Consider the following 71,889-nt stretch of genomic DNA (forward strand, 5'->3'; position numbering starts at 1 on the left):
TGTTCAGGCAGGTGTGGGAGAAGTAGGCACTGGCTTCATAGGTCTGAAGAACTGACCATCTTCTTTCCTGCAAGCTCATCTCCAACATTGAGTCAGGGCTTGTCCCATTACATCCAACCCATGAGCCAGCAGTAATGATAATATGCTGGAAATGGGCTTTTATTCTGGGTGAGAAAGTTTGATTTGGGGATTTCTTGCTGGTGAAGTGCTTCTTCTGTGGCAATGGGCTGGTCTGTAGCCAACTAACCAAATGTTTTCATGTCCATTTTCTCAACAAGAATCAAAAAAGGTGATAGATGAAGCAAAAGAGAGGCCAGGAAAATAATAAAATATGCTCAGTTTCCTTAACCCATCACCACTCCCTAGCATGGGCAAAAAGATGGTGATGCCATAATTAATTCCCTTGGAGCCTCCCCATAGCAAGGAACCCACCCAGTGAGCGCACACCTCTCCAAAGTAACCCCCAAAACCATGAAGTCACTGATGCAAAGCCAGGCTGAAGGCTGGATGGGCTTTTTAACCCTAAAATTCATTTACTGAGGAGCATGCGTGGAAAAAAAAAAAAAAAAAAAAGAGTTTTTTGAGTAATTCAGTTAGAAACAGATTTTACCTCTTGGTTCGACCATATCATCCTGTTAAACCCAAGTAAATGACTCCTGACGATGGTGATGTAGGAGAGTGGAGTCAGAACCTCTAAAACCTATTTTTAGCACAAGACATCAAATTGTTGATCCAACATACTGTAATTCCTCCCCTCCACACCTTTTCTGTGATTGCTCCCTAATGGAGATGTTACATTCCCTCTCTTTATCAAGAACTGAGTGGAGATACATTTTGTCCTTGTGACAGACACAGCCCATCTAATGGCTGCTGGCCATTTTATTTTTTCTTCTCTTTTTTTGGCAATTTCTCCTTTGGCTGATGATGCCCTCCCTGAGGCAAGAGAGTTTTGCTTTCCCAGGCAGCAGGCTGTCCAAGCATGCTCACCCAGCCTCTCGCTGCTCTAATTATTATCACAAGGACAAACAGATGAGGAGACACGAGTGGGGTCAGGTCCACCTGAAAAAAAGAAAAATTAATATATCATCTCTGAAAATGCCAGGCCAAGGCATGAAAGCACGGTGTGATGGACAGCGATGGAAATGCCAGACCAGCCAAACATCAGCAGTTGCACAGCACTGCTTATCTTGCGCAATGTCCGAGCTCTTTCCATATAAGCAGTAATTTACTGGAGGGAGAGAAAATCAGGGATAAAAGGCATGTCCAGCATCACCACATCCTTCAGTAATGAGGAATTAGCCAGGTGAAATTCCAAGGTGATGGTAAGAAATAGGCAGCACCTTGTGCTATTTTGGAAGAATGAACCAACATGGGATGAAGAAGCAGCACATCCCTTCTCCTGTTTCTGTCTTCTCTCCAAATGTGTGCTAGGCTGTCGTGCCTGCAGATCCATCTTCTTCATAGAGGGTCCCAATATCTACTGGAAATGAAGACCCAGTCTTGTGATTCCTACCCAATCTGAAGAGACAAAAATAAAGCAGATGAAGATGTAGCTGGTACTGTAGCATGAAATATCCTACTGGGTTGTCACTGTTCACTTCAGTCTGTGAAGACTGATGCCCTTGTGCTCTCCTTCCAGGTTTTCTGTTAAGATTTTTTGTTGTTGTTGTTGGAAGAGCTGATGACTTTCAATTGGAAAGGGCAGAGCAGGACACAGAAATCGGAGATCATATGAGGTCATTTTTGTCTTGACGGACTGCAGCCAATTCCTGAGCTCGGTCTTTATCCAAAGGCCTAGAAACTGTGTCAAGCTCACCATAATGTTTAACCCCCTATGGAAAACACTTGTTTCCACTACTGTTGGCTTAACTGGGACCAAACTAGGTTTCAGTCCTGCTTAGCCCTAGCTCTAGCATGGCAAAGGCACAAACTTATACTGCTGCAGACGTTTTGCCTGGAGGAATGCAGGCACCCCCTGGCCATGGCAAATGATGCTGAAAAGGGTGGCTGAAAGTAGCTGTGGACTGGAGCACATTGCTCTGAAAAGCAATGCCATAAAATCACAGGCACATTCATGATGGGTTTGATTATTTTAAGGATCCTGTGTTGTCAGAGTGAAGCTGTTGTGAATGAATTGCTTTTGGTGATGGGATCAAAATCTCAGCAAGTCTGGGGCTTTTCCAGCCTTCACTGTTTCAGCAACCCACATTGGATCCACGGAGCTGGCAAGTGAGTCGTGAACAGATGCTCGGGAATTGGATCATTTACAAAGTGTTTACAAACACTTCCTGCTGGCCCCTTGCCAATTTTGACATCCTCCTCACTTTGAGAAAACATGCGGGTATGTCCCCAGCCCTTGCCCTCTGGGTTCTTTCTGATGGGATTGATGCTGAAGACAATGGCGGTTTTGCAGGAACTTGTGTCCTCCCCATCACCCCATCCATGAGGAGAAATGTCACCTGTACAGCCTGGCCAGGGGAGCAGAGGCATCCACTGGCACTTCTGAGTGCAAGATACAGACCAAATTTGAAGGCATTTTGAATTAAAGAAATGATAAATGGCTTGTTTAAAATACACAGCCCAGCAGTAACTGGATGTATTTATCCTTTGCTGACATGCTTTGCTGCTACATGCAAAAAATTTCAGGTGTCCCAATCCAGAGGACCCCTCAGATGTCAGACAAGAAGGATTTGGATCATATTTCTAGGGTGAGATAAACAGTGGTACATATCATCTTGTGGCCCCAAACATGAGGAAGACATGGACCTCTTTGAGTGGTTCAGATGAGGGTCATGGAGATGATCGAAAGACTGGAGCAAGTCCCCTGTGAGGATAGGTGAAGAGAGTTGTGGTTGTTCAGCCTGGAGAAGAGAAGGATCCAGGGACATCTTAGAGCAGCCTTCCAGTATGGGCTGGAGAGGGGCTTTTTACAAGGGTATGGAGTGGTAGGACAAGGGGTGATGGCTTTAAAATGAAAGAGGGTTGATTTAGATTAGATATGAGGAAGAAATTCTTCCCCATGAGGGTGGGGAGTCACTGGGATTGTCTGCCCAGAGAAGCTGTGGATGTCCCATCCCTGGAAGTGTTCTAGGCCAGGCTGGACAGGGCTTTGAGCAACCTGGTCTAGTGGAAGGTGTCCCTGTCCATGGCAGGGGGATTGGACTGCATGATCTTTAAGGTTCCTTCCAGCCCAAACTATTCTGTATCTGTGGAATCACATACTGGCCTGGGTTGGAGCACCAGACTGGTCTGAAATGTCTCAGGTGGCACAGAAGAATCTCACATGGCCTCTCAGATATGGGCATCACACTCTCCTTCATGTGCTCATTTTGCAGTGCAGCAGCTGGCACTGAATCTGGCACCTTCATGAAACATCGGAGCCTGGGTGCTGCACTTCAGGGACAGATGTGCTGGCTGGGGCATAAGAAAGCGTTAGTAGGCATGGATCGGGGTGTGGCAAAACAATTTGGGTGACTTTCCTCCTCTGCTGGGTTTCTATCCTTATGTCAACATCTTTGACATCAGTCAACTCACAAATTCAACAGCAGTGACTTTGAGGAGATCACAGATTTTGGTTTACAGCTGAATGAGGTGTGGTTTACAGTCCACAGGGGATCTGGTGTTGGGAAAGACAAAGACTGATGCTTTCTTTAGTGTACAAAACTAATAAACCCCTTCAAATGCCATGAAGGTTGTGGTGTCTCAGTCAGTGGTCTTGGCCACTTATTGGCACCACAGAAGAACATGAGTAGTGCTCAGTCTGCCTGATTTCAGGACAGGCATCTCTCTGAGAGGAGCCCTGGGAGGTGGTGAGAGGGGCAGGACTCTGCCTGGACTTCTTCCTTCATCCCAAACATGTCCTGGACCTTGTGACAGATTTGCCACTTTCGCACAATGTTTGGTTATGGGTTAAATCTCCTGCATGGGTGAGCAGAGTCTCGCTGGGCTGATGCTGCAAGAGAACTAAGGGGGCTAAAAATCACCACCAGCTGACTTCTTACTGATGCTACATCTTCCCTGCTAGAAGCAGCGATGCTGATATTAGTTGGTGTGTGCTTTGTAAAGACTCCAGAATAAAACTTCCCCCTATGCAGGCATCTCTCAGTCCTGCTCTCTTCCAAATATCTGTTCTGTGAACCCCCAATTATTGCTCAGAAACACAGATTTAGCATCACTAAGGAGCTCTAGGGCAATCACCATACCATGCCTTTCTCCTTATAGCTCACTTACAGTCAGTTTCTCCAGCTTGCCTTTCTACATGCCAGAACCATTGCAGCCAGATACTCCCACTTGGTCAGAGAGCATCCTCATCAACCCTTAAAACTCCAGCTTTAATGGAGAAAACAAGGTCCTTGGCTGGACTCGCCTTCCCTGGGCTGTGCATCCCGGCTGCTCAGAGCCCAGCCCCAAGCCCTTCACTGCTGCACAGCAACGGCAGAGGGAGCACACACCGTTGCCTGCCTACCACCACGGGTTTTTTACCCAGATGTGACTCTTAATTTTAATTTTCTAGCAACAGATAGGTGGACTGGCCCCATCCACCCCCCCGGTGATTTTCCCTGATTGGCATGGCAGGCCCCGAGCGAGCACAGCTCATGGGTAGCGTCAGGGAAGGGCTTTGCTCCGGCGGCCTGAGAGCAAATCCTGCAGCACAGTTGCGGTTTGCTCCCTAGTAAGAGGCTTGGAAATATCGATTGGGACTGGAGAAGAGATGTGTACAGGAGAAAGAGCACAAGATTTAGGGATTTAAAAATGATATAATTGGATTCCTGAAATATACTCAGCAAGCAGGAAGGTCGACAACAGCTTCCCTCCAGGGGCTCGAGTTTTCTCAGCCTTGCTTTCCCGAGTGTCCAACGTGGGACCATCCCAGATTTTTCCTGGGGAGGTGATGTACCTGAGCAAATGCTTTTGGGATTGTCTTTGCTGATGTACTGGAACAGTGGTGTTGCTTCCACATGCATCACGTTAGGTTGTTTTCACTGCAATGCAATGGCACAGAATGGTGGTTCATCTAGTTGGGGCTGGACACTTTTTCTGAAGGATGGAAGGTGGCTTCTGACTTCCTGGGTTGGCCCATAGCTTCATTTACCAGTGCCTTCTGTCACTGGAAGTGTTTAAAATTTGTAGTTTTTTAAGCTATAATATCTTCTGCTGTTTGTGTTAATACTTGGATGCATCTATTTATGCCACATGTCTCTCTCTATACAGATATCTAAATGCACATGCCTACATGGCCAGGAACCCAGCAGTTCTATAGGATAAGCTTGGTCGTCACACGTCAAGCTGTGTGATGCTGGTATGGGAGACATGGGGTCTGTTTGCACTGTTCTGGGGACAGAGCTGAGTCCCAGCATGGGGCAGCCACCCATGCTGTGGTTGTGGGAGGCAGAGGCAGCGTCCCCTCACCTGGGGGATGGTGCTGAGCTGCCCTGGAGGCCTCACCCCCAAAGCAGGGACAGACCTGGTGTTACCTTTACCCCAAACCCCAACTTCAGCCCAGGGGATGAGGCCATGCACCTGCATTCCCACCTGTGGCAGAGACCCTCCAAAACATCACCCATGTCCAGGTGGGAACTTCGAGCTGTTAGACTGCATGCTTTTTATTATGTACAGGAAATGTATGTGTCTTATATATGCATTTAAACATTTTGAGAGACCTGTGAGGCCCAAAGCAACAAAAATCCCATGTCTTTCAAATTACTCCTTGTAGTTTTCAGGTGTGGAAACCTCCCCAGAGGTTCCCCTGCTCCCTGGCTGCCTCTGGTCAGCTGATTTTCTGACCACATTTCCATGGAAACAAAAAGCGGATGGGTGAAAAGAGGGGGGAAAAAAAGTTATTGAGATAGGTGTCATTTCCCAGCTCAGAAAGTAAGATTTTGCCAGGCCAGGGCATTTTTCCAGGATTTTTTTTCCCAGGGGGTGGGCTATGTTCCAATATGGATGTAGATGGGCAGCAATGGGTCGCCATTGCTGCCTGCTGTACTCAGAGCAACTGTACTAGTCTAGAGGCTTTAATGCTATTATTCATGGCCACTTTGCTGCAACAGAGGTGGCAATTTGGTTAGAAGAATGTGTTTTCTAATGGCTGGGGCAGGACATAGAATCATGGATTCATTTTGGTTGGAAGAGACCCTCAAGATCATTGAGTCCAGCCATAACCTAACTAGCACTAAACCACGTCCCTAAGAAAGTCATCTATATGTCTTTTGGACACCTCCAGGGATGGTGACTCAACCACCTTTCTGGGCAGCCTGTTCCAATGCCTGACAACCCTTTCCATGAAGAAATTTTTTCTAATATCCAATCTACACCTGCCCCATTCTGGTTTAGTCTGCTCAATCTGATGATCTCAGCTGATGGTTGCCTCCTGCCTGTGTCTGCATAGGTATACAATGATGCTTGTTTACTTTATAACTCTGCTACAAAACTTCATTAAAAAGCCTCTGGAAAGGCTTTGAAGTCCTTGGCTGGACATCTTGTATTGTCAACATGAGCAGTCATAGCAGGTAAGGCTGGCTCAAAGATTCCTACTTCCAATGAAGATATCAAAGCCAAGGTGAACTGCACCCAGCTCAAAGCAAACCTGAAATTATGGTCTCTGCAGGGAGAAGTGACAGCCCAGCTACAGAGATCAAGGATTTATGGAGATGGGTTGGCAAGATCTCCCGTTTGCATCCTGATAGCTGATGTGACACATCGGGTGTCAGGGTAGCTCCTGTTCCTAAGAGGTTAAACAAGTCATGCGATCAGAAGGGCTGACACATTGGTCTGAGTGAATCATTAGATTATATTGCCACTGCCGAGACAGTCAGCGGCAGCCCAGTGAGGTTTACGTAGCCTCAGGTGAGCTGTACGACAGGAAAATATACGTCTCATGTGAGGTGAGGTGCTCTGAAATGTGAAATGAAAGTCAGGATAGTTGCTTATTGCTGAGCCAGGCAAAAGGCTCTGTCATATACTGCAGGGTCATGGTTTGTGTTGATAGTTTACATATACATGTGTATATATGTATATGTACATATAACAATAGATGTGTTTGTTTTAAAAAAAATATTATAGTCTGCTTCCCTTGAAAACTAACTTTTTAATTGTCACAGGATGAGGAAAAGAGGATTCTTTGATGGGAGTGAGGAGAGTTCTTGGCTCCCAGTGGAGAAATAGTCTCGTTACCAGTTCATGGGGCCCAGCATGAGGAACACAGGGGATGAACTGTGTCCAGCAAAAAGAAGTCACGTTCTTTGAACATCAACAAGGAGATAGAAGATATACAGATGTACATATATGTCTTTATATATATATACAAGCATTCACATAGACACACACATATATATGCATGTACACACATCTATAAACTGCCAGCATGAACCACAATATACATGTGTATATAAAACACATACATGCACATATATATATATATATATATATATATGAAGTGTTAGTGTTTGTACTGGAGTATACATACCTGGGGCATACATCTGACCTGGGGCTGCTGAGATCCCCATCCCTCATTACGGTTATTTGATTCACCTGTGCTGGAAAGTGCTGCCACTCTTTTCCTGTCTTCCTCCTTGCACATTTGGACTTTCTACCCCTATTTCTCTTCTCTCAACAGCAGTTTTTTAGAAATAGGACAGGGAAATTTCAGGAACAAATTGTGGAAGGAGGAACAACATCAACCTGAGCATCTCATGGTGCAAACTTAACCCTGAGGACAGCAGACGTTTGTAGGGTCAAGGGGGAAGGATTGTGGTCACATTTTAACTTGCTGATGATTAACAAGCCTCAGGATACACGCTGAAGTGATGCTCCGGCTCCCCTCCAGCCTGCATTAGCAAGGAGGGGCAGGGGCTCCATGTGTGGGTACTGCAGCACATATGGCGAGTCTGGCCACACGCTGCTCCAGAGCCGTGAAATCCGGAAGCGCAAGGGCACAGAGAAAATATCAGCTCAGATCACTAGCTAGCTCTGGGGCATTCTGTTCAGAGCCATTGCATTACCTGAACTAACAGCTTTTCACAGTGGAAAGGGTTTCTTTAAAACCCCTCCTCAAAGGAGAAGAAAATAAAATCAGTTATACAAGAGGATGCTGATTGCTGCAGCTATTTGCAGCAAAAGGCTTGCGCTTTGTAGGTGATTTTTGGAGCTGAGATGATGGGACATGCACCAGTTGGGCCACAATGCAGCAGCACTGACACCCCCTGAGGAGCTGGAGGATGCTGCACCCAGTTCCAGTGGGCACAAAAATGCTTTTGGGCCATGCTGTGGGAACAAGTGGTGGCACAAGGACCCTTTGGTTTTTGGGATGCAACAGGAGAAATCACACACCTCTGAGTTTGACATTTGAATAAGTGCAATGCCTTGGACTGCACTTCTGCTGGCTCATTGCCTGTCACGAAACCTGGGCACAGCCAGGAGTTGGGTGCCTTCAGCTCCCACAGCCTTGACATGGCTTTTCTTGTGGGGACTTTTATCCAGAGCCGAGCAGCAGTGCAGCATGCTGTGGAGATGCAGTGGCTGCATCTGTGCAGCCCTCAGTCATTGATACATGGATGGTTTCCACCTTCAGTGTTGTAAATCTAGGTGCTGTGAATGACAGATAGATTAGGGCAATGTTGTAGGTTACACTTTCCCCTTCCTTTCTTTCTGTGGGCACCGGATCTATGAGATTTTTTGTCTCCTGGATGATGTCAAAGAACATCACTTCACTGGACACAGTTCATCCCCTGTGCTCCTCATGCTGGGGCTGTAACCAGCCCTTTTTTCTACTAGGAGCCAAGAGCTGTTTGGTTTCCCATCAAAGAATTCTTTCACCTGTCTGGTGACACTTTGCATTAGTTTTCAAGTGAAGCAGACTATAATATAATTATTATTTTTTTTTTTTTAAGCAAACAACCATATAAAATATGGAAATAAATGCATCTGGTGCTAACCTCTATGCTTCATGTTTGAGGAGCTGTTCGCAGTCTGCACAGGTTACCTGCGTAAAGTGAGTTGTCCCTGATTTCATTGTCAGAGCATTAACAGGAAGTTTCATTATTCTAATTTAGCATGAAAATACATTTAAATAGCATTTCATTTTGCCCTTTTGCAGTATTAAGTAACTGCAAGAATCTTTTCAAGAGCAATTGCCCACAGCTTTTTGTGCAAATATGCTCTTTACAAAAGTCTCATGATGATTTGGGAGAAGCAATAGGGGAAAAATGTTTCACTGACAGAATAAAGGAGAAGTCTAGTGTAATACTCAATACAGTCTTATTTATCCTGTAGCTAATTACAATGATAATCTGTTGTATAAGGGAGGCATTTCAATGTCAAATTTCATTAAAGAGATTAATTCTCAAGGAAAGATGAAGTGATGGGGGTCAGGGAGGTTTGCAATTGCCCACTGGCACCAAGCATCCCTCCTCTCCTCCGGGTGGGAGCTCATAGCTCAGTCCCAGCCACACTGCTGGGTGCCAGGCAAGTAGATCTGGGCCTGACTGATAAATATATTTGGTTAGTTTATTAAGACCATAGAATTATAGAATGGTTTGGGTTGGAAGGGACTTTTAAAGATCAGCTAGTCCAAGCTCCCTGCCATGGACAGGGACACCTTTCACTAGACCAGGTTGCTCAAAGCCCCATCCAACCTGGCCTTGAACACTTCCATGGATGGGGTGTCCACAGCTTCTCTGGGCAGCCTGTCCCAGTGCCTCGCTGCTCTCAGCATGAAAAATTTCTTCCTTATGTCCAATCTAAACCTACCCTATTTCAATTTGAAACTGTTGCACCTTGTTCTGTCACTATAGACCTTGATAAAAAGTCTGTCCCTACCTTTCTTCTAAGCCTCTGTGGAGTATTGAAAGGCCACAATAAGGTCTCCCTGGAGCTTCTCTTCTCCAGGCTGAACACCCCAACTCTCTCAGGCTGTCCTCCCAGCAAAGCTGTTCCAGATCATTTCTGTGGCTCCTTTGGCCCCTCTCCAACAGGTCCATGTGTGTCCTGCGCTGAGGAACCAGAGCTGGACCAGCACTGCAGGGGGGGTCTCACCAGAGCAGAGCAGAGCAGAGGGGCCGAATCACCTCCCTCCACCTACTGGTGACACTCCTTTTGATGCAGCCCAAGATACGACCTGCCTTATGGGCTGCAAGTGCACATTGCTGGCTCACGTCCAGCTTTTCATCCACCAGAACACCCAAGTCCTTCTTGGCAGGGCTGCTCTCAATCCCTTCATCTCCAGCCTGTATTGATATTAAGGGTTACCCCAAACCAAGTGTAGGACCTTGCACTTGGTCATGTTGAACGTCATGAGGTTCATATGTGCCCACTCCTCATGTAATTACACCAAGCCTGTACATGAATTTTGAAATGCTTCAAGTACCAAAATGTGAAATGATGTTAAAACATCAGTTTGACAGGACTTCACTGTGTTCAGTGCAGTTGTTGCTCGGGAACAGGTTCAAGAGAGCAGCTGCCACTTTATAGCAAATGTGTTTAAAAAACAGTGCCACAGAGCCTTCCCTAAGTGACAACCTTCTTCTGTCATGCATTTGTGGCTCTAATATTCATCTGCTTCCCTGTGAGGTTAGTAAATAGTGATCTGCAAGAACAGAATGAATTACCAGGTAATAAATAAAATTGCTTGTCCTGAAAAAGAGGGATGTGGTATCAGTGTAGTTGTTGCGTATACAAGCAGAGACCAGAAAAATTCAGGTAACACCTATGGTCTTTTCCTGACCACTAATGAGAAGGAACTGCATGGTATCGGTCACCCGTCAAGTTTACCAAGTGGAAATTTGCTCACAACCTTTTTGATATATGCTCCCAGACTCTGAGTGGGAAGGATTCAAGTCCCAAGAAGACCATCTCTGAGAGGGCTTGTTCAATTAGGTCTTCCTCAAGATGTCAACCACTTGTTAAATATAATTGCTCTGGGAATGGGAAGTGCAAACCAGGAGGTTTAAACGATCCAGGAAAAGCTGGATCACAACAGTAAGAGTCGCTTGAGTCTCTGCCTCTCGGGTGAGCAGCCACGCCAATGAGGAGACACGTTGCCCAGAGTGAGACCACACTAATGCAATTCCAGTTTCTGAACGATGGGTGTTCTATGAACTGTAGCACAAAACAAAGCACTTATACTCCTTCAGATAATGTACTCAGGGATCCGTAGGCACTGGATTTAAGTTTTCAGGTATCAAACTAATTAGTTGAACAGTGATGCCGCAGTGACCTTTCCAAGTGACCTTGGAAAAGAGCAGTGGCTCCTTTTGTCACTCGTAACTTGATCATAAAAAGTAGGTAACAGGCACTTTCTCCTGTCAATCTTGTAACTTGATCATAAAAAGTAGGTAACAGGCACTTTCTCCCATCAGCCTCTCTCTGTGGATTAAGAACTTGTTGGGATGAGAAGTGCTATGGTGGGATGGTACCTGCATGTGCCAGGGCTGCATGAGGCAGTGAAATAATGAGGATGATGATGATAATGATGATGACCGCAACAACAATCAGCTAGTCAGGGAAAACTTTATTCATAACATAACCAACCAATTAAGAAGCATTTGCTCCAAAGGCCTTAATCCATGCAATTTTAGGCAAGACAAGTTCTTGTGAAATCACATAATCAAATGCTGTCTGTGCTCTGGAGGGTGAAAGCCCTGCCTGTGTCTCCTTGCACTGCCACAGGTCTCCAGTGTCTCTGGCCTCTACCTAAAAATAAAACCCTAAGCAAAGAAGAACAAGCCCCCCGCCGGCAGCCTGGCACGGAGGCAGAGCACAGTCGCTGCCAGGCATGTGGTCTCTTTGTCCTTACAGGTCAAACCTGGAATTGAGTTAAGGATGCCAAGTCTCCAGATCAACACTTAGAGCCAGAGCTCCCTCTTGCCTGTCTCCTGCCTGGCAGCCCGCAACCAGGAGCCCCCCCAGACCCCTGCCCAGGGTTTAGATCCACAGGGATATCAAAGCCCAGCACTGAGGTTGAGGCAAGGTCTGAGGGCATCACCTGAGCTGAGAAGTGCCTTCTCCCCTTCACCACCATGCATTGAAGGAAGTGGCAAAATCCAGAGTGTTTTATCCACACCCATGAAATACTGGAAATTGTGAGACCTCCACTCCAGGCCCAGCTCAGGACAAGTGGAAATAGAAGCTTCACACCACCAATGCTTTCTGTTGTGTCCCCTTGCTGGCTGCTTGGGGATCTGAGCCTGTTTTCTCAGAAGAATGTGGGAGAGAGACTGGGCTGGGCTCTCAACCCATTTGCATCCCTCTTCTTCCCCAAATCCAGGATAAACCACTGTAGTTCCAGCCTGTCTGAAACACAACAGAGCTGTAAAATCCATGTCTATGCTTCCAGGGTGAAAGGACTGAAGTCCTCTTGCTCTCAAGTGCTCCCCATTTCCTGTGAGGAACATGCCCTTCAGTCCCAACTGCTATTTGCCTTTTGTTAAGCCCAAAGAGAAAAAAGGAAATTAAACCAAACCCACACAATATGAGACTGAAAGAAAAAAAATATAAATGTTGAGGTTACATATTACTCCAAATCATCACATAAACAGAGCTTCATTAAAATAATACTCCTGGGAAAGTAACCTGTCAGCCACCCTTTCCCGCTCTGTTCCACCCTGCCCCTGACTCCCAAGGCAAGGAGTGGAGAGGTTACAAAAAAAAAAAAACCCTAAAAAAGAGAAGCTTTGACATCAGTTCCAGCAACGAGGATTTCTGCTCTGACTCGAAGAAAAGTGGTAAATCTGTCACACGGTGCTTAGAGGTTATCCTTGGCCAGCTCAGGAGTAAGCCCAGTGTATTTATCCAACCCATGGCCTGGCAGAAAGAAGTAATCTGTCTGAACTGCAATAAAGTTCATTTTTAAAACAGTTGGTTTGAAACTCTTCATCTTGGCTTAGTGAATTATTGAATGCTGGGATGAAGTATTCAAACAGTTTCTTGTGTCTAGGTAATGGTGCCTTGCAGGCAGCTCTGGTCACTTCAGCAGACATTTAGGGCTCTGGTCTGGCTTATTCTGGGTCATGTAGTATAGCAAAATAAGGTGCTTTTGTGTCTGTCTATGAATACATATATCTAGATGGATAGGCTTGTATACTGTATAAGTATGTATAAACGTGTTAGATTTAATTGTATGGAACTGGCTTTACTTTCAGTCCCATTCACTAACCCAGTGATGGTCCACATGAATCTCAGGCCTCTCTGTGGACCATGAAGATCTGTAGGAGGACAACCGTTGTCTTGGTCCAACCAGACACTCACCATTAACCAAACCTCTCCAGGGGCCCAAGGCACAAGGAGGCTTCTGCAGGACCAGAAAGCCCACCATGTTCCTCAGGAAACACTGGCCAGCCTTACTTTTAACCAGCACTGGGCTGAACTTTGCTTCTGGCTAACAACAGCATCACTGGAAGACACTGCAGGAGGATACCTGCTGCTTGCACAGCAAGGAGAGGTAGAAAAGCCTCCACAGCCCACAGAGTTCAGACTACTCTAAAAGCTGTCTGTTTTCTTCATCTGGAGAATCAAATTCACGAAAGTCATATCATGATGCACACATTTATCTGGAGCTTAGTTTTGAGGAGCCAACGTTGTTTTAAACATTGCCGTCATACTTTCAAAGCTCAGGTGACTGAGCTACATATGAAGATGTGGCCTTCTGCTGTCAGTCCATGGTCTTCTATGGAGCAAGCAGACAATAATCCAAAGCAGCAGTGTCTCTCACAATGTTCTTTACAGAAACAACGGTTTTGCAGTATGCAGGGATCAGGGAGTGACCCTGCCCATGGCCATTCACCATGTCCTTATCTTATTCAGTGTTTGATGTGAATGTCTTCTGCATCTTCAGCCCATAGTGCTACTGGGGGCCTACACTAAGCACCAACACTTTAAGTGACCTAAACCTCCACCAAGCCTGGGAGCTGGGCAAACTAGGGCAGCACAGAAGATGAATCAAATGTTTTGCTGTTTTCACATACAACTGAACATATCTGAGCTGCCAACCAGCGGCAGCAAGACTGAGGCAACTGTAGGCTACAGGTCATTTCATGGGGTTTCTGCAGAGACCCTTCCAGCATATTGAGGATGCTTTTCCTGGTCTCTGCAGTTGCGTTGGTGGGATGAAACCTGCAGGCAACCCTCACTAAGGTCAGGTCTGTGCATTTGAAAGCTCAGAGGCACTGAGGTTTGACAGTGACTCTGCTGACATCACTTATGACCTTCTCCTCCCTGGGGAGAAGGATCCCCAGCAGAGGGGAACCGGTGCAGTTCAGCAGCCTGAGCAAACAGGGGTCTGTCTCTGCAGTGCTCAGTGGCAGGTCCTGCCCCTGTCTGTGCCCTTAGGGGTCTCCTTCTGCTTACCTGCCCCAGCCCAGCACTGGACCCCACTGCTTCCCCCTCCCTTCCAGCCCCACACCTCTTCCTTTTCCCCATCTACACCCAGCTGGGAGGCCAGGGGACAGGAGCCAGCCTTCCCCTGTAGAAAAACTTCCCTGTTTATTTATGTTTTCCTCCTGCCCATGGAGATCCTACCGATCTCTGAAAACTGTATGAAGTTATTTGCTTGAGCAAACTGACAGCAGCCTCAGGGCTAAACTTTTGATCTGCCAGTTTTCTGCCATCTTCAAAAAGTGCCGCAGCGTAGACACGTGCAGCGTCGAGCGCAGGCAGCAGCCATCCTACAGCCACCAGGGCTGGCACAGCTCATCCTGGGAAAGAGAGTCAGCGCAGGTGGACCTCCATCCTCCTGCATGTCACATATAGCCTGGCAGCAAGGGGATGGCTGGTGTTATCCAGTCCCTGGTGTCCAGATGCGGGTGCCTCCATCCCAGCATGGCGGGAGGCACCAAAGGAAGCACAGACTGGTTCTGGTGTTCAAGTAAACAGGAGCTGAAAGGGCTTCAGCTGCCTTTAATGTCTCTCTTGGCCTGGGGTCCTAGGTTACTTCCTCCTTCTCCTGTCCCTTAGGCAGGGGAGCAGTAGGAACCCATCACCCAGTCCTCCCCAGTATTAAGGTTTTCCAGCATTTACTCACAACGCTCTGTCTGGCTTTCTTCTCTCCAGTGAAAGGCATTTTTCAGCACATCTCACCGTCTCGTATCCTGAGGCTTTTCTGTGCACTCACAAAAATTCAAAACGATCACACTGATGCCAATGCTGTTGTTCCAATATTTACAACTCTGGGATGAATTCCATAAAAATAATGCATCATAACAGACAAAACTGCAGGGAGGGATTCAAGCACAGAAGGAAGGAGATGGAGCCATAAAACCATAAGCTAAGGGGGCTCAAAGTCTGCACTGGATAGCCAAAACTTCCCACCCCAGCTTCTTTAAGATGCATGTAGATTATCATGCCATGAGTCTTTGTTCCCTAGTTGAGTAGGATGAAGCAACATAGATGAAACCACAGGTACTGTGCATAGACAGGAGTGATGAAGAACACATCCATTGTCCAGCTGATACTGAGGGATTACACACTGTACCAAGGGGATAAAGAATAGGGGTGCATTCTATGCTGGACCAAACTTTAATGTCTGCTGACTTCAGTGTGTGGCTCCTTGCTGACTGCTGGACCTCACCTTTCAATGGCAAGGACAAGCTGCCTGAGGGAAATGCTGCTTGTGGTTAGTAGACATGCAAACCTGGAAATGCACAGGGAAAAGTCATACTTTTAGGAATTGAGCACAAGGTCAGGTAAAAAGCTGTGGCAGTGAAGAAAATTCTCCGTCACAGATAAATGCTCTGTTATGGGATGGGTGTGGATGAAAGTCTGTGCAGGGGATCCCCCAGCTGGTACCATTCCTGAGCACCCCAGAAGCACCAGAAAGTCCTGCTGGAACCCACCTTGGGGAATGGTGCATGAAGACAAAGGAGTAAATGCTGTCTGTCCTGGGGAAAACGTCATACCTGGTCCCTAAAATGGGCAGAACGTCCTTTGGCATCTTGTAGTGATCCTTGCTCGCCATTCTCAATCAGCGCTTTTGAGATGGCTGAATTCTGAAGCCATTTCTCAGTCTCTGCTTCTACAAACTTTGGAGGCAGGTGGGTCTGTCTGAGAAGCAAATGAGAACAGCAGCTCTTCAGATACACTGGCGTCCACAGTTGGACATCCAAGTCCTCACTTCAAGGTACTGCAAGTGGCGTGATTATCAAAGATGTTGAGCATCCAAACTCCACATAGGGTCATAAAAGAAAATTGACATACTTGACAAAAATGAGCATTCTCACAGTCTCACTGGAGAATTTTAAAACCAATTCAGTTCTCCACAGCTGTGCAGGAAAATCTGGAAATCAACGAGTCACTTCAGGCAAGATTTAAAATGCTCTAATTGTCTGTTGGATTTATGACAAAAGTACCATGAGAGGTAAACTGGTTTCAGTACTTCATTGGCATAATTTGGGGAAAAATACATCTTTCCTTCTTTAATAAGTCATTATTACATTAGATTTGATGTTCGGGCTTTCCCCATTAATATGGCAGCATTTTATACCAAAAATGTGTGTCTAATTGAAAATCAAAAGTCCTTGAAGATCAGAAAAGTACAATATTTTAGTGTTCTGATCTTAAAAAACAACTGCAAAAGATTACCATTTGGGATTTTGCTGCAAAACACACAGGAGGTAGATAAACAGCCCAGGCCTCATTCTGCTCTCACTACGCTGATGTAATTTGGACTGATCCTGTTGAAACACAGTGAATTTCAAAAGCTGGCCTGATAAATATTTTAAATGTAAGTTTAATACTTTATACAACTCCTACTAGTGCCCATCAGCCCCTATTATTAGTTGTGTTCACATCCACAGGTTATGTCGGTTAATCCCATAATGGTCTTGTCCACTTTTATAGCTGATTTTCAAGTTACCAGTACTTTAAGCAAACATAAATGTGTGGTTATGCTGTCATTGGCAGGCATCATCTTCACAACCTCAAACGTTGATGATGTAAGGGTGCAGGATTTGGCTGTGTCCAAGGGAGGCACACAGCACCTGGGGTGGTATGGGGACACCCAGAGGAGTGGCCTGTGCGGGAACCCAGTGGTTGTGTACCAGCTCTTGTGCTGCCTCCTCCAAATTTGAGTAAGTCATGGTGTCCTCTGAGCCTGCACGTAGATGAACATCATGATCGAAGAGAAGATTGGGAGTACACACTGCATTATCTCCTCGGGTTTCCCAGGAGACATCATAGGGCTGCAAAGGACACCACATGGGGATGGAGCCTGAGAGAAGGAGTGCTGTGTGCTGTGGGGCTGGGGCTGTGTGGCTGTGACATGATGTGAAGGACGTGGGGATGGGTTCGTGCCCTACCAGGTGTCCCCTCTTCCCTGCCTCAGGCAAGCAGGGTGAGGCATGGAAGAGCAAGGAGAGGGTGGAAGAGGAGAGGGAAAGGTGGAAGAAGGTAAGGGTGCAAGAGGAGGGCAAAGAGTGGAAGAAGAGGGTGAAGGTTGAAAGAGAAGTGTGAAGGGTGGAAGAAGAAGCTGAAAGGTAGAAAACAAAGGTGAAACATAGAAGAGGACAGTGAAGGGTGGAAGAGGAAGATGAAGGGTAGAAGAGGAGGGTGAAGGATGGAAAAGGAGGCTGAAGGATGGCAGAGGATGCTGAAGAAGCTATGCTGTGCCAGCTACTTGTGTGTTACTCTAGCAGCAGGAATCCCGTCTCCCCGCCATGTTCTTGTATAACAAGATTTTTTAATGGACATAAGCCCAAACCTCCAGAAAGTTTCTCTCAAAAGGCCAGATTCTCACAGGGCTCAGTAATGAAACTTCACTGATGAAAGTATCTAGTGCTGGTTTATAGCTGCTTTAAGAAATTAGTGTAATGTAAGAGTAACCAGGGGAATGTTGACTTTAAATATGCTGACTTGTTTGGGCTTTAACTGCTATTTTGTATCAAAAATCTTAAAAGAAGCTCTGACACCAGCTTTTATGATAATACTTTTCCCTGATGATACCATACCTTTCCCCCAGTCACCACTAGAAGTAAAACTAAGAATAAAAGCATTTTTCTAATCTTTACACTTTATATTAAAAATTAACTCTCAATAAACACCTTCCAGGATCACTTTTGACATTAAACATTGATTTCCATGTCTGTTATAAACCTTGAAGAATTGCCTCAGGCACTTGTAATAATCTAAGCATTAGAAAGGAGCATTTTCACTATCTAATTATTACCCAGTTTAATACAAGCCGCACTTCAAAAATATTTGAAAAAAGGAATGATCTTAAAATAGGACCCATCCCCCAACATTTCCACTGTTGCTGTTGGAGCCAAATGCAGCACATGCCAATACGGGAAGTACAAGTCAGACCACCCAGTAACATGACTTCTTTGAAAACAGGTAAAATTCTTTCCCCATCACCCTTATTTCCAAGAGGAATAACATCCGGTTTAATTCTTTCCTATTTCCAAAACATACCTCATTGTTCAGCCCATTTTGAACACAAGGTTAACGCAGCAGAGGGGTTTGTGCAAAACTCTTGTGTCTGAGATGAATTCCTGCTTGTTTACATTTGAAAGCCATATTTTATTTTTGTATTTTTCTCTTCAGTACATAGGAAACGAAATTTGAGAACATAATTCAACTCAGAGGAGTCCAGTAGGGTATATTCAGGCACAACACTGAAAATTTCCAGCATGATCTGAGTTTAGGGCCTCTTCTACTTTGTCCGACTGTTTCTATGATTTAAAAGTTCACTTGCTTAACTTGGCTTTGCAATTTTCACTCCAAAAATTATAGAGAAATAAAATACCCAACACAGGAAGTTAAATACTTGAGCTGAGATTAATCTCATCACATGTAACCATAGACACTGGAACCGGTCACCCTGTCTTCTTGGTGGCATAAAGTTTGCAATGCTGCTCATTTCCCAGTAGGTATCTAAGCTGATACCAAAAGGACTTGTTTCTCTGTGTGGATCCAGTGGAGGACTAAGGTGACAAGCCCATGTGGAGACACATTTATTGGAGACAGCTACAGCTAAGTGGGGTGAATCCCACTTTTCAATGTCCAAACACTTTAATAGAGATGAAACCCAAGAGACATTACTGAGATGAAATAAATCTGGGCAGAAATGATTGCAACGGTGTTTGGGGAATGGAAAAACGGTGAGAGATACAGGGTTGACAGAAAGCTTGATGTTCTCTGGGGACTTTTTCTGGGTAGGAAAAAGTGAATGTTGTCTCTATGAGCTGTCAATGCTTGCTGGGTCCCATCCTGAAATCTCTTGAGCTGTACCTGGCCTGTAAGGGCAGCTTATGGGCATGTGGCTTTCTTGGAGGCTGTTGGGGCAACCACAGGATGGATATACCGGCTTCTGGCTGTTTTCCCAACCCCTTCATCAGAATGAGGGGTGACCAGAGATGGATCTCACCCCTTCACCTGGGCCATTTGCACTGGAGTCCCTCACTCAAAGCGTTCCCTGTTGCTGGACCGAAAACAGCATTTCTGATGAGTCAACTGCTAGAGGTGCTTTGGAGTAGGTGCTTCACCCCCCAGAAGTACCTACTTCTCCAGACCCCAAAGACTATCTGCTCTGTGCAATTACCACAATTAATATAATGAAAGGCACTATTTCTCCCCACAAATGCTACCTCATTTAAATGCTAAGGAATAGCAATAACCACTACCATTACAGTCATGTTTTCAACACAGGGGGAAGATTTCAAGCTCCTTTTATGGCAGTGTAGCCCAACAAGTATGAGATCATGACAATATTACCTACCTTTTCCCAAAACATTGCCATGCAAACAGAGCTAAGTACAGTTTGGGCTTCTGATATCAGCAAGAGGATACAATGGAATGATCAGAAGGTGTCTCCCAGTGGAAGACATCAGTTTAAAAAAGGATAAAAAGCTTGAGGAATAATGGGCTTTTAGATTAATATTATAGAAAAATGAGAAATTCGTGGCGGAGGTGTAAATCTCCAGGTGCAAATCAGCACAACTTTATGGATGCTTGTGTTTGCATTAACCAAAGACCTAATCTCACATGTTTGCTTAAACATGGTTTTGTACAGGGGAATAAAGGAGTGTTGCAGAAGTGCGAGAAAGCGGCTTCCTTCTCCAAGGGGGCACAGGAATGAAAAATATGTCTAAAATAATACACTACCTAAATAGGTTTTCAGCCTTTCCCGAAGGAAAAATACACTTCTCTGCAAGGAAAATGCCACATATCTCTATGACCCCAGGAAAAGAATGAGGTCACATCTTTCACTAAAGCTGAAAGAGGTGGATTTTTCATCTATCTATCTATCTATCTATCTATCTATCTATCTATCTATCTATCATCTATCTATCTATTTTGATGCAGTGTTTTATCCCCTTCTTCCAGTAACTAGACATATCTTGCTGCGCTGGGGTCCTGGGTGTTCAGCTGGGCTCCCTCCCCAAAAAAAGTTAATTCCTCCCTCAATCTAAAGGGCTAAATCCTGCACCACCCAATACAAAAGCAATCAAAAAGATGGACCAAATTTGAAATCACTGTATCTTTAAAATTGGGTCCATCTTTTTGAAACACCCTGGATTATGCTCTTTTGGAGGAAATGGATTTGCCCCTTGCTTTCATCCGTGTGAATTGGGAGCAATTCTCCTTAAGTCAAGAGGTGAAAGCTGTCCCACTGACTCCAGCTGCAGAAAGGTTTCTTGCATGGGAATGAGGGAAAAGAAGCCAACTTTATAAACCAGATTTTGGTCTCTTTACACAAGGACAATTTGTAATAAACCCTGTGGCTAATGTGAAGTTATTGCAGATTCGCACTGGTATGAATAAGGTCAGAAACCAGCCTGGGGTGTCTGGTATAAGGCAGCACAGAGGTGCTGGAGCAGAGAAATTTGGAGTTTGACTTCTTTTAGCCCCTAAATGATTTGAACGTAGTGACACCCCGCCTTCGATGTATTTTGGGTCAAATTGATGAGTGTAGCAGCTCAGGACTGAGCACAACACTGAGAAAACCACGCGGAGGTTGTCAGAGCAAGCCGGCAGCGTGTGCTAATTAGGGCTGTCTGCTCAATGAATTTACCTTTAGCTACTCACAGAGTGTCTGCAGCTAGACTGGGATTTCCTCAAATTGATTTGTAATTTGAGGTTACTCAATTAATTTTTTTTTCTTTTTTTTTAATTTTTTCTCCTTGGCTTAATCGCACAAGTGTTTGACTCCCAGTATCTGCACCCTCCTCATTCTGATGGGTATCAGCTCTCCCTGGCCAGGTACCCTCCCCAGCATCTCAGTCTTGATTTGGCCACCAGCAGGCCAAACCTCCCAAGATTCACCAACCATTTAGAAAGAGGTTTCAAATAAGCAGGATAGTGGAAATTCAAACTTTATTTTTCCTTTTCTGGGCCACACAAGCCTTGCCCAAGGCATTATTCATAGAAAAATTAGGCTGCTGCAAGATTCACTGGTGGGGGCCAGAATTTAAATAGAATTTTCTCTTGTCCCAGTTACACAAAGTCAGCCTGATTCCCCCATCCCTTATTCTGGTACGAAGTGACAGTAATTCCAGCCACGTGGCTGGGATTTGCTACCCACCAAAGGGTCTATTCCCAGCTCCATAGGTGAGTGGAGACCCAGTGCAGATGCTCTGGGAGATATTTTGTGGTAGCTGCTCCGGGCAGCTGGTCTCAGTCTTGGTTCAACAGGTCCTCTGTGTGTGAGCAGCATCTTCCTTCTGCTGTGGAAAGCTGCATGGGTGCAATGCAAATATATTTTTTCTGAGCATTTTTGTGGTTAAGCTTTGAGCACCAGTGTGTTTGGGGGCAGGGAATGCAGAAGGTGTATGTGTGACTGCTGCAGAGTTGTCATCCTTCATGGACAATGTTTTATGGCATTCATCTCCCATTCCTTCCAACATGGAGCAAGCAAATGACCCACTTGCCTTTGCAGTCTTTAAAACCTCTCACTGTTTTAAGCTTCACTGGCCAGAGTCCTTGCTCTGCTGCAGCAGTTCTATGCCAGGCAAATTTGGCTGACTCCAGGGAAGTGGTGCTGTCCCAAAATAAGTGACGTGCTCTTGGGAACCATTTGTTTTGGGAATGTAATTGTGACTCCCATTCAGAGAGATTTGCTTTTGCAACAGCTGAGCCCAGTAACAAGAAGAGCTGAACTTTGTGAGGGGATGCAAACCTTTTGCTGCTGCTGCTCAGCCTTGGCCACTTTTGTTCCATCACTGAACATGAGCATCTGCTGGTGGAAATATCTGGTGCATCCTGAGTTCAATGAGCTTCCCTTTACCCCTAGAATTGTGCCCCAAGCCATGTAAAAAACCATGGGAAAGGTACCAGATCCTACCTGCCCATGCAGGTAATTTGGTTCATCATTTATGCACTGAACAAAATGCCAACACAAACGTTTCTGGGATATAATGGGATTTTCATGACAAAGGTGTTTGTTCTGGTTTCTGTTCAGCTTCTCACCCAGAGTGGCAATGCCCAAAGCTGTTACTCGCTGCCTGTGGCTCTTCCTAGTGGGATCTCAGACCTGGAGCCAGGCTTCCCTCCTCTTGACTAGGGATTTTCAATCTGAGCAATTCCACTGACTTCAGAGAGCTGCTTCTCATTTCCAAACATATGCTTAGGAATATAATCAGGTTTACAAATCTCTGCTGATGGCAAAGCTGAACAACAGCTTCCCTTAAGAGTAATGCAAAACGCCACTGGTGGGGGGAGCAGCCTGGCTGGCCACCTGAAGCTCAACAAGCCCAAAGCCGAGCATGTTCCCAGATCCTCCTTGGAAATGAACATTTTACAAGCAGGATTGGAAATTAATGGGTGATTTGGCACTGTGAGAACTTGATATACCCGCAGAAAGGTGGTCTTTGCCACTGCAGCAGCACTGGCTTTGCCAGTAAACCCCAAAGCACAACTCATGGGAGGTGGGGGTTTCTCCACCCACCTCTGAGCAGCCCATTTCAGATCCAGGTGCCAGCAAAGGATCATAGAATCATAGAACAATTTGGGTTGGGAGGAACCTTCAAACCTCATTTAGTCCAACCCCCCTGCCATGAGCAGGGACATCTTCAACCAGATCACGTTCCTCAGAGCCCCGTCCAGCCTGGCCTGGGATGTCTCCAGGGATGGGGTATCTACCACGTCTCTGGGCAATCTGAGCCAGTGTTTCACTACCCTCATTGTAAAAAGATTTCTTCCTCGTGCCCCTGGATGTCCCTGTGCTCACCATCACATAGGAGAAGGTGCCACAACCGGTTCATACCAGCAGATACAGTAATATGCTGCTTGCACTGCTCAGCATCACGGTGCTCCAGACATGTCTCTGCTGACGGGGATCACCGCGCTCATCAATAAAATGATTCATCTGCTACCTGGCTACTGCTGGAGCTGGAGGAAATGTTGTTCAGACTTCTGTCAAAGTCACAGATGTGCTGGACAGGACTTAGGCTGGTGTCTCTGTATTGGAGTCTACATGTGAGCAACATACATGAGCTGCAGTGGTGGTTAGTGGAGACTGGAAGGGTGTCTGGGACACCCATGTGGTGATGGTAGATGTTACCAAGGGTCTACAAAAAACCAAAACAAAACAATGCTCTTCTGGACCAGCAGCTGGAGATTGACTGAGGCTCCACACAGACAACCCAGAGCCCAATCTCATGTAGATGCCCACATCCAGATATTGAAATTTACAGATCCCTTCATCTGCCAGTTGTTCCCTCGCCCATGGTGTTTCCCAGAAGACCATTCTGACTATTTCTCTCATCAACACCTCACTACTATTCCAAGCCACCATGGTGGTGCACAGCTCCAGAAGAACAAAACAATCCTGTCTTGTTGAAAATTCATTAACACCCCCCACCCCCATGGAAATTGTAAATCACCAGGGTGAACCTTAGGATCAATGGACTGGTTCTGCTGTCTGCAGAACCTCAAGGAGAAATTCAAGGCATCCAGGACTATTTGTTTGGGGGGGGATATTCATTCATCTAATGCTCGATGGTGTCTCTGGCTGGACATCAGAGAGGGCTTTGTCTCAGGAGGGACTCGTGGCCCTGTAGCATGTGTCTGCTCCATGCCAGACAGCGATTTTTGGGGCAGGGCACATGCATGTGCAGCTGGGGCAAACATGGCAGGACATGACAGGTACTGGGCTGCTTGGGCACAGCATGCGGTGACCAAGGAAGGGACGGTTGGGCTGGCCTGTGTCCTGGGAGGGTGGGACTAAGGTGTGCCTGGCACTAGGCAGCATTGTCTCATCCCATGTGGGTGCAGCACTGCCTGGGGTGGGTGACCATGTGGCCAAGAAGGCCAATGGCACCTGGGATGCATTAGGAAAAGTGTGACCAGCAAGTCGAGAGCGGTTATCCTCCTGTTCTTCTCCGCCCTGGTGAGGCTACATCTGGAGTACTGTGTCCTGTTCTGGGTTCCCCAGTTTAAGAAGGACAAGGAATTACTGGAGGGAGTCCAGCGGTGGGGTACAAAGGTGGTGGAACATCTTTCTTATGAGGAGACACTGAGGGAGCTGGGTCTGTTCAGCCTGGAGAAGAGAAGCTGAGAGGGGATCTTATTTATGCTTATAAATATCTCAAGGGTGGGTGTCGAGGTGATGGGACCAGACTCTTTTTAGTGGTGCCCAACAACAGGATGAGGAGCAATGGGCACAGACTGAAACACAGGAGGTTCCATCTGAATGTGAGGAGAAACTTCTTTGAGGTGCTAGAGCTCTAGAACAGGCTGCCCAGAGAGGTTGTGGGGTCTCCTTCTCTGGAGACATTCAAACCTGCCTGGACACCTTCCTGTGTGATCTGCTCTGGTGAACCTGCTTTAGCAGGTGGGTTGGACGACATGATCTCCAGAGGTCCCTTTCAACCTCAGCTGGTCTGTGATCTGTGATTCTGTGATTCTGTGATTCTGTGATTCTGTGATTCTGTGATTCTGTGATTCTGTGGGTGCAGCACTCCTCAGCATGGGTACAGCATTGCCCTGGGTGGGTGCAGCGCAGCACCACTCAAAATCTGTGGCCAAGCTCATAACACGTACCATGCAGGGCTTGCTGCTCCCCTGGCTGCATTGGCACCGTGTGCCCCACCTGCATGAGGTTGAACACGTCAGCAGCACCTCCACAGAGACCAAGACCAGCAGCACCAGGGTCTTGGCTGGATGACAGGAGATCCCACCGTTCCCTTTGGGCACCCTGGGGCCCTAGACCCACCCAGCCCTACTGTACCTCCCCTCTGTCCCCCTCTGCCCCTCTCCTCCGCAGAAGAAAATGGAAGTTGCCTTTTGTCTGGCAGGGGTCAGACAGAGCCGGTTTGTTCGATAAAGCTTTAACGCTTTGTGAACACGTAGAAAAGCTCAACCCGGGGCCCTTTGACAATCTCTATTGTTTTGCAGCTAAAAAAAAAAAAAAAAAAATAAAGACACAAAAAAACCCCGAAAAGGCTGGTTCGATTTAAAACACCAAGTTCATGGCATTTCAAAGAGAAATGATACACAGTGTGTGGATTTGTGTGATACAGGGAGATAAAGCAGGGAATAAAATGCCAGGCAGGAGCATTACAAACGCTGCTCTCGGGGGTGAGCCTGGTATTTTGCCATCTGATTATTTTAAGAGGTTTCTGTCTCTGCAGCAAAATCTCTGGCATTAGCTTCACATCCCAACTCTCAGCATTTGGGTCAAAGTCTGAGAAAGGAAAAGGTGTGAAAAAGGTGAAAGAATAACTGATACTTTGCCCTAATGTCTAACATGCCCAGGAAATAGCACGTATTTATGGCATGTGTATGATTTGCTTCAGCCACACTGGGGTTCATTGTCTGCAAAATTCATAAGCCACATAATACACCAGTTGCCAAGCAAAGCTGGAATACAGGAACCCTCCCCATAGTTTATTTAAGCAATACAATTTAAAAAAAGAAGGCACTTGTGAAAGAATCACACAAGCTGGCAAGGAGGTCAGTTGATTGAATATTTCATTTATTGAATGTGCGATTGCCAAAATAAATAACTCGGGGAAGAAAGCAGTAGTCAGGAAATTGAATGTGTTTTTTTTTGTCTCCGGTGAAGTTTCCCTTGAGTGATTTCCTTTGGAAGCTGCTGCTGCCCGCAGAGCGCATCCCGCTCCTCCGGCTCCGGCGGCAGCCCAGGCATCGGCAACACGCTCCTCCCGGCCAGGAGAACAAAAATGTGTTATTTCACTGTCCTTATAATGCATGGAGGAAATAGGATTAGGTCCAAATAGCAGCAAGGTAAGTAGGATTAATGGTTGGCTTAAACAAACTGTGCCATTCTTTACAAGGCTTCTTGATATCGTTTCCACCTGGTTGTGCTGCATCCAAGGCAGCATATTGCCGTGCCCAAGAGGTGCACGTCTAGATAAGTTGGGGGACACTGGAAATGTATTCCACTTTGTGGATTTTTATTTTTATTTTATTTTTTAAGAAGAAATCAGACTTTTGCCATTGTGAGGGACTGAAACCCCTGTGGGAGGGAGGGAGGGAAGGAAGGCTGGAGGGACAGAAGGACAGAAGGATGGAGGAATGGAGGGACAGAGGGATGGAGAGATGATTGGACGGGAGGATGGAGAGATGAAGGGATGCAGGGATGGAGGGTGACAGCCTTTGTGAACGCCTCTTGCCCCCTGGTGTCCCCTCGCTGCAAGGACAACCGGGTCCGGGGCGGGGGGGCGGGGAGAACGAGGAGGGGACGGGGCGAGGGGGACGCAGGGGCAACGGGGGGAAGGAGGACGACACCGGCCGCCTCCATCTCTCATTGCCTCTTTCCTCCAAAACCCAACCAACAAAAACAGCCAAACCAACCCAAGTGACACCCCGGGAAAAACTCGTTTGTCCCTCCCCAAAGCGTCTCGTAAAAATAAAGATGATACTGTGCAGTTCCTCAGAGCGAGGTTGGGAGGGCAAGAAAGGAAAAACAAAAAAAAAAAAAGCAAGAACACACACATAAAAAAAAAAAAAAGCACAAGAAACTTAAAGAGTTGGTTGCTAGGAAGGGAATGCCGTGGCTTATTTGGCATTTCTATCCTCTTTTGCATAGTCTCAGTTTCAGCTGGCAGACCAGGAGGTATCTGGTTGTCTCCATTAAATCTGTTTCTCATTGCAGGCTGACAAGATTTTAAGAAAGGTTCCTAATGACCGATGCAGGCTGGCATCGCTGCTGAGTTTTGTAATTAAACGTTACTGAGCAGCGGCAGTAGCTGGGGATAAATGTCAAGGCTCTTTTTTTTCTTCTTCTTTTATTTTTTTTCCCTCGGTTTTCGGAGGAGAGGCTGGATGTGTCACACGGAAATTGCAACTGCCAAAACAATCTACCAGGAGTACATCAATAAAAATAACTTCCACAAACTTCCCCAGCGAGCCAAGGAAATGACACTTGGCGGCTCACGATGCTGAGCATCTCCCAAATTCCCCAAAAAGCTGCGATTATCGATAGCCCTGGTAAACACCCCGTCCCGCTGCAGCCGGACCTGGGGCTGCCGGTGCATCCTGCAGTCGTTAAATTGAATTTTACCGAGAAATGATGCTCGGTTGACACATTGACTGTAGGAAGAGAAAAAAAGAAAGAGGTGAAAAGGAGAGGGATAAATGTGAGTGCTTTTGTGTGCGGGTTGCGGGGAAGGGGCAAGGCAGGAGCTGTGGTGCCGGGGAGGATGATCCCTGCCCTGGGGGGGTGCCCCGCCGTGCCCAGTGCTGCCGCTTCCTGCCCCCCCCGCCCCAGCCCCCTCCACGCTCTGCCGAGGTGGGATCAAATCCCATCCCGCGGACGTGTGGCTGCTGCTTCTCTTCCCTCCTCTCTCGTCTTTCTTGCTTGTTTTTCCTTTTGGATATGTCTTTTTTTTCCTTCCTTCCTTCCTTCCTTCCTTCCTTCCTTCCTTCCTTCCTTCCTTCCTTCCTTCCTTCCTTCCTTCCTTCCTTCCTTCCTTCCTTCCTTCCTTCCTTCCTTCCTTCCTTCCTTCCTTCCTTCCTTCCTTCCTTCCTTCCTTCCTTCCTTCCTTCCTTCCTTCCCTCCTTCCTTCCTTCCTTCCCTCCTTCCCTCCTTCCTTCCCTCCTTCCTTCCCTCCTTCCTTCCCTCCTTCCTTTTTCTTTCTGTCTCTCCCTCTCTTTCTCGATTTTCTCCTTCCTTTCCCCTTCCCCTTCCCTCCAAAGCCCCAGCCGCATTTCTCCTTGCCCAGCCCCGCTCAAGTTCAGCGCCGCCCCCGCTCCCCTTCGCAGCGCTCCGCGGGCCTGCGCGGAAGCCTCGGCCCCTCCTCACACCAGCGCATCCCCGCCCGTTCCCAGGCGCAGCCGGGCTCCGGGGCTGGCGCAGCACCGCGGCCCTTTGCGCGGGCGCGGACACCCGGCCGCGGGGCAGAAGGCGGTGGCAGCCGGTGCGCACCCGCGGAACCAGAGCGGCGCTCGCCGGGAGCGGCACCACCTCCCCGGGCCCGCTCCGCCGCCCCTCCCCGGCCCCCCGCACCGTGGGAAACGCGGGTTTTCCGCTCCACTCCGCGGTGGCGGGCGCAGCGGCGGTGGCCGCGGGGATGCCGGGGACTCGCCACCCTCTGACAAAGTTAACCCCGGCCCGGCTGCGCGCAGCGCGTCCCTTCCGCGCTTCGGCGAGGAATCGATCCAAACTCTTCTTAATTAATTTTAAACCGCATTAAAACCATTTCCCTCGGCTGGGCGAGAGCTTGGGTTTAATTCATTGAATATGCATGCGAAAAGTTTAACGGCGGCAGCAGCCAGGGGTTCAAAATTGCGAAGTTAAATATTTGTTTTTAATTTTCTGGCTCAAAAATTTTAACTAACAGGCAGGATTCCCGCCGCTCTAATGTGCTTGCATAAATGGATTTGTTATTACTACTTTCCTGCTAAAACAACATTTGATTCTCGTCCTGACACATCGTGTTTGAAATCCGGGCAGGCTGGCGAAATCTGCCATCTAATATGTAAAACCTGAAATGAGCCTGCCCGGCCGCGGAGCCGCCTGGGCGCAGCGCCTCGCCCGCGCCCTGCGCAAAATTAACAAAACGTGGCACTCCTATTAGTTTTTAATTAGATTTTCTGATTATAGACATGTTTAAAGGACAAGATTGCGTGTTTATGGAGGGAGATTTCCTCAAGAGTCTATTTGATTAAACGTATTTACAATAACTCCGGTGTTTAAACATTGTCACATTTTAGGGGACGGTTTAATGAAAGTATAATTTTAAGACAGGAAAAAGTTGTAGCGAACCGTGCGCTCCAGCCTACCCCTGGCTATTTGTTTTATTTTATTTTATTTTATTTTATTTTATTTTATTTTATTTTATTTATTTTTTTACCTTATTTTAATCAGACATTACAACCAATAAATCACAGAAGCCTGGACCGGTGGCCCTACAGCCAGACAAAAGGGTCTTTGTCAGGGGGTCCCCGCGGCCCGAAGCCCTCAGGCCCCGCGTAGCGACAACGCGGAGCTGCGGCTGAGGGTGCGCACCCGCGGCCCCGGGCACAGCGCGGTCACCTGTGCGGGGGAGCCGCTCTCGGCCGCTGTGTCCTCCGCGGGCGCGGCCCCTGCGCTGCTCCCCCAGGGGGGACACAAACCCCTTAAGCCCTTTTCTCCGTAGCAGCCAGTGCGGCTTTTTAATTTATTATTATTATTATTATTTTAAATTATTTTAATTTTTTTTATATTTTTCTTTTTACTTTTTATTTTTCTTCCTTCTTTCGTGGCGCCGCTTTTCGTTACGGTCCCTCCTCCGGCTGCATTTTCTTTCGCTCTTCCCTTTGCAGCGCTCCGCCCGCCGCCGCGGAATAACCGCACCCGGCTGCGCAGCCTGCAGCTCCCTCCGCAAAGGGCCGGCGGTGTTGTGCGGTAGGGTGCGGGTGTCACCGCCTGCCCCGTCGGCGCGGATCAGGGCAGCGGGGTCCGGGGGGGCGGCAGGGCTCTGTCCTGGGGTACACACGCTCTTCCTCCACCTCTTCCTCCTGCCCTCGGGGCAGCAGCCGGGCAGGGGCACCCACCCCCGGGGCCACCGCACCTGTCGGCTCCGCAGACCTCGACGGTGCCTGGCTTGGGGGGGAGTGAAATCAACATCACCCCGATTCTCCTTCCATGGCACCCTGGCTCTGACATCCCAACCGCTCCGAGTTTTAATTCCCCCCTCCAGATGTATAATTTCACTGCTGAGAGGACTGCTTTGGGTTTTTTTTTTTTTTTGGATGATGAAGTAAACACGTTTGCCTTTTTGTCTTGCCTGTTAGATATAATTCAACATAAAACGCCTGTTATAATTACTGATTATACAAGGGGTCCCTTGTTTTTGCAAGCTACTAACAGGATTATCTAACAAGTGCTAGGTTTGAAATTAACCATAAACATGACATTGGGATTAATTTTGCTGCACTGGAAAGGAGGGAAGGAGTGGATTTGGGCATGGGGGGACAGAGTGGTCCTGGGAGCCCTGTGCCCAGCATCACCTTGCCTGAGACTGGCACACCAGGCAGAAGCATCACTCCTGCAGAGCCTCTGAAGTAATTATTATAATTATTAAAAATATATATAAAAATCGAAAAAAAAAATTCATTCTGAAGTGCTGTCTCGGGAGGGTTTGGAGTGGCCTGATCCATCCTGGGGCAGAGCAGCAGCTCAGCCTCCTGCCCATTGCCTTTGCCTGGCCACAGGAAATGGAAGGCTATAAAAAAATCTATTAGAGATGAGTTAATTAATGGTAATTGGCAAAGGGACCTCCCCTATGTAAAATCGTCTTTCTCCACAAAAAAGCATTTAAAAATCATCTGAGAAAAAAACCCCAAAAACAAAAAAAAAAATCCACACCACCATAATGAAGCTTGTGAATAAAAGACCTTGTTTTTATTGCTGAGGGGAGCAAGGAGGAGGTGGAGGAAGAGGAGGAGGAAGATTCCCCAGCACCAGCCCTGGCCTGGCTCCTGCCAGCAACTCTCCTCACACGCTGCTTGGGCAAAGCCTTATGGTCTGCCATGAAACCCGCTTGATGGCCACTGCTGCTTGCAGTCCTGGTTCTCCTGTGAGGAAAATGGCTTTACCTGAGGAAAGGGGACCTGGAGGGGCTCAGCCCTGAGCTCAGGCTCCCGGGGATGCTGCTATGGGGTTGGGGTCCCTGCCCTCCCCACCAGCCCTGCCACTCCTCCTCTCCTTGTCCCGCCACCAGAGCTTCAACTCTTTAGGCCCTGTCGGAAAGTAAATCCTTTTAATGAGTCAAATAATTTTGGACACGAGAAATTTCCCCCCTTCTCCTTTGTAATTAGAGCTGGCCGTGTGTCTAAAATGATCTGCTTTCCAGAGGGAAACAATAATTGAATTGTTGGGTGTCTCCCGAGCTTTGCAGGGCTCCGGGAAGGCTGCGAGGGAAGCTGAGCCGTTCTCTTGTTAGCGCCTGCAATGAGATCGAGACACCCTAGAATTCAATTACGCGGCTCCTCCAGGAACCGTTATAATTATAACGTCAAGTTGTTTTTTAAAATTTCATAATTACGTTTTAGGATCCTTGCGTGGATATTTTGGAACGTGCCTGCCCAGCCCCGGCCTCCTGTGCACCCCCTCCTTTGCCGCAGCCTCTTCCCTGCCCGTGCTTCCGTGGCACCTCGCTCCCTGCAGCCATGGGTGCCCTCCCTCTCCATCCCTGTCCCTGGCACACCATGGTCCCACTGAGCCCTTCTCCGCTCTGTGTCCCTGGTTAGATGCCACAGCGTCATGGCACATGCTGTGAATGGGCTGGTGACATGTCCCCGTGTCAGAACTCCTGTTCAACCCCTGCAATTTCTCTGCCTGCAAAACTGATTCCCACCCACGCCTATTCTAGAAGAAAATTGGGAAGAAAGAGATTGCAGTCACCAGTTTCTGACAATTTTGTGTTTGGCTAGTTAGAAACAGGTGTCTAATGTTGTCCTCCCTTCAGTGGCACCAAAGGGAGAAGATTTGGGGTACACTGGGCAGTGCTGAGGGACCCTAAGAGTGGGGTGCTCAGTGTCAGCGCTGCCCGTGCTCAGGTTGGCATCTTCATCTTCAAAAATGCAAACATAAAATACTGAAAAACTCTCTCATTCCTTTTGCAGGTGGAAATTAAAAGCTCGGAAGCTCTTGACGTGCCACTGGTGATGCCTTGTGAGCCACGGCTGGGAGTGGCATCATGTTGGGGTGGTGGCTGAGCTGCTTTTAGGCTCGATTTAGAAAAGTGGATCAGTCCACTCATATTTTGTATTTCTGCTGAAATGAGAGAGCTGTGGCTCCTGTCCTGCTGCAGAATCCTTGGTCAGTGCTGCTTCTCTCCTCTGCCTTCACCGTGTGCCTGTTGAAGACCCATTGTGTCCTCCTGGACATGTGCCCTGGGAAGACCCTGCCTAGGAATCACCTGGCCATGTACTCATCTGTGCAGGGACCAGCCCTGGGCTGGTAAGTACCAGGACTGGATGGAGATCCTCCTGCTGTTTGAAGGTGTTTAGTGAAGGAGCTGCTTCTGCAAGGTAGGAAAGAGGAGACTGAGTGAAAGTGCAAAATGACAGAAGAGTGAGAAGACCAAACGGAGGGAAGGTGGAAGAATCATTAGCTTCTTCTCTGAAGAAATGGTGAGCAGCAAAGCTGAGCCCAGTCAGAGCACAAGCACCTCAGCACAACCTGTTTTCCAGGTATGTGTTAAAATCCCAGTGTCCCACCATCAGAGGGAACCATCACATCTCGGTTTGGTTCTCCCTGACGAAGCTGAATGAGACCCAAGAACGTTCCTGAGTTTCATCCAGCCCAGTTTCAAGTGTCAAATCAGGGAAAGGATCTGACTCAGACAGTGGTGTGGACACTTAGCGCAGAGCTTGGTGCCAAGGTGGACCAGGTTTCCCTGGAGGTGTGCACAGAAGAGACTGCTATATGTTGGCCATGTCATTTTTCTGTAGAGGGAGAAACTTAGGATCATAGAATCATAGAACAGTTTGGATTGGAAGTGACCTTCAAAGCTCATCCAGCGCCACCCCTGCCATGAGCAGGGACATCTTCACCCAGATCAGGTTCCTCAGAGCCCCGTCCAGCCTGACCTGGGATGTCTCCAGGGATGGGGCATCCACCTCCTGTCTGGGCAACCTGGACTGGTGTTCTATCACCCTCAGTGTAAAAAATTTCTTCCTCATGTCCAGCCTGAGACTTGACCATGTCTTTAGCTCCCTGTACCGAGCAAAGAGCCACAATGCACAGGGTCATGGACAGCAGGAGCAGGCAGCAGAAGGTCTGATGTTCTCACCTCCTACCCCATGGCCATTGCCAAGGAAGTTTGACAGCCCCAGGCAGAAAGAGGGTATACCAAAATGTATCCTGGTAACCACCCGTCAGCACCAAAACACGGGTGCCACCACAATAACCTTGTTTTGGTAGCACATCTTGCACTCAGCTGCTCAAAACAACTTCTCCTGAGCTTGGACCCAGGTCCTGAGGAGGCTGGTGCACACCAACGGCTTTATGGACCCACATTGCTGTCTGGCTGAGGTGCAAAAGATTAAGAGTGTGTCTTGGTCTTTGCAGGTCAGGGCCCCACACAACAGTTGTGGTTCTGTGATGGGAGAGCAGAGAGGAATACGCAATGACTATGCTGATTTCAGACTGGGAATAGATTCACTTTTCATTCTCTCAGACAAGCAATTAGAGCCGTCTCCCCAAGCAGTTCCCACCCAGCAAGGAGTTCCAAAATATGAAAATTCTCCCCTTTCATATTATTTTCCAGATGTTCAGTCTTAGCTTTCCTTTATTAATGCTTCTTTTGCCAGGGTGACTCATTTAACAATTAGCTCAGGCACAGGGTGTAGCAGCTGTTACAGATATTACCTGTGCCTCTGAGGCAAAGCTTCTTACCACTGTTTTTTTATCCGTCTCTCCTTTCCTTCTAGGCCTTTAATAAAGTGTAAAAAATATCTTTAAATTAATGGGAAGCTCTGATTCCTCAACCAGGTCAACAGATGGCTCATTTGACCCCCTGCCTTCAATTATGCAGGTGGAACATGCCCAAGGAGCAGGCAGGAAAATGCAGCTGTTCTTTCCCCAAGTCCCACTGCAGTTCTAACGGGAAAGACCCATCCGCCGCCTCCTGTGTGAGGCTACTTGTTCTATCAGCCTCATAACTTTGCATTCAAACTTACTTCAATGGGCTCCATCTTCCAGGAGCTCACTCCTTCTCATGACCATGAGCTGTGGGTGTGATGACATTGAGATTTCCATGCATTGTTGGCTTCAGGTTCTACTGTCAATGTTTGACTGTTGGGCCAAATCCTGAAATCCTGGTGTTCCTCAGCTTCAACACTGAGCGACATCTCTGATTCACAAATCAGTGGACATTGAAGGCGGGGTTCAAAACTTGAGCCTAGTGCCATCTCACTTTAGGATGAGAGGAAACAGCCTCAAGTTGCACCAGGGGAGGTTTAGGTTGTGTATTACGAAGAACTTCTTCACCAGAAAGGGTTGTCAGGCATTGGAACAGGCTGCCTGGGGAAGTGGTTGAGTCACCATCCCTGGAGGTGTTCAAAAGATGCATAGCTGTGGCACTTAGGGACATGGTTTAGTGGTGGACTTGGCATTGCTAGGTTTATGGTTGCTCTCAATGATCTTAAAGATCTTTTCCAACCTAAGTAATTCTATGATTCTAACCAAGATGTCCTACATTCTGTGTGGCCTTCAGCTGCCGCTCTTGGAGGCTATGTCTCCTGTGCTAAATCTACCAGCCCCACAAGGATGCCTCAAATAACCTGGGATGTCTAAAATTATGGTAATGTCCGTGTTTTGCAACTGAGTTCCATGAAGAGAATCACTAATCCCCAGGTTGTATCTTCAAGTCTGCATTCAGTATGAACTTGTTCATACCATAGTAGGACTGTCATCCCAGCAGCACTGCAAGCTGTTTGAATAAAGATGAAGTGAAAACTAAGCAGTGACGTGAGGATCTGCCCTGATGATACTATACCAAGTGCTTTCTTTGCAAGAAAAGAAACAATCTGATGAAAATCTGAGTGAAACCATCAGGGCCAGTTATCTTGTTAGATGCCATCACTATCTTCTACTTCTAGCTGATACCTCAGCTGTTTACTACTGTGAAGCTCTTCACTCTTACTCAACTTGTTCCAAAATAACCTTAAGCAAGGTGCTTGGGAGGTGACCTATGGGAGGTTTGGTAGAAGGATTACTCCAGGGGTGACCTCCAGCCCTCAGCCCTGACAGTCACTGCTCCTACAGCTGCTGCTCCCTTCTGCGAGCAGAACTCCAGACCTGGAGCTGCTTGTGATGCTCAACACATCTCCCATCCCACTGAACTAATTTCATTTCTCCTGTGCTTGAATCCTTTCTGGGATCAGGCCTTCACTGACCACAATGTCTGATTGTTTCAGTAAAGCAAGGAAAAATGGTTAAAACCAGAGTTTGCAAAGAAGTTAATTGCTGCAGAGCTCTGCATGGAAATGAATGAGCTTTGCTTGTCTCTGTTGCACAAGAGCGCCCTTGAAGTTTTGATTTTTGCACTATTTATTCTGCTAATGCTGACTAAGTCAGCAGGTTATGTATTCCTGGTGATTCTTCCTTAGCTCAAGCTCTGCATCTCCATCAGCTTCACAGAGATTCCTGGACTCTGCTGTCTGATCCCTGGAGGGTAAAATGTGGAGTGGGCTTGCATGATGCTGGCTGGGATGTGTTGCATGTCTTTCCTACACCAGCTTGTTTCACCTGTTCCACTGGCCCAGCACTAGCAAATTTCCTGGAGAAATCAGAGCACGTTGTTCAGCCCACCAGCATGGTTCTGTGTAGAAAGACCAGAAGGTCCAGAAGGACCTGCATCCCTGCTCTTCCAGCTGCACACCAGGAGTGATCAGGGATCATAGACAAGTTTTCTTGCTTTTGAATGGCATCAGGTTCAAATTATACATAGTATTCCATTTAACAGTAGCTTGTTTTTTATAAAACACCAACAGTGCAACAGGTACCGGTATTAAAAACTAAATGATGGCTTGTAGGTTTCAGAGTTACCAACCAGTCCGAGGTGTTCCATCTCCCAGAGCCGCTCTTCGAAATCAGGGCAGTCCCCGGGCCAACATGACAGTTACATTGCTGGCACTGCAAAGCTGCTCTTCTGAGCCAGGGCAGAACAGGTGAGAATTGAACAACCAAACAAAAAGCACAAACAAAAAACAAAATGAAAAAAGCCCCCACAAACCTTCAGTTCATCTTCTGAAATGCAATTGTCAGAACAAGGCAGAGATTTTTGCAGAAGAACCCAGCTCCCTGCTTGCTACCGCAGGCACAGAGATGAGGGATGCGGGTCCTTCCAGCAAGCTGACTTTTTATTGTGGGAAAAGGTTCAGAAACATGCTGAAAGAAAGGGGGGCAGGAAAGTCTTGACAAGCTGAGAGTAAATTCTGAGAATGAAAAGGTCTAGTCAGTGCAATGTGGAGGCTAGAGATCTGGCACAGATCTCTGCTGCCTTTCAAGACACCGTTGTGGTGACACAGACAGTGAGGTCCAAAGGGCGATGACACTGGTGTTGAGTCTGGAGGAGGCTGTTCAGCTGAGAAGGGACATGAAGGAAGAAGAAAGTGATTAACGCTGGGCTAGGAAAGGAAAGATTGATGAGAGTGGTGAGTGAGCAAGGGGATACTTGGTAAAAGTGATCAGGAATTTTTTTAAATACCTTTTAAAATTTTTTTTTTCAAAAAATGCTGATTTATCAAAACAAAATAATTCCCAATCCAGCACATTCTTACAAACCTCTGTACCATGAAAAAATAACCAAGAAAACAAGTCTGAAAATTGAAATCACTCGCCCCATTTTTGTAAAAATAATGGCTTAGACTTTTGAATGGGCAAAACATTTTACTGCTAAGACTACTTGGACCACTTTTCAAGGGTCAGAATCAAACCAACATATTTCAAGATGAAAACTAGGGTGTTGGTTGAGATAAACTTCATGCTCAGAGGTCTTGTCTTCATGCAAAAGAAATAAGGGTCAGATCTTGGTTTTGCTGCAGTGGCAGATCTCCTACAGCCACCTCTGGTGGAAGATGTGAACAGATAGTGCCATGTTTGGGCAGTTGCCCTCACACACATGCCAGCCTGTGGTGACAAGAAGCAAGGTGAACCCACAAAACCCCACATTATGGGTCAGATTTCAACTGATGAGTTGAGGGGCATCCTAACAAGTCCAGGAAAACCCAGACCTTAGCGACCTCTCTCAGTGATCATGCCATCTCCTGCTCCTAAACAACCTCTGTTTGTAACATAACATCTCCATTGTGTCCAAGCCCGAGGTTTAGGAATCTCCCCCCACAAAGGGATCACAGCCTCCTTGTTCAATCTTGTATGTCCCAACAGTTATTTGGTGATGGATAAGAAAGGCTGTAGGTACTGCTGGACATGTTCCCAGTTGGCTGGGGGCCTTTCTGCATTGCAGGATAAAGTCTTCTCCAAGCTGTGGTTGTCCCAAGCCACATGATCAGAAGCTTTCTTACATCTCTCTGTATGCTGCAATTCAAAACGGAGCCAGAAAAGCCACCACACTTTGTGTTGAAGAACTTCATGGTCACATGCAAACAACTCACATTTCTGTAAGAACATCTCAATGGGCCCCTCTCACACAGGCCCTTGTTGGATGAGATCTCAGCTCTCCTGTGAATCCAGGTTGTCTTAATTTTTGTGCACCTATTCTAAGATTCCTTGAAAAGAATGAACTTCTGTGCATTCCTGTGCAGCTAAGAGACACACACAGCCTTCAGCAGGACTTACATATATATAAACTGATGCTTGTTTAGCTTGATACTATCATAATATAATCTTCAAGGCTTTCTGAAGCAGGCTAAGAATATTCAGAGTGAATAAATGTGACCTCGGTGAAGTCAGTCAGCTTTTGCTTTACACCGTAACATCAGCTGCTGTGATGGCACTAACGCAGGAGTCAGCCCATGCAACCTGTGGCCACATTCTGCAACACAGGAACGTGTGCTCTTTTATCTGGTGAGAACCTGGAGAGAAAGGGTGAAAAAATGCCTTTCCTCCATCCATCCAGCAAAAATGAGGGCCAGCCGTAAGTCATTCCATAGCCATTCCAGTTCTTGCTTTTGACCAGACAGAAAACAATCAATGTTTGCACAAACAACACCCATCATGTACTGCTGTTGGGAGGGAGCTTGGAGCATCCTTGGAGCAGCCGCAGGAGTTGTCCTCCCCTTCCCAGCCCCAAGCCCTGGCAGCTGGGACAGGAGATACTGGAGGAGACTGCTGGAGCCTCTGACCAGCGACTGAGCTGGGAGAAAATGAGATGGCTGTGTTTGGTTTCTGTGCAAAAATGCTGTAATCTCTGTAGCACTCATCTGATATTTAATATAACAATAAAATAGAGCTCAAACTACTTAATACATAGCCATGACTTGCTATAATGGAGAAAACATGATTTGCAGCTGGAGAAAAACTTTACTGAGTAAAACTCACATGAGCTGTGACCCTTTATGACTTTTTGAGGAGTAACGCATTATTTATAGAAATTATCACGTCCTTTGAATTCCAGCTTTGAAAGTGAACCAGAGGAGGCCAAAAGCACTGTTACAACCTTATCACACAGACAAACATGAGGACTGTGGGCTTGTTATGTTAACAAGCCACCTGTTCCCAGCTGTAGACCATGAAGACAGAACATCACCACACAATGGGAGGATTTAAACCCAGGGAAAGGACCCCAAACTAGGTATGGAGCAACTCATGGTGTACTTTATTGCCCAGAGAAGTGACCATCACCTGTAGGTACCTTTCCTTGTCCTTTCAGCTGGAAGAGCCTGTGATCACCCAACACCTCTCACAGGTTTCCAAAACAGGGTCCTCAATCATAGAACAGTTTGGGTTGGAAGGGACCTCCAAAGCTCATCCAGTGCCACCCCTGCCATGAGCAGGGACATCTTCACCCAGATCAGGTTGCTCAGGGCCCCATCCAGCCTGGCCTGGGATGTCTCCAGGGATGGGGCATCTACCACCTCTCTGGGAAACCTGGGCCAGGGTTTCACCACCCTCAGTGCAAAAGATTTCTTCCTCATGTCCAGCCTGAATCACCCCTTCTTTGTTTTAAAACTGTCCTATTGCAACAGGCCCTGCTAAAAAGTCTGTCCCCATCTTTCTTATAGGCCCCTTTTAAGTACTGAAAAGCCACAATAACTTCTCCCTGGAGCCTTCTCCAGGCTGAACACCCCAACTCTCTCAGTCTGCCCACAGTCTCTCATAGAGAAGTTTACTTTGTTCAACTAGTCCAGTGTGCACTGCTTTGTTCTCATGAATTTTGGAGCTACTCTGATGTGCAGGAAGGCAATTGAGACTTAATTTCATTATTCATCTCAATATGTTCCTGCTGTATTCAGAGAACAGACCACGAGCCCTCCTGTGGCTAATTTAGCACCTGCAAATCCCCACACTTAAAGCCAGAGGCTGAATAAACCTCCTGAATGAATCTGCAGGAACCATGCACAGGTCAGATCATCATTCTTGCTGGGAAGACTTTTTATCTTTAGAAATTTTATACAGTCTCCTGTCTCCAAAGGAGACCATCCTGTCCTAGTTCTCCAAGACTAGGCTGTATCCTGCCTTTTTTTTTTAATATGTATTTTCAATTCATTTGGACAAAATCTGAGCAGCGTTTGAGGGAAAGCAGTGTACCTGTATGCACAGCTCCATCCTCAAGTTGGAGCTGTTACCTCCTCAGCTGCCACAGAGCATGAACTGAAGTTAAGCAAGCAGGGGCTATTTAAGCTAAAAATAGTTAATAAGTTTTTAATGAAGCCACCTTCACCTAAGACAAAGTCTCTGCACTGGTATGGATGAAGGTTCATCAAAGAGCCTTGCTACCGTTTCCACCATAAATGTAGCTGCTTCTACAAGCCTGAAATAAATATTTAAGTGCAGTAAAACTGAAGACTTCTTTGTCTAAGTTTACAAGATGCTATCTTCCCTAAACCAGGTGACAACACTTTTAAAATTGCTCAGCCTTACCAGCTGTGCTTGCTCATTCCTACTGCTCACTCTCCTTAAGATGCTTTAGACTTGGGTAATCATCACCACAGATAACCAAGCCTCCACAGGAATTGCCATGTTTACCCTGCCCTCTCCATATTTCATTTAAAATTATGAATTTCAGCATCTTGGAAGACAATGGTAATAAGATTCTGTACCTTAAGTCACATAACCACAACATATGTTTATGCTGCCTTTCCTGGCACAGCAGTAAGACTGTTTTCCTTCAGCTGTATAACCCACGCTGGAAACCCCTCCAAAAGCTGATCTCTAAATTCAGTTCAGGATTTTTGTTTTTAAATCACTGAGTATTTGTTATACAACCATAACAACTGTCCTTTTCAAGAGAGATTCCTGCATAATGTAAATACAGAGAATCCAAGGCAAATATGACTTGATCTTAAAACTTTAATAGTAAAAAAAGTGTAAAACCAAACACGCCGCTGAAAACTTATCAGTAAGAATGAGAATTTAAGTGTTCAAATTCAGAATAGTGCAAATTTTCTTCACTCCCCTTCCAAACTTAAATCACTTTGGTTAAGATACTCCAAAGTATTGGCAAAAAAAGAACTTTTGACTTACATTTTTGGCTGCATTATTTCTAACACATACGGATTTAGATTCAGTCTTTACAAATAAATCTTAAATGCTTCTCTACAGTTGTAGAGATCACTGTCACCTTTACTTCTGCTTTTATAACATTTTGAAATTGGTTTCAAGATGATTACAAAACCGTCTCCCCAGCAGGTAGCTTAAAACAGCTGAGCTGATCCAATCCCGATCTGAGGACCTGATTTCTTCAAGTAGCCCTATAAAATGAGATTATTTAAGTTTTAAACATTTGAGGAAGGATTTACATCAATGAAATTACTCTTGATTTACACCAAAGCAAGATTAGAACTGGGGTTTGCTCTGTAATACAGACTTTGTGCTAAACTTTTCCAGCTACAAAAAAGCAGCAGCTACAGCATTCCCTTAGAAGAGTGAAAACAGCCAGAACACTGCTACTTGTCTCAATGTCTTTTTTGATGGGTCAGTCTTTAACCGATGCCTCTAACTACATCTGAAGCCACGTAAGATTGGAAATGAACACACACACACACACAAAAGGATAATACAAAAAGGCAAATCCATAAAAGTTTACAAGTACACCATAACCACAAAATTGGAGTATTTCTAAAAATTTGGGTTCAATGAAAGACACAAGACTAGCTTTCCTAGTTAAATAAATTATTGCTCCATTTGACTCCATGCAGCATTGAAATGAACTCAGAACCCTTTTCTCTTTAATCTCTCATAAGAAATGATCGATATTGAAGAGAACATGAGGCTCAGATTTACTGTACATTGCACTTCAACTTTAAGACCTAATACTTGCTATTTAGGTCTCCTGTGGTCTAAGCTATCAAATGAATATGTTGTGCTCACCAGAACTAAGTATTAATAAACACCAAATGTTTAATGTAGTGACATAAGCACTTTTTTTTCTTTTTTAAAGAAGGCAATCACAGATTGCAAGTTCTATAGGGTTGTGAAAAAACAAGTAGTGATCTCTTTCAGAAACTGAACTGAGAAAACAAGCTGTCTGCTATTCTCCACATACAGTTTAAATCACATTTTAGGCCTGCTTCTGTTTCCAATAATTTCAGTCCAAACCCTGACTCAAACAGAAGCAAAACCAAGGAGGAAACTGCAAATCTAAGGAGCTGGGGACACGTACTTGATGGCCAAGCAATGGCCTGCAATGCACGTTTTTTCAGTGACACCAGACATTTAAGATACCCATGACGCCATTTAGTGAGATACTGAAGCATGTATCTAATAGTAACAGGAGTACTCACGCACACTTAAATTTCTTACTGAATTGGGGCCAGAACTCGATCCTTGCAAATCTGAATGCAAACTTCAGAAGTAATGACATTTCCAGTCAGAATTTCCCAATAAAGTTCACTTTAGAACAAGATTGTCTCCAGTGATCACCTGTTGTACTGAAGTAATTTAGAAATTCCAAACTAAGTGACTTCCAACCCTTTGTCCCTCCAACCCTCTCCACAGTCAGACAGAATCTTAATGCAGCATTACAAGTAAGGGCATGATTCCTTCATAAGACTCCTAAAAGCATTAGTGCAATGCCTTTAATCTATTTCGATCACTCTTATTTTAAAATAACCCTATTTTTTTAAGATTTGGATAAATACTATTCCTATTAAACCATACTTCATCATTGTTAAGCACCATCGATCTACTTTCTTTGGGCACTGATACAAGAGCTTGTAATTAAATTTCAGTTTCAAGGCTTTAAAATACGGCAGCTGCTTCATTAGCTTACACTGGAATCTAATACTTGGAAAGCTGCCACTCAGCCTGAACAGTTGTATGCAACGTGGTGTTAAACTCTTCCAGAGAACAGCCATACGCAAATGCTTATGTGGTAAATCAGGGTAAGATTTCAAGATAAGCAGTTAATTTCACTTGGCTATTCTAAGAATGGATTAATATTTTTTTTTTCCACAAGTCATTTGTGCAGTGAGCCCATAAAGAGATTATTTTCTCTAAATAATCTTCAATTTAAAACGGGAACACATCTTCGTAAAGTTGCTTTCACACTGCCACCGTGCTCTCTTCTTTAAAGATTTAATCATTGTGTGGTTTCTCTGGAATACCCTATGGATAAAACAAACAAACAATAAAAACGTTATATTTTAATGCCATCTGTTCAGTGACTATATGATGCAATATTTTCAATGATTAAATAGTCAAGTAACTTCAGTTAGGTTGACAATGACCTATCAGACATGGCTTCTTATAAAAGCTCAACAAGGATGTGGTTCCTTAACTGCAGACAAAAAAAAAAAATCTCACTACAGGTCTGTGTTGCCTCAGTTAGTGCATCTAATAAATCCATCTACCTGTTGCACTGCTTTTTGTAACGCTTTGTTAGCTTTCATCCCTATTTCAGTTTATTTCTTAGCAGAAGGTACACACTGCTTCACTTAATAGGCATTAATTCAGATTTTTAGCAGCCCTCTTTCAAACTTGTCTTCAAGCAAAAGTTACCTAATTTTCCAAGCAAAGCCTGGTATAAGATAGACTTTCTTTCCTTCTAAGCCTTTCTTTCTAGTATGAAATCCTCTAGTATGTCAGGGTAAGAAATTTAACCAACTTTCCTTTAAAACAAAGTTTGTAATATGTTCTTATTCTAGAGCCAAAAAGTAAACGTATTTCCAAGTATTGAAGGTGTTCGCAGTTCCACCTCAAGCGAGAGCAATCAATAGATACTTGTGAGGCCCAATTCTGAATAGTCCCCTAGTTGGCCAGATGTTGAGAATGATGGTCACAACTCAAACAAAGTGTTGCCACCCAGCTGGTGAACACCGACTGAGCAACTTCAGGTGTCATAGTGAGCAGTAAGAACTGACTGAAGCAGCACTGTCACCTGTTCTTTTGAAATCAAGCTATTAAAAAAACTGTTTGATTTCATCCTCAAGCTGGTCACTGCGTTTAAGTTCACTTGAAATCCAGTGACTGAACAGCAGCATCTCCCAGCTAATGTTTCTCAGGATGGGAAGCGCCATCTCAGCGACACTTCTCATTCTACTTCTTCTGCTTTCTTTTCTAACTGCAAAACTAGACAGGGGCTTAGGAAGAAGCGAGGCAACTTTACTCTGCTGCAGTATTTTCCACAGGTGCCCCCTTCTACTCTAGACATGCCCAAAAAATACCTCCTGTTTGATCTGCAACTGTCACATGCAGCCAAACAGCTCAGGGACTACAGGAAAACGTAGCTACAAAAATAGCTGGTTTATTCAGGTTTCATTAAAAAAAAAATTGCAATATTCCATCTTCTTGCCACGTTCACAATGGCTGACAAAACAGACTGATGCTTTTCAGTCATCTCCACAGAGGAAGCTCCTAGCAAACTGCATACTACCATTGTGTTGGAGAAGTGGAATTATTTCTGTTTCCAGCACTAAATGCTTCCCGGTGACTCGTAGAAGTATTTATGTAAAAAATGTTTAGCTTCTCAAAGTTTTTCCAGATTAAGTAATGGTAATGTAAAACACACGAGAAGATACTTCTAAACAACCAGAATAGAATGCTTTGCCTTGCCAATTTCCCTCTTTCTTTGGAAGGAAGATGAGAAGATTGGCAGGAAAGTTGCAGGCAGGAGCCAGTCTGATTTTAACTACATTCAGGTGAGACGCCAGGTGAAAAGAAGTCAACAGAAAAAAGAAGTCCTATGTGCCTAAATTTATTTTAGCTCTTCCTTCTCTAAGGCTCCCTTCCTCTGCTTTCTAACATAAGCAGCATAATAACTGGAAGTGCTGCATATGCCAATGTGAAATACAGAACTGTAGTGTATAACTGACTATAATTTTATTTTGAGACTCTGCTTGCAATAACAAAGCTTAAATAAAACCATACATTAATATATCTTTTTTCACTTGATGTCAGTGGCAAATTTAACAAGAAATTATACCTTCCCTTCTCCCCATACGTGTAGTCCTAAGAAAAAACACACACATAGTATGCACCACTGGGATTTGAAGGAGGAGTGAGCTTGTGTTTTAAAGAACCTCTGAGCAAACCAAAATTGACTGTGAAGTTAAGATTGTAACCACACTCCCGGGCAATCTATTACTTGGTAGCAAGTCAGCACGAAAGAAAAGCCTCAGTAACAGGAGTAGATTGACCTCATGTCTCCTTTTTTTTAAAAAAACTCAGCCTTTTCTACAAGAGTTACTGTTGATTTAGTGTAGCTAAGAATCAGTACTAAAGAAATTAATCTTCAATGTTAGCCAGTGGTGGTCAAGCAACGGGGTTCTCTTCCCCAGCTTGTCTGCAAGCCTGGCCATCTGTAGCATCAAGTAGCATCTGTAGCATCAAGACTATCTGCATCAGAAGTACGTTAACATCCATCCACTGGGTTAGCAAGACTAGGCAGAAGAGACCAAAAGCCTGTTCCAGGTAAGACAACTAGCTTTAGACTAATCTTTTTACTCACTCATGGTTCAGTCCCAAAAAGCAGCTTTCCTGCTCACTAAACAGTTCAGAGACTAATACTTCAGGAACTCTCAACTCCCTTGCTTTAGTAAAAATGAAAGGCACCTAAACCACAGGAGTCTTAGAGAGGTGAAATACTTTAAGGATGTTTTCCAGTATAAAGAACTTACGAAGCAAAGAACACAGAAGTTAAATCAACACAGTATTAATTATTACTATCCATCACTGTCAGAACTCTTCACAGCCAAGCCTTTGACTGATGTGCAAGCACACAGCCAGGTTTACTCTCAAGTACACTACAAGGAAATAATAACTGAAGAACCTGGCAAATGAGACAGTCATTTGTACCATATTGTCCCATATATGGAGCGATACTTGAACTACATCTTAAGTGACTGGAAAGAGCATATTTGATTCTACAGTGGTGGAATTTAACGCTATACAGGGACATTTCCTTTCATCTACATAACAAAAATGCTTTACTACAAAAATAATTAGAGAAAGCTCCTCTATGTCTCAGCTTTCTAGCTACCCTAGATGCTAATTCAAAGTACTAATGGAGCAGCAGTGATTGAGATTCCAGTCTTATTTAGGCTGTTGCTGGAAAAAAGTTAAATCCAGAAGATACTCAAACACTTACTAATACGTTTTCCACTCTACTGGCAACACAGGTTGTACATTTACATTTCAGCACTTGGCACGATATCTATTTATCTCTGTCAATTTGTGAGTCATACCCTTTAAGGCATAGTTTGTTCTTGGACTAATAACAATGGAAGGCATTTGGATTGTTAAAGGACACACTAATTATACAGTAATTACCATAGCCAGTTGGCGTCCTATGTTTCCTACAGTCACACCTCCTGAGAAAAATATGCACGGAAGCCAAGAACGGATGTAAAGAAAATCTGGGGATGTATACCTAGTAAACAAAAGGAAATAAGTTAGAGACAATTACTGTCACCTTACATACTGTTAACAAGACCCTATAGAATTCTCTCCCTGGCCTCAAACAGAAAAAAACAGTAACATCAAAGAAGAAATAGGGAGATCAAATTAGGTCTGTTCACTTAATAAGCCTCTAAACCCCACTGTCCTAGCCAGCAAAGTTTAAAAATTCTCTCTCCTGAGAGGCAGTTAATGATACACCAAGTCAGTAGAAGCTCAGTTTGCTGAGCTATTCCCAGTTGAACACACATCCCAACTTATCTGCTCCCCACCCTCCAGCGCCACTTCTCAATCTGATCACCTGGAACAACTGGACAATTGGCTGCCTTAGACAAATAAGATGTCTTATTATAAGAACATGCCAAACATGTTAACAACTAACTTTCAGTGCATATCCACCCCTGGTTTTGGTTAAGACATGAAAGCTGAAATAGTATTTTAAAAGTATAACTTACTGATAAACACCATTATATACAAGAAACTGAGTTATCAGAGTTGCTACAAAGGCTATTGTAATTCCAAGTCCGAGACCACTTCTTGAACGATCAAATGTCCACCAAAGACCTAGTGACAAGGCTGCCAGAGTCAGGGACAGCTGGACGTTGTTTGCAAAATCTAGTTTCTGGAAAAAAGATGTTAAGGACAATCCTTTTAAGTTTGTAGACATCCTGCTGCTGAAACTGAACAAGGCAAAACTCAAACTGGAAGTGAGCAGGATTCTGTATCTCTAAACACAATACACTCAGGATCTGTTTTTCAGACCTGCAATCAGATCTCTTGCTGACTTTGACTGGAGTGTGAGTGCAAAGTAACATCAACTTTTGTCACACTGAGCATCTAAAGAATATACTATATTGTAATATATTTACCTTTTATGGATTTTTTTTTTTGTCCCAAGTAACCCAGCTATCCCTGCTGATTTAGGTTTTCTGCTCAAACCACCATTATTCAAGACAAAAAACACTCTTACTGAACAGTAGTTCAGTGTACATCACTAGCTAATTGTGTTAAGTATTAGATGTAGACAACATACAGATTAAATTACACATCTTACACTGTTATACTTGCAGTTTAAACAGACATACTATGATATTTATCCCTCCCCACTCTCAGTACCCCCCAACTACTCTTAATTGAACTATGTTATCTCTTTTAAAGTCTCACAGAAATTTACGCCTCTACCAGCAGCACCATCCTCACCTTGTAGTTCTCCCAGACATGAATGGGAGAGGCTGTTTCATGACAATGAAATAAGCACATCGAGCAACAATGTAAACTAGTTCAAGGATACAGCACTTGCATGATTAATGCCAACGAAAACTGCTATACATCGCATTACGCTGGCCCACTCCCTCTTGAATTTGTGTGGTTCCCCAAGGTGGCTGTCAATGCAGGGATACAGCAGGCCAACAACAGCTGCAAGAGAAGCAACACTACTTGTACTAAGTGTTATACAACGAATACTTCAATATTACTAAATATTAGTTTGGAAAATAAGTGCTTGACAAAGTGGTGCGGTGCCTGATGAAGAAAAGACAATTATTACTCCCCTTTTAGAAAACAAACAACCACAAACAAACCAACCCCCCAAAACTCTAACAAGCAATAGTTTGTTTGGACCTTTAAAGCAGAGATACACATTGGTTAAGGTATCTGACTTCAAGCTCTGTTTCTCCCATGAGCATGTATCATTTGACATCCTGAGCATATGTTATTTATTGGTATAAAAACAAACCTAACTTACAGTGGGGAATGGAATATGCATTTATTGCCCCTATGCAGGGAAGACAGTTGATGAACTGGACTCATTAGCTGTGAATGAGGCCCTGAATACCACCTGGACTCAGAAGTTTCTTGGCAGAGCTGTTTTCTCTCCTACTGCTGGGTTGCAAGTCAGTCCATGCTGCCATCTAAATCAGATGAATTTTGATACCAAGCAGAAGCAGAGCTAAACTTAAAGAAGCACCTGCCATCAGTCATATTTTTGTCAGGGAAAAAATAACTACTCATATTAGTAACCAGGAAAAGTTTTTATCCTCATACAGCATTTTCTCAGCCTTATCAGTCTCCAAATTTGTTGAAGAAAAAAAACACAGGCTAGTGTTAGCTCAGCTGCTAGCAAACACTAGATGAGTTTCATTCGTGCAACTCTGTATGTTGCCAACTCCAGGGTCAGACATGCTGCTTTAACTGTATGTAACATGTATGTTTATTTCCTTTCCTACTCCGTTTCCCCCCCCCCCCCCTTAAACTCCTAAGAGGAATAAGTTCTATGTGAAGAAGGCTACAAGACACATCATTCTAAGGAAAACAAGTGATCTGATGCTGAAACAGTTTCATTACTCTGTTGCCATTTACCACGACTTTTAACCTCGTGAGAGCAGCTAAATGCCAAAGTTTAATCCAACTGTGCAGGGCTGTGAGAACTCTCATTGGAGTGTATCTTATGGCAATTTCTTTTTAGCGTGCCGTTTATCATTCATTCAAGTTTATGTTTTATCACTCATACCCTCTAATTTACAAGTAGCACATGACAACATCACCGCATAAAAAAATGGAAAAGTTGCTTAAAGCACTTGCAACGACAACATAAAAAGATTAGAATGTGTTTATTTCCTAAGATTTAACACCTTTTTAACCCCCCAACACTTCGCCAAGCCCTTATTTTGTTTTGTTTCGGCCAGGACAGGCCTATTAACGCCGGCACACCGTCTGCTGCGCCAACCGCATCGAGCCCCGTGTTTTCGGGGGTATTTTAGGCTGCAGCTCCCGAGCCGGACCCGTGGAGCGGGCTGGTCGCCCCTACACGTGACTTCCTTGTTTTTCGGCCCAGCCCGTGGCCAGTTCGCAGCGACAGCCAATGGCGAGCGCCGCCCGCCACTCACCAGTTCGCCGGCAGCCAATGGGCGGCGAGGGGCGGGGCCACCGCACGGGGTGGCCCCACTCGTGCCCGGCCGTGGGCCGGAGGGGGGAGAGCGGGGAAACCCCGCAGCCGGTTCGTGGGTGTTCCTGGAGAAACGCGGCTTGCAAGGTGCGTGGGAAGCGTGTGTGTCCATGCTCGGCTCCGCGCCATGGCGCTGGAGCTGCTCAGTGGCGCTTACAGACCGCACCACGCTGCAGGAAAAATACACTCTACCCACAGAGTGCACCAGCTAAAAAAAAAAAAAAGCCTTCGGACACGCGTGGGTGGCTCTTGCCCATGGATAAAGCTGGAGTGGGCATGCATCCTTCCAAAAGCTGGAGTTTGCATCACCCACTGTGATGGAAGTTCTAAGCTCCCACATGCGTGGGTCACAAATTCAAGTACCCCCGCACTTCTCCTCCCCACAGGAGGATGGGGAGCGGAAAAAAACCAAACCAAAACAAATAAAACCCACGAAAACCCAAACAAACACTCTAGGGGTCTGTAACTCACCTGCTGCCGTCCCACAGCACAGGGGCACCCACCAGGCAGATGAGAAGAGAGTGGAAATCACTTCATCAGGGAACAGAGTCACATTTCTCTGGATCTGCAGCAAGTTCAGCACCAGGGCCATGAAAGCACCGACCACAAAAAGGACCACACTCCTCTGCACCAGGTGCTGACTCAAGTTCAAGGTGCTGCTGGTGCTGCTGGCGCTGGAGGTGCTGGGGCTGCGTGCTCCGGGACCTGCCAACGTCAGCAAGGGGCTGGAGACAGAGGAGCTCAGCATTTCGCCCACCTTGGCGGTCAGCGGGGCAGTTGTGCTTTCCAGTTGGATTTTGTGCCTCCCCCTGGCAGTGCAGGAGCAGCTCCAGGTGCAGTTCTCCAGTCTGGGCATTGGCTTCACTGAAGCCCTGGAAAACACGCACAAGGACAGGCTGTTAAAACCCCCAACAAGGGTCAGGTCAACCCCTGACACTGACACACACTGTGTGTGTACAGCAACCAAACTCACACAGAGGCACCGGACAAACGGCTCAGAGCGGGAAGGGCCCTGCAGGAGCGGGGCGACCGGACCCATCGGAGCAGCCCCAGGACCAGGGGCTCCGGTGCCCCGGCCGGCAGCAGCGTCCCCGGCCCCACAGACCCGAGTGGCTTGGCCGCAGAGGAGAACACGGGCTCCACAGCCCCTTCTGCCTCCGGGATGGGGTTCGCTTCCCGGCCCGGGAGAATAAACCCACCGCCCCCTCTCCCCACCGAAGTCTCCTCGCCCTTTACCTCAGGGGGCTGCTCCCGCCGCCGCCTCGGCCCGTGAGGGAGAACGAACAGCCACCAGCTCCACCGCCTCCCTCCCGGCTCGCCGCCACAGGCCTACGCCCCGCGGAAGGTTTATAAGCCCCCAGCCGCGGGTGTCACGTTACCCGCCGCCGACCTACCCGCGGCCGGAGGCAGCGCCGGGCCCCGCCGCTCCGCTCCGCCACCCCTCCCCTCGGGCCGGGCCGCTCCGGGCGGGGCGGGGCCGGCAGCGAGCGCCGAGCGCGGGAGCCGCCGCGCCAGCCCGGGTGCCCGCGGCCGGTCGGGTGAGGCGCCGCAGCCAATCCCGGCCGGGCGGCTGATATGACGTGCGGGACACACCACCCGCCTCCCCCCCCCCCCGCCGGCACGCACCGCGGCTGACGGCGGCGGGATCGCGCGGCAACGCCGGTCCGCACCCCCAGGGCGTGGCCAGTGGCGGGCGGGGCGGGTGCGCGCGGAGGGGAAAGGGACCTGTGGGTCCTGGGACAGCAGGGTGACCATGAGCCAGCACTGGGCCCTTGTGGCCAGGAAGGCCAATGGTACCTGGGGTGGATTAGAAGGGGGGTGGTCAGTAGGTCAGAGAGGTTCTCCTGCCCCTCTGTTCTGCCCTGGGGAGACCACACCTGGAATATTGTGTCCAGTTCTGAGCCCCTCAGTTCCAGAAGGACAGGGAACTGCTGGAGAGAGTCCAGCACAGAGCCATGAAGATGCTGAAGGGAGTGGAGCATCTCCCGTGTGAGGAAAGGCTGAGGGAGCTGGGGCTCTTTAGCTTGGAGAAGAGGAGACTGAGGGCTGACCTCATTAATGTTTACAGATATATAAAGGGTGAGTGTCAGGAGGATGGAGCCAGGCTCTTCTCGGTGACAACCAATGATAGGACAAGGGGCAATGGGTACAAACTGGAATACAGGAGGTTCCATTTAAATTTGAGAAGAAACTTCTTCACAGTGAGGGTGCCAGAGCCTGGCCCAGGCTGCCCAGGGGGGTTGTGAAGTCTCCTCTGGAGATGTTCAAAACCCTCCTGGACACCTTCCTGTGTAACCTCATCTGGGTGTTCCTGCTCTGGCAGGGGGATTGGACTGGATGATCTTTTGAAGGTCCCTTCCAATCCCTGACATTCTGTGATTCTGTGGGGGCTGAAGGGACTCCCTGTAACTGCCCACTGAGCGGGAGCCCTGAGGGGAACCCCAGTTGGCGGCGCTGATAGTGGGTCGTGGTTGGTGATGTTGGAAGTGATGGTGGTGGTGAGGGTGTTGGTGGCCTCCACAGTCCAGCCCTCGTGTGCTCACCCAGCCTTCCATGGTGGTTTGACCCCTTAGGAGATGGTGGTTGATCATGGGGAAGGTTGAAGGCGGCTGCTGTGGCGTCACATGAAGATGAAGGGATTGGTGATCGTGGCTCTTGTAATTGTAAAATGATGATGTAAGGAGATCTCGCCAAACCCTTTTGTATGGTGCCAAACCCAGAGCCTGTGTCAGCAACCAGCTGTGGGGTGCCCAGTGGATCACAGGCTGGTTGGGGTTGGAAGGGACCTCTGGAGGTCATCCAGTCCAATCCATCTGCTAAAGCAGGGTCAGCAGAGCAGATCACACAGGAAGGTGTCCAGGTGCGTTTGAATGTCTCCAGAGAAGGAGACAACTTCTCTGGGCAGCCTGTTCCAGGGCTTGGTCACCCTCAAAGTAAAGAAGTTTCTCCTTATATTCAGATGGAGCCTCCCGTGCTTCAGTCTGTGCCCATTCAGGTTCAAAACAAATTGTTATCTCAGGCTTCAAATTACTTCCAGTGATTCAAGTGGGATTATTTGTTTACTTTGCCTGAAAAAGGCCCTCTGTGGGCAGCAGTAATTTGACAAAAGATTTTCTGCAAAAAAGAGCACTCGTAAGTTGCTATGGAAAGAGCCTCGAATACCCAGAATCTCCTGACTGTCACCATTGGGGCTAACAACCTGAGCATCTTCTCCGCCAGCACTGGCAAAGCCTGGGTTGTGGTGCCCCAGCCTAGTGCAATGTCACTGAAAAGCAGTTAAATGCAAGTTCACCCTCTGGACTTTGCAAAGGTCTGGAAATTGGTTGTGTGTGCTGTACATGGAGTTTAGCACCAACGGTTGTCTACAGTGCAGCACTCAGGTGTCTTTTTTAAAATGCCAGTTCTCCAGGATGCACTGGAGGCTGGTGTGTTGACAGTAGGAATAACTGCATTTCTTGTTTATTTGGCTGGCCTCACTGTAGCCAGCAGGTTGTCTTTTTCACATGAGATATGTGCTCTTTACAGTTGTAAGAAATAAAGGACCCAATGGCTTCCCAAGCAGTGACACTGAGGATTTAAGAATAGTTGGAAGCCATGACCATCATGGGCAGAATGATGGTCCAAGCTCTTAGACCGTCGGTGTTCAACAGTGGTTCAATGATGGTTGTCTTTCATCGATATGTTAAATGTAACAAAAAGAAAAATGGAATCAATTAAAGATATGGAAAGAGACAGGCGCTGTGTACATGGCAAAGAGTAAAATTCACCTGGGATAGGGTTGTCCCTTCTGATCTTTGCTCAATTCTAGCAGGGATGCAAAGAGTTTGGAGAGCTGAGCCTGCTGAGCAATGTGCCTTTGCATGAGGTACCTGGCTGTCTTGGTGATGGCCAAATTGTTAGTTCCACTGTTGGAAGCAACAGAAGAGCCCGGTATTTTTCTCTTAATACTGACTAGCTCGGGATCAGCCCAGTCCTGCCTCACAGGTTTCACTGCTGGACTGCTGTATACATGTCCTCGACACATAGGCTTGTAAATATTCAGTTTCCACTGCTGTTCTTTCTCAGTGTTTTACCAAAACAGCTTTTGGTATTAGTTTCATATGCTAAAGCTGTTTGGACTCTTCTGTCAGATCTTTTAAGACATGATTTATTTCCCTTTCTTCATTTGTTTTCCCCTGACCCTGTAGACCAGCACTATTAAGTTTGAGTTAACTATTTTCAGACACAACAGCCTTAATAGATTCTCAGCATTTTATGGCTTCCTTTGCAGAAACATTTGATTTGTTCCAGGAAATCACATGCAGACATAACATTTCCCTTCATGGCAAATGTATATGAGTTTTGAATTGACACAGGCAATTTATCTGTATCCCGGGACCGCTAAGCAATACCTTTGGCAGCTTTAAATGAGGGTTCGAACTCATTCCCTGGGATATTTTCTTTCTTGTTGAATCACTTTGAGATGTATCGAGGATGGTGGATCTGAGATAAAAGAATCCATCTTTGTAAGAAATCTCTTTCTGGAGTTGACCTATGGGAAACAAATATAATTCATCCTTGCTTGTGCTACATCTCCACTGTATTTGAAAAGATATCTCTGTATTAATTTTTTTCTCCCTGAATCTTACCCATATTCTCCATGTCTGGGCAGAGTTCACATTCCCTTGTGCTATGTCTGCTAATTTTCTTTCCTGAAAGAACTTCTTAAGCATTTTCTTTGTCCTGTGTTTTTTCCTTTCCTCATGGGTATGTCTCCTTTGCTGGTTCCTGCAGCATCTTTTTATTACATTTTTTTTTTCTATGATATCATGTGGTAGTGCCCTTCTTTCTTCTAGGCCTCTTTCAGACAACAGAGACCAACTTCTGAGATGGTAAAACTTGCTGCAGCTTCACTAAAACAAATGGAAACAATACGCCTGTGCACTAGTTGAGAAATTTGCCCTAAGCTTGTTTATCCTGAAGTTACTTGCTTAGAATAAAGGTTCATGTTGCTTTACAGTCATAACGCTTTACATTTTCTTTTAGAATCCTAAAAAGGGTTAGGCCTCTGCATGCTTTGATTAATGCCTGAAATTTTATGCTTAACAGTTATTTCTGGAAAGAAGTGCTCATGCGTCTTTGTGAGATTAATGACATCGTTATTTTTATCCCATTCTTTAGCAAAGACAGCAGAATTTGGAAGCACTCAGCTTCACTACTCTTTACATAAATAAATAATTTCACCTGTTCTTTCATGCTTTTTGTATTCAACCCTGTGATGTTCTGTAATCTGACAACGTGCCTGTCTCACAAAGACCGTTTCATTGGCCTCTTAGGCAGGAAACTTCAGATGCTGGGACATTTTATTTTTCTCCCTACCTAAACCAGATGAAAAAGTGAGCTGGCTGCTGATACAATCTTGGAAAGCAGTGGTAGAGAATCACAGAGCAAGACCTGTATTATGCCTAAAGCTGCTCTCCCTCTGCTTCACTGGAGACTTTTTGGAATTTATTCACCTTCAAGACTTTCTCCTATTGATACAGAGAATAGAAGCCTTCCCAGTCATAAGCTAAGCCTTAATCTCCTGTGTCTCCCTAAAAGGATTTAATGACAGGCATTGTTTGATTCCTGATGTCAACCGTATGTACAACAGTTCAAAAAATCTTTTGACAGCAGAAGCAGTTTATCAGACTGAGTTCTTTGCTTTATCAGCATCTCTGGTGCAGTTGTGTGAATTCTCAGGAATCTGCAGTGAATCCTGCAGCTCGCCTGGTGCCTTCTCAGAGGTCGGCATACCTTGGCAATAAATGGCGTATGCTGAGTTCTATAGGAGAGTTCTGTGAAATTGCCCACGTCCCAGTGCAGGAGCTCATTGAAAGCTGAAAGGAGAAGGATGGGGAGTGATTACATAAGCGAACGTACAGACTCTGAAAAAGACAAATCCTGGTCAGAACACTTCAGGCTTGTAAAACAATATGTGTTGGTAATTAGCATATAATAATGTGAGTCATCTGCAGTGAGCAGAACTGAAAAACTCGGCTGCTTTTACATAATTTGAGGGTGAGAAACTATAGTTGGAGTCTGAGCATGGAAATTAAACCCTTAAGATATCCTAACAAAGGTCTATCTTTGTGTACATAATAACATTGTAGTGGGCATATGACAAATGTTAATAGGAGTGTTTTTTTGTTTGGTTCCCGACATTTCTCTAGCTGCCTTTTTTACCAGAACAAACCAGAAGAAACAATTATATGTAGGCTGCAGTCTTCAAGTGTCTATAAATTCATGTAACAACTATCACATAATTAGCTAATCGACATCCCGCACGCAGCTGTGGGCACTGACTTGCTGTCAATGAACCTCTGTTCTGACACAAAGACAGCCTCTTTGTCTCAGTTTCAACTTCATTCATTGCCATCGTTCTGCATATTTATGCAGCAGTGAGTTCATACTTGATATTCAAGATGGTGATTTGATCTAAACTTTATTATGAAAAAACCTATTTGCTGGTTATATTTTTGTAGAAAAAAATTACTACTTTGCTTATATTAGTAGGTTTATGAGGCTGGTATGAGCAGTGTTACCGAGGCAAGCTGTTCTATCCAGGTGTGGTGAAAAATCGTTGGAATTCTGGTCTTAATATAATTACATTTATACATTTATTTATACTACCTCCAGATGTTTAAATATGCCAATTGGAAGTAGTGTTTACAACCTAGGATACTCTAAGGAGCAGGTTTCCTTGAAAGTAAAATTGTTGGCTATAATAGCTTTGTAAATCAGTAACCAGTCAATTGTTATCGGAGGGGATGGCCAGTTTATTACAATAGTAGCCCAAGTCATGATAGTCTAAAGAACAGGTGAAATACACAGATATATAATGGTAAATACAAAACCAAAACAACAACAACAAAACAGAAGGAATGTTGTCTTTTATATGCTTTTATTTCTTGATGGAAACATTACTTGCATGAAGAAGGAAACTAAGCACCTTTCTATTACTGATCCTTACACAGCATCAGGTTTTGAAAAGGTGCTCCTCCAAGGTGTACCTGCAAGCATGTCCATGGCTGATTGTAAGCTTAAATGTTTTTTGCTTGTTTGGTGATCTATAACTCAGCCACAGAATCACAGAATCACAGGCTGGTTGGGGTTGGAAGGGACCTCTGGAGATCATCCAGTCCAACCCACCTGCTAAGGCAGGTTCACCAGAGCAGATCACACAGGAAGGTGTCCAGGTGGGTTTGAATGTCTCCAGAGAAGGAGACTCCACAATCACTCTGAGTAGCCTGTCCCAGGGCTCTGGCCCCTCAAAGTAAAGAAGTTCCTCCTCATATTCAGATGGAACTTTCCATATTTCAGTCTGTGCCCGTTGCCCCTCATCCTATTGCAGGGCACCACTGAAAAGAGTCATTTCCATATAGGATGAAAAGGAAATTTCCTCAAGGATTGCAATGTGCTAAGTTCTCCTTATAGCCCTCTTCTTGTGGTACCCAATCCTGCACTTTTCGTTCTCTCACAATGACAGCCTTCCCACTTATTCTTGTCATATGTGCCTGAGAAAGATGTTTCTGGAATTCATATGCTAGCTGTAGGGTTAATCATGAAGCCAACACAAGCGAGTTACTCCCCCAGTATGTGCTTAAAGCTTTAGATTCCGTCACGCTGCAGTGGAGGAGACATGTAGTGACAGTCTCCTGTAGCTCGCAACTAATAGTTACACAAGAGAGGAAAGAACTCGTACAGCATCCTCAGGTTCCAAACTCTTCTCACTGTGTCAGGTAGAAGGACTCTTCCAATCTCAGTGATGCAGCTGCAGCCTCAGTGTCTGATGGGACAGCCAAGGTCTAAATCTGACGAGCTCTCATCTGCTCTGCCCCTTCCTTCCCTGTCCTTACTGTGGTAATGACTATAAATAGCAGAGCTGTAGCTACCTAGAATAGACTCAGTATCAAACTCTCTGCTTATATCTGTACATCTTCATGTCCTTTAAACCCTGGAGCACAAGGTGGAGAGCTTTAGAGTGGTTGCTGTCACATGGGAAATACTTTCTTGCAGAGCTTTTCATATGGGATGGTTCTCCCCAATTCACATTGCTTTTTTTTTAAAAAAAAGTACGTTAAGAGATCAATAGCTTATCTTGTGGGACTAAGTTATGACTGCATGAGAGAGGTCACAGGAGAAGCCTGAATACTGCCAGTGCCTCTTCCACGCTGCCATCCTGAGAGCCTGAATATGCAGAGCTAATCTCACCAGGATTTTTTTCTCCCATCATACTGTATTCAGAAAAGTCTTGTTTCTGAACAGGACGTTAGGAGAAAATACAACCAGAAAGACCAACGCAGAGGAGAAACAACATCAGAGAGAGAATGTACATATGCACTAATGCTTGATGTGGTATGAAAGTGTGGCTTCCATGTTGCATCATGATTAGTACTGTAAGCATTACCACTTTTCAGGCAAAATTGTAAGATTCCCATTTCAGTGATTAGATCAGTACTCTGAAATGCAGTTCCCTACACCTAGGTGGTAAGAATTGCTCTTAGGTGTGTTTTCAGATTGCCAAGCTGAACTTTAAGTTAAGAAGTGCAGCATATGGGAAGCCTACAGCTTTGCCCAGAGTGATACTTTAGAAACTGCTGAAGCTGGGTTATGCTGAAAAATGTATTTACTTAAAGCCAAACCCTTCAGCTTTTACTTATAAAAAGGGCACACTTGTACTAATGAGATCAGGCCACTTGCATGCACACTCAAAGGACATAATTATGTGCTAAATTGTACTAATTATATGCTAATGTAACTCTTGTTATCATTGTAATGCAGGATTGGACCTTCTACAACAGCTTCAAATATGTCACAGTAAATTTTACTATTTTTACAGATACTGCTAACAGATTAGTCTTAAATACTAGGTTAGGATTCTGTAAATCATAGAATCACAGAATAGTTTGGTTTGGAAGGGACCTCCCAAGCTCATCCAGTGCCACCCCTGCCATGAGCAGGGACATCTTCACCAGCTCAGGTTGCTCAGAGCCCCGTCCAGCCTGGCCTGGGATGTCTCCAGGGATGGTTCATCCACCACCTCTCTGGGAAACCTGGGCCAGGGTTTCACCACCCTCACTGTAAAACATTTCTTCCTCACATCCAGCATGAATGTCCCCTCCTTTAGTTTAAAACTGTCACTCCTTGTCATATTGTAATGGGCTCTGCTAAAAAGTCTGTCCCCATCCATCTTATAGGCTCTTTCTAAGTATTGAAAGGCCACAATAATCTCATCTTGTTAATGATCTGAGCCGCACACTGCCAGCTTCACTCGCTTATTCAGGCTTATTTTGGGACATTGTTTATGCTAAGTGCCAAAGGAGTTCGAAACATATAGGAGAACATTGTGCATGGTTTAGGAATGTGCTCTGCACCCACTTGGTTTGCTCAGATGAAGGCACCAAAGGGAGGTGCCAAACTCAGTAGCTGTTGCTTTCAGCAGGGAAATGGTACCTCCAGGGGCCTGCGGAGATCCCAGCTTGTCTGGACTGGCCCTGGGAGGTGCCTGTTTCTCTCCTCCAACTGCAGCAACAGCTTCTGCTTGCTTTATTCAGAAGTAAGCAAAGTAGGATAGATTCAAGCTTTGAGGGCAGAGAGCAACTATATGTTTCTACCCTGTTATCATAAGGAATGGCTTATAGGTCCAGAACTCACCCAGGCTTGATTGTTTGGTCAGGTTTGTTTGCGTATTGCTTCACAAGGTCAGGTGTTCGTGACATTTGTAAAGATGAGATTGGTGCCTTCACGTCTCTTGCAGAGGCTCAGAAGCTGTGATTGCAAAAAGACCTTGTTGCAAACAGGCATTAACCTCTTGGGTGTTACTAGTTTCTGATGTCCCGCATCCAGCAAGTGAGAAACAAACACAAGGAATGAAGAACGATAACCCCGTCAGAGGAAACAGAAGAAACAAATACCAAATGCCTCAAGATATAATGACTTCATGTCCCATCTGAGAAGCTAAAAAGTCTCCGTGTCCCATCTGAGAAGCTATCGGTCTTCTCATCAGCCAACCTTGGCATCTGTTCAACTAAATATGTATTTAATTTTCTCACATTCACTGGAGGAATCTCAGCTGGAAAAAATCAGGCAGGCATCTACCGCCTAATTCTGAATCAGCAGCACAAGGATTTGTGGATATCAAAGAGAACTTGCCCCCATTTTTTAACATCTAGGAATCTGCTGGTTTGGCTGTTTTGTGGTTAACTGGTTGCTTGTGTTTGTATGTGGAAATCTTGTTCTTGCGCTGTGTTGTTTCTCTGGAATGCTATGAGCAGTTGTTTTTGTTTGTTCATGCTCGGGTGGAGCAAACTGTCTAATTGGGCAAATATTTGCCACGTTATACTTGCATGCACGGAAGACAAAGAGGACCAGATTCCTGTTGGCACAAATAGCCTTTTACACCAACCTGGCATGGTAAAGGCTTAAATAAAATTGATAACTACAAGGCCACATTTTCTGGTCAGACCATATCAAGTCGATTTAGTATAAATAATTGTCATGTCCATTTTTATTTATAATTACAGATGGACTATATTTTCCAACTGGGAGGTCTTGTGATTACAGCCATGAAGGGGGAAGCTGCCTTATTCACTGACTTCATGTTCAAAAGTGCTTGACTTCCACTGGGACTCAGCCCTGTTGGAAAACAAGGTATTTATTTACCAGCCTGTCTTTGGACATCAAGGGTGATTTTTCACAGATGTAGAAATTTCCTAAGTGAACATTAATAGGTCTAAATGCCTGAGGCTGTTTTGAAAATTGCAAGCTTGTGGTGCTCATAGAGGGTGTGTTTGTATATATAATAAACTCCTTATATAAACCTTCCCAGGTGACTATTGCATGTGTTATCATTAGCTAAGCTACAAAGTACGCTATAAAGATCTACACACATATGAACAGATCCTAATGAACACTTACAACTGAAGAGGCTGTTAATAGGTAATTCAACCTTTCTTTATGCAAAGGTTAATAAAAATGGTTGTGACATAAGGAAAAGTGAAATCCACAGCTGAGGAGGTGTGTAGGCCTGACCCTAGTTCAGCCTCTGTGCAGCTGTAGCTGTGAAAGCCTAGAGCTTATCATGAACTCATTTATCGTGTCTAGTCTTGGAAGAATTGCACAGTCTCTTAGTGCTGTTGCTTCACACGTGCCTTAAGGGAACAAGTGTCTGTCTGTAAGTCTAACAAAAACACTTTAATAGATGAGAATTTTATTTTATTAATGATTATTTTTGTTCGGAATTATATTTCTTCAAGGTTCAGCTATTTATTCTTGTCTTCAAAAAATAAACAGGAATAATTTATAATTTCACTTCTGCAGGGCCAAACCCCGATGCTCTTACACTGGCTGGTATCTTACTTATTAGTTCCACTGGGTTCATTGATACTAATTGTGCTGCAAAGTATCCCTCAGACTGAGTAAAACTTCCCAATCTGTTTTAAGCCTTTTATTACCACAGTGTAACCATCCACTCATCCTCGTCCTTTACTGCAGGTCCCAGGTTTTCGTCTGCCTTTCCTGTGTGTGTATTGCAGCTCAGATTGTCTTTGACCGGGCAGTCGGCCCTGTCCCTGCTCCTGTCCCTGTTGCCAGTCCCTGCAGTGTGCTCGTGGGTCTCCCTGCGTCATCGTTCTGCAAAGCAGAATGGGGATGCAAGCCAGGGAACACAGATTGCCCTGCTGGTTTTGGCTGTGTCCCTTCTCCAATCTAAACTCCTGCGTAGACTCTTGTAATCTCATGTTGAGTATTTCGCTCAGTCTGGAACTTATAAAAAAGCATGTATGATTATGTGTTTTTCCTTGCTACCTTCATTCTGAAAACATCTTGAACTTTATTTGCTTACTGACATTTATCCAGTTGTAAAATCAGGTTAAAATTGTTCAGTGGCTTTAAAGGTCTAGGGTAATTAGGCAAGCGAATAACAGACAAGGCAGCAGGGCCGAATATTTTTTTTCCGTAAGATAGTAGGCTAAACATAGTGACACTTCCCAACTCAGTATTGATTAACATAGTAAATATATACATGTGGGAGATTTGAGGGATCTTCTTGAGGTTGTGTGGATGGGTTTCTATTAGATAGAGATTTATTTCTGAACTAGCCAAAGGAATCTCAAGGCCAGCCTGAAGGCTGAAAAACAGCAGTGAGACTCGGGCGTGTGGACAGCTCGTGAACATGGACAATATCCAATCAGCTAATGCATGCTTGGAGCGTGGATGCGTGATCAGGAAATAACTGCATATATAAGGAGGCTTGTTTCTGTAATAAATGGCTTTGCTTGAATTCATATTGAATTGTGTGGAGTCCATGAGTTTTCGCCCTCGCATATACAGACAGCCTTCCTTGTGATTTGGAGATTAGTATCACCCATCCTATTTCTTTATAGTGTTTTTCCTGCTTCTTGTGTGTCAACAATCTGTATTAATAGTACAGCAACATCTAATCCTCATCTTCTGGCAGCCATCCACGGAAATGAGCTCCTTCTTCAAGTCTTGCCTCTTCTCTGGGTGCTGCATTTAGTGGTGCTGGTGATAGGTGTGTGAGTAGCCTTGGACATTTCTCACTCTCCATCAGACCTTTATCCCACCATCGTCGTATTTTCTGTATGCTTCCATCTGGTTTTCCCCGAAGATTTGGACAAAGCTTTCTAACCTGGACTATAAACATATTTAATTGGCTTTACTGTGACTGCTTCTCTGCATTAGGCAAGCAGAATTTGTCCTGTTGTTTGGTCTCGGGATATTACTCATTTAAGTAGCCAAGAAGCTTTTATGAGGTTGGGGAAGGAACATGTCCTTTTATGCTTCTACACACCTAGCTGGGTCTGTTAAAGCCAAGTCTTGTCCATTCACAAGAGAAATTTTGTCATGACTATCCAATATTTGGCAGCCGGTCAGAAATGCCTGACTACTGAATGACTTTCCCCACAAGCAAAAGTCAGATTTGCACTTGAAATTTTTAAACACATGTTTAAAGTCCACAACCTCGTTTGCTGAGGGAGGTCATTAACATATTGCTTTTTATTAGGAAATACCCTTTATCAATAAATTTCAATGGGAAAAACAAAAACCTGGGTTTGTTCCAAAAGATTCATTCATGAAAAATTCTGTTGAATGAAAAAGGAGATTTACAAATTTTTTGAAAGGCTTATTATATCTGGTATGAGTGTTTTAGACTAGTCTAACTGTACATTTTACAGATAACTATTAATTCAACTGTTTGAGGTAACCGTATAATGAATACTGTAAGAATTATTGGTATGTCTTTAATGTTCCTGTCTGCATAACAAATCTGGATTCTCTGTACAAATAAAGCCTGCTGCTGTTTCATGTTGAAGATGAAGTATGTCCATCAATATCTTCCCCAGGGGAATAGAGAGAACAAGGACATGGAGAAGGTGGTTCAGCAAACACATTCCTGGTGAGGAGCAAACTTGAAAGATTCTCTTTAACTCTTCCCAAGCAGTGGCATGTCATTGCTTTTGCAATTAACCGTTCTTCAGGAACAGATACAAACCAGCTGAAAAACAATTAAAAACATAATTTTATGTAATACTGTGCATCCATCAGCCTTACTTGGTCTTTTTGGAAGGCTGCTCTTCAGCAGGGAAAAAAGACTGGCAGAAGTGCAAGGAGAACAAAGAATGTTTTTGACCAGTGGAAGCACGATTGGCCTTTTGCCCTAGAGAAATGGTGTGATGAGAAGATCTGCTTAAACCAAACATTAGAAAAATAATTTGGACCTAGACTTGAGGGAATGATGTTCAGCAAAACTGCTGCAAAGGCTTTTTTACTGCCTGGAGCGATACTGAATTGAATGAATGCTCTAGGAGTCTGTTGTGAGCTAACCCACAGCTGCGTGGTTGATCAATCCCACCTTTTGGTAAAGCTTGTATTTGTACTGAGATATGAAATGTTTAGTTCAGGTCTTTTGTGAAGATTTGTTCCCAGTAGCTAAAATCCTGTTTGATTTGTCTCTTGCAGCTCCTTTACAGTTTATTGTGTAGTACATTGAAAAGGCAAACAAAGCTTTATTCCTCTTCCGAACAGCTGTTAGGAACAGACCCACTGACTCACTTGGTCAAGAGGACAACGCCCAAAATTTGGTTCTGTATTCCAAGCTAACGCACATAAAACTTTTCTCCTTCCCACAGTTTGATGTAGTACCTATGAACACTTAACTAAAGAACAAGAGAAAATAGAGCAAACCTAATATCTATGACTGGATTAGCTACTGTAGCAGTGTTGCTAGTCACCTCTTCTATTGGAAACCACAATATTTTCTTTTTTTCCTTTTTTTCAAACTGCCTGAGCCATAGCTGTTTCAAATGGATTTCCAATTTCCTTTCTTCATTTAGTCCATCTGATGATGCCACTAGATATTTTGTCCCCTGAGAAGACTGAAAGGGGGAGGATCCAAAGCTGGTTTAAATTTACTTTCCTCTGCTCACCCCTTAATCTGTGTCAAGTTATGCTGGATATGCTTGAGAGACAGCTCAGGCTTTTTTTATCTGTCTTAGTGGCACTGCTTTGCTTTTCATATCAGCAAACAAGAAGCCATGCCTTAAATAAGTCACTTCATTATCTTTTGTTTTGGATCTTTACGTTTAAAAAGAAAATTATCACTGATAATAAATAAAACGTGTATTTTTCCTTGTAGATCATAAGTTGAATGGACAGTTTGTAGTCATTTGTCTACCATTTCAATGTGGAAATCAATTCTCAGTTATCTACGCATGGCTTGTCTGGATTGTGGATTAACCAGGCTGGGGATGCGCTGACCTCCGTTTATTTACTATGTGGAAAGCTGACTTCGGACCGGTATGCTGTATTGATTCAAGCAGAGTGTTGCATGAACATCTGTCAAATCCCCGGCTCCCTCCAGTTCAGCAGCAGCTTATCTGCGTTACAGCTGTGTGAAGGCCCCTCTGCAGCCTCTGCCAGACAGTGAACAGAATCAGCCCTCAGGATCAGGCTCCTGCAGGAGCAAGGCAGAGCTATAACACTTCTTTGCACTCTTACCTTAGAATCATAGAACCACAGAATCAGTTTGGTTGGAAAAGACCCTCAAGATCATCGAGTTCAACCATTAACGTAATTCTGGCACTAAACCATGTCCCTAAGAACCTCGTCTACACGTCTTTTAAACCCCTCCAGGGATGGTGACTCCACCACTGCCCTGGGCAGCCTGTTCCAATGCCTGACAATCCTTTCCATGAAGAAATTTTTCCTAATATTCAATCTAAACCTTCCCTGGTGCAACTTGAGGCCATTTCCTCTCGTCCTATCACTTGTTACTTGGGAGAAGAGACCAACCCCCTCCATGCTCCAAGCTCCTTTCAGGCAGTTCAGAGATCAGAAGGTCTCCCCTCAGCTCCTGAACCCCCCAGGTCCCTCAGCTGCTCCCATCACACTTGTGCTCCAGCCCCTTCACCAACTCTGTTCTCTTCTCTGAACTCGCTCCAGCACCTCAATGTTTTTCTTGTTGTGAGCGGCCCAAAACAAACACAGGATTTGAGGTTTGGCCTCACCAGTGTTGATCACTGCCCTGGTCCTGCTGGCCACACTAGTGCTCATATTGATATTCTGATATTTCTCGAACAACAAGCTGGGCTTGTTTATGCTCTGGGATCTATGGTGGCAGCACCTCAGCTGTCTGAAGCTGAGAAAACAATCTTTGCTCCTTCAGTTGTGCACAGGAGCGATTTTAAATAAATAAACTATTTAGTTACTAGTTAGTTTAATTTTGTTAGTATTAAATTGGAGTAGACTGAACACACTGTGTTTGTAGGCAAGGCTGTTATTTCCAAGAGCTGGTCATGGCTACACAAAGGTCTAGTTCCGTGTGTTTTCCTGCTGGTGGTCCCAGCAAAGTGGTTTTCCTCTTTGCCTCCAGCAGCAAACACAGACTGCTTGACCATATTTTGTATTTACTTTAAATTAATAGCATAGGGTGAGTTTAGGCCACAATGCAGGTCATCGGTTCAATTTTAAATGTTTAGATGTCTAAATAATAGATTCTATATTAAAATCATGTCAACAAAAAGGATCTATCTTGTTTTGTTTAATTGAAAGACATTATAGGTTTGTATTTACTTTGTGAACTTTATCTTTTATTGTTCCAAAGCTGTGGTGAATAGAGGTGCTATCGCACCTTTAACTGTGCTCTTGCAATCAGTCAAACCAGTAATTTATGTTCCTGTTGAAAGCGGGTGAGAAGTAATTAAGTCATGTATTGCATCCATGTCTTTGCATCTCTTTCATTTTCAGGAAGTATCTGCTCTAACAGGTTGGTTGGTTTTGTTTGTTTGTTTTTTTAAATTTCAGACTCTTCAAAACTCCCGAGCTTCTACAGGAAAGCCAGCACCCTCAGCACCATACAGGAGTGCTTGACACCTTCAGAATTGAGTCAACTGAAGTAGTTTGCCTTATTCACATTGACTTCAATGGAGCAATTTGAGACCTGGGGTAACAGGATTCTTTCTCCCACTGAATTAGCGATCCTGATTTTTAGGATATTTCCCCGTTCTGCCATGCTCATCCAAAAGTTGTTTATTGGTCCCTATATGCTTCTAGCAGTTTGTATTCCTAGATGACCTATTTTTGCAAGAATGAAGTGCTTATGACAGCAGGAGGATTTTAGTGGTCCTTGCTGGGCTGGTGTAGTGATGCAAGAGAGGATCTGCTGTGCAGAGCACACTAGAAAGGAACAAGGACACGCTCCTTTTGTATTTTATTAACCTAGTACTGAATCACTTGTAAGTCATGGTTTCCTCTGCAGTTTCATCTTACTCAGCTAAAAACGTTAAGGGTGTGACAGATCAGCAGAGGTCATGAGAAGCTGAATGGAAGGGGAGGAGTTGCTCTCATTTAGATATTTTTTTTACAAAACAAAGTTGGTCACACCTCTAATAGCTACAGTCAGCTGTGTTTTCAGGTAATCTTAATAATAGCTTGCTAGAGTGCTTAGCTTGTTCAATCCATTCAGTAATTAGAGCCAGCACCAAAGCCATAAAATTGTGGGGTGATGTCTCAATGAAGGCAGTAATTTGGCTTCAAGTACAGCTCTGTACAGCTCTCTACTACGGCTTCCTAGTGGATAGAACAAGGCCATTGTCAAATACAGCACATTTATGTGGCAACTGAGGACAAAAATGAGCATTTAAGTGACCATCAAGAAGATCATTTCAGCCATGCAGGTTGAAAGAAGCAGAACTAGCAATACTCAAGCTGGCTTTGTTATTTTTTGAAGTCTCAAAGTGCAGGGAACTTTATGTTTTTATTCAGTATTAAGGCTGATAGCTCCAGCAATAACCACACGCTGAGGCAATGTTTTGAATGACTCACAGGGAAAGAAGCTGTTTACTGAATCACCAATATCCAAATCTGAAGAACCTAAATGTTTTGGTTTTTTTAAATCTGAATATAATTAAGCATAGTCTTATTCTTTTCATTAGGTGTGAAATATCCACAGATGATGAGACTCCACTTACATAACAGTAAAAAAATTTATTGGTTTTAGTTTCCTACCACAGAATCTGAAATCTGCAACCTACAACAATATGTTGTTTACAAGGGCTGAGGAAGGGATAAAACAAATAACTAGAAGAAATTCATACGTAAAATAACTATGCTAAATATGAAGACAACATTTCTGCTCATAAATTTCCTAAACCAGAAGTCGCTAGAAGCTGGGAAAATGTTCTGGAGGGCAAACCATGCAAGTTTGTGCTGTTCTTAACCCAGCTACTGGGCTAGCTGGACCTGTGATTTGATCTAGGATGGGTGTCTTCTGTGCTCAGCATGTTGCCCATCTTCTCTAAACACCACAAGTGGTTGCATCACATTAGAAGACTAGACAGTGGGTGTTCCAGACTGTCCCCAAAAATATTTAATAAAAAAATTGCTAGGTAAACATTACATAAGTATGTGAACTAATGCAGGGGGAACAGAGGGTAGGAATCCAAGGACAGGCAAAAAATGGTCACTAATAAAAATATATGTATTTCCCAAGATCTGGAATGTAGTAAGAAAGTTCCCCAGGGATGAATGCCATTTAGTTTCAAAAGCAGACCAAGTAGCAGGGTGGAAATTGCTCTAAAATTAAGGGTCTCACATTTTTATCTCTTGACTTTCTAACCTTTTCTTTACAAAATCTGTTATAAGAAGTGCTGTCCAAATAATTTTTTTTTTTTTTGATTTTGTTTTGTTACAGCAGAAATCCTTCTGCTCAGATGCCAACTTGTCTGTTTTCCAAGCAGGGATATGCCAGAACATCAGTAGAGTCATAGGGACTACCCAGTTTTTGCCTGCTTAAGTGTTGGCAGTATCTGCTGGTAAAGGCAAAACACCTTTTTTGGCTACTTTTATCATATCTACCAGTTTGAGAGTAGCCATAGACTTGTAGAACAGCTACAGAGATCCAGAAAGAAGGACCCTGAGGCCTTCATCTTAAGGTCCAGTTATACACTTTTATCTATGTTAATCTGGAGAAGATCTCATCACATTGACCTATTTTTAAACAAGTTTACCTGTAATTTAAGTATTGGAGGTACTTTGGAGCTGTGCTGTATTCTCTGCTATACTAAATGGATATTGCTGTCTTAAGTTGGGTAGAATCAGAACACTTTACAGTAAATGAAGATATGAAAATAGGAGCTGTATCCAGAACTTTTCACCTCCAAGTTATGAAACTCCCCAAGAGAGCTGTTCCATTGACTTGCCAATGATAAATGTTATCCACGTTGAAGGAGCAGCTTTTACCATCAAGGTGCCACCAAACTGACTTACCTCTCCTTCCAGTTGGTGATTCCTTCCAGAAGATGACTAAAGAAGCAATCTGGGCAAGCTTTCCTTTTATCTGGTGTGCATATTATGTGACTAGATGATTGCAGTCACTCTGCAGGTGCTCAGTTTAGTTATATGCACTCAAAAATAAGGAAGATCACAGCTGAACTCTGTTAAAAAGCTAATTCAAAACTGGCCTCCTGCTAGTCTTTTTGCTGGAGTGATTACATCGTTTGGAAGGGTCGAGAAAAGCCACAGGCTTTACAGTGATGACTGATTGCAAACCAGCTGGAAATAAACAGTGGAAAGAGAAGCACTTTGTTGCGATGTCTGTCTTCAGTTGGCAGCAAAGCTAACGATGGCTCTGGCGCTATCGTCGTTGTGACTTTGATTAATGCATGTGGAACCTCAGGAGCCCCGAACACTGTTTCATACCTATTACAGAACTGCCTGGAGTTCCTTGTTAAGTAATCTGGCTGCGAGCAGTCACAAAGCTGTTCTGCTTCTCTTACTTAACATTTCAGAGGAGAAAGAATTTAGAATTTTCCTATTCTGCACTATAACAGTGGCAGAGATGTGTGTCTTGCACCCTACCTGCTAATTGCACATTATCACAGGGTGTGAGAAATGAAAATGTCCACTGATAACCACAACAGCTTCTCTTTCAAACATCCTGAGTGCTGCTTCTCCCTGCCTCTCCCCTGAGCTGCAGCAAACCTCACCGGCAGGCTGGGACCTGTGCCTGTGAGTCTTTGCTACCTTTTGAATTTTGCAGCACAAGATGCTGTGACGGGTCTGCTTGTGATCCTCCTCCCCTCCTGATGCTCAGGAGTTTCTCCTCTGACACTTTTCTCTCCTCTTTGGAAGGTCTCTGCCTCTACTACCCACCCTGGGGACTCCTTCCCCCTCCCACCCGGTGCAGGCACTGACCCCACAGATGCTCTGGTCTGAACTGACAATTTGCTGGGGACACAGAGCAGCTCTGCCCATTGGGGAAAGGAGGTGAGACAGCGTGGCTGCTTCCAGCCCTCCTCTCCTCATAGCCACAGCAGTGGAGCTGTGCAAACAGTGACCACCAGCCAGAGGGAGTGGGAAAGATGGAGAAGTAAAATCAGTTTGGTTGGAAGAGACCTTCAAGATCATCAAGTCCAACCATTAACGTAATCCTGGCACTAAAACATGTCCCTAGGAACCTCATCTACAGGTCTTTTCAACACCTCCAGGGATGGTGACTCCACCACTGCCATGGGCAGCCTGTTCTGGTGCTTGACAACCCTTTCCATGAAGAAATTTTTCCCAGTAACCAATCTGAACCTCCACTCACTCAGCTTGAGGCCATTTCCTCTTGTCCTATCACTTGTTACTTGGGAGAAATGACCAATCCCCTCCATGCTCCAAGCTCCTTTCAGGCAGTTCAGAGATCAGAAGATCTCCCCTCAGCTCCTGTTCTCCAGCTGAACCTCCCAGGTCCCTCAGCTGCTCCCATTACACTTGGGCTCCAGTCCCTTCCCCAGCTCTGTTCCCTCTCTGAACTCGCTCCAGCACCTCAAGGGCTTTCCTGTTGTGAGGGGCCCAAAACTGACCCCAGGATTCGAGGTGGGGCCTCAGAAGCACAGAGTACAGGGGGATGATCTCTGCCCTGTCCTGCTGGCCACACTAGTGCTGACATAAGACAGGATGTTCTTGGCCTTTTTGGCCACCTGGGCACACTGCTGATCCACATTCTGCTGCTGTAGGGGTGTTGCATGTAGCCTCATGTTAGCTTATCCATGGAAACTTGATATAGCAACAGAAAAACTCTATATTTCCTACCATCATTGGTGAAGGCACAAAAAAAAAGGAAAATACACTTTAAGTGAGAGAAACAGAGCAGTGAGTGACTCTGAACCATTTCCCACCACACACAAATGTTCCAAGGGCAGCTCTCTCCTGGCCTGGACTGTGGGCACATGGGGCTCTAACCCGAGGCACTGGACCTGTTGGAGCTTTTGCCTTTTGCTGCTGGTGCAGGTGGGAGAAGGGACGTTGGTGTTTGGTTTTTTTTCTCAGAGGTGAAGAACAGAGGGTTGCGCTGTTTGCTTCACCTCTTCAGCATCCACGGAGTCATTGCTGCAGCAACACAGCTCCACCATTCACTTTTGTGGTTGCAAACCCTACAGTCACACAAGTCTGCACACATTATTCTGCTATCTAACAACTTAGAAAGTCCCAGTTAATTTTTGTTACCTTGTTTTTCATTTCCGACTGCTCGTAAGGATGGCTGAAAAATTATTAGACCTTCTGTTTCAATTTCCTTATGTTGTTGCTGGAATTAATTGTTAACAAAGTTTCTTATGGGGAATGAAATGAAAATAAGGTATGACAGTAATACATTTCTGGTGTGATTCATAGTCGCTGGTGGAAATATTTAATGGTCTTTTTGTATACATATAGTAATTGCTTCTTCTGTATCACAATAATAGGTTGCAATACAATTACACTCTTGTTCTTCTTCATATGAGAAATGGGCACATGAGTGGAACAGAATCAGAAAAGCAGAATGTCCCTCATATCTTTTCAATATTAATCTACTCACTTGAGATTCTGCAGTCTTTTGAATAACACTAGACTTTTATAATCAAAGTAATTGTGCAGCCTTAAGATAAACAATTCATAAGATAGCTAAAGTTCATTTTCATAACAAAACTAGGCATTAAGGAGTTATTCGTAAGGCTTTCCCTAAAGGTAAATCCTCTGAGGAATGCAATACATTGCAGATAAATCCTCCTAATATAAAGCCATATATTCTCAGTTACACAGAGATGAGCAACACTCACTTTTCTCTAATAAACTTCTGCTGGAACCTGGCTGCTGCTGAAAAAAACTGTCTGAACAAAGGAGTCCCTGCATTGTGAGAGCTCATTACTAGTGCGATAATACTATTAATTTCTCTTGCACTGTTCATCAGAGGGGCAGCAGTCTCCTGGCGAACTTAGGTCTTGCATCATCCCTGAGCGGCAAGTATTATTCCTCCCATTTTACAGTAATGGAAGTTGGGCAGAGTAGAAAATAGAAACCTAGCCCAGAGCCACCTGTCCTGTGGCTTCCTGTTGGAGAGGGGCCAGAGGAGCCACGGAGATGATCAGAGGCTGGAACACCTTTCCTGTGGGGACAGGCTGAGAGAGTTGAGGGTGTTCAGCCTGGAGAAGGCTCCAAGGAGACCTTAGAGCAGCCTTTCAGTACCTAGAGGGGGTCGACAAGGAAGCTGGAGAGGGGCTTTTTAACAAGGGCGATTAGTGATAGGACAAGGGGTAATGGCTTTAAACTGAGTGAGGTAGATTTAGATTAGACCTAAGGAAGAAGTTCTTCCCCACGAGGGTGGTGAGGCACTGGGACAGGCTGCCCAGAGAAGCTGTGGATGCCCCACCCCTGGAAATGTTCAAGGCTGTGTTGGACGGGGCTTTGAGCAACCTGGGCTAGTGGAAGGTGTCCCTGTCCATGGCAGAGGGGTTGGAACTAGATGATCTTTATCGTCCCTTCCAATCCAAACTATTCTATGATTACCCAGCTAGGTATAGACCCTGAATGTCTTTACTCCCGGCTCTCTGTTCCAAGCTGTAAGCTGTGACCTCTTGCAGAAGCTAATTAACAACTAAGAAAATGCTGTGGCAAGCTTTTAAAAATGTTATCAGTACAGCAGATTTCTGTCAAGAGTCAAGTTTATAGTGCAGCTGTAATTGTTGTCTGCATTGCTTAAGTTTTTTTAAACCAGTCACAAGACTAAAGACATCCCTTTGTGCCCCATACATCACAAAGTTCCCCACAGTTCCTTGCATCGGTGTTTTCACTGGCACCCTGACTCAGTTCTTCATGGGCATTTAAAAGTGCAAAACCACAAAGGCAGTGACGCATCTTCTTTCAGTCACATGGATGCAAGCAGAAGCTGACGCTGTCTGTGTATACTGTTTTGCATATGCAGATAGGAACTGATGTAGTTTAAATTATTTGCTATTGATTTATTTACTCTAAGTTTACTTTATTTATTGCAACCTACTTTTAAGAGTATAGAAAGCCCTTAGAAAAAGTATCCTAAATAATTTGTCAGAATTCATTGCAACTCAGCTGTCAAAACAACATGAGTGGCCTTGTGTTTGGATTGATGTTAAATCACAAACATTTAGCTTACACATTTGATTAGGGGGTGGAAAGAGTTAATCTGCAGGTCAAGCTGCCCTGCCAACTTTAGAAAAAGCAGGTTATGCAA

General features: G+C 45.1%; 1 protein-coding gene across 2 annotated transcripts; it reads right to left on the reverse strand.

Moving 5' to 3' along the window:
* Window positions 1-40,336: 40,336 nt before the first annotated feature.
* On the reverse strand, window positions 40,337-50,355 carry INSIG1 (insulin induced gene 1). 2 transcript variants are annotated; one of them, XM_082046424.1, is made up of 6 exons: window positions 50,237-50,355; window positions 49,314-49,714; window positions 47,190-47,314; window positions 46,354-46,520; window positions 45,773-45,872; window positions 40,337-42,610 (listed from the first exon to the last, which is right to left on the reverse strand). In XM_082046424.1, the coding sequence occupies exons 2-6, from the start codon at window positions 49,696-49,698 to the stop codon at window positions 42,581-42,583; spliced, it is 807 nt and encodes a 268-aa protein (XP_081902550.1). In that variant the 5' UTR covers window positions 49,699-49,714; window positions 50,237-50,355; the 3' UTR covers window positions 40,337-42,580. The 2 variants fall into 2 exon arrangements, with proteins under 2 accessions (XP_081902550.1, XP_081902549.1); XM_082046423.1 differs by lacking the exon at window positions 50,237-50,355 and adding an exon at window positions 50,079-50,226.
* Between the last annotated feature and the right edge of the window lie 21,534 nt (window positions 50,356-71,889).

The sequence above is a fragment of the Streptopelia decaocto genome, assembly GCF_964273445.1.
Source record: "Streptopelia decaocto genome assembly, chromosome: 2".
NCBI classification, from domain to species: domain Eukaryota; kingdom Metazoa; phylum Chordata; class Aves; order Columbiformes; family Columbidae; genus Streptopelia; species Streptopelia decaocto.

Excerpts from the sequence above, each read along its gene's own strand:
- INSIG1 (XM_082046424.1), bottom strand. The coding sequence starts at position 49,698 with ATGCCCAGACTGGAGAACTGCACCTGGAGCTGCTCCTGCACTGCCAGG. Across the intron at positions 46,521-47,189 it reads GCATTAATCATGCAAGTGCT|AAACTAGATTTTGCAAACAA; the intron begins GTATCCTTGAAC and ends TCTTTTTTCCAG. Across the intron at positions 45,873-46,353 it reads GTATATAATGGTGTTTATCA|GTATACATCCCCAGATTTTC; the intron begins GTAAGTTATACT and ends TTTGTTTACTAG.